At 36.0% G+C, this 72,089-nt stretch overlaps 1 protein-coding gene across 5 annotated transcripts; it reads right to left on the reverse strand.

The window, feature by feature from the left end:
• Positions 1 to 24,002: 24,002 nt before the first annotated feature.
• On the reverse strand, positions 24,003 to 28,548 carry LOC120072741 (myb family transcription factor PHL5-like). 5 transcript variants are annotated; one of them, XM_039025218.1, is made up of 8 exons: positions 28,374 to 28,543; positions 27,655 to 28,093; positions 27,373 to 27,571; positions 27,219 to 27,295; positions 27,073 to 27,112; positions 26,856 to 26,910; positions 26,109 to 26,178; positions 24,003 to 24,483 (listed from the first exon to the last, which is right to left on the reverse strand). In XM_039025218.1, the coding sequence occupies exons 2-8, from the start codon at positions 28,072 to 28,074 to the stop codon at positions 24,268 to 24,270; spliced, it is 1,077 nt and encodes a 358-aa protein (XP_038881146.1). In that variant the 5' UTR covers positions 28,075 to 28,093; positions 28,374 to 28,543; the 3' UTR covers positions 24,003 to 24,267. The 5 variants fall into 5 exon arrangements, with proteins under 5 accessions (XP_038881146.1, XP_038881145.1, XP_038881143.1 ...); XM_039025217.1 differs by having other exon boundaries at positions 28,320 to 28,543; XM_039025215.1 differs by having other exon boundaries at positions 27,655 to 28,544.
• Between the last annotated feature and the right edge of the window lie 43,541 nt (positions 28,549 to 72,089).

Below are 72,089 nucleotides of genomic sequence, written 5' to 3' on the forward strand. Positions count from 1 at the left end.
TATGGTTATTACTCTGTAGCCGCAACCTCTTTGCAATGGACGCTTGAATGCGTCGAACATATGCGATGGTGAGATTTCCCACATGCGATCGGTTCCTGCGATAGCTACAAAAATAGACAATTGGACGCAAAATAACGCATAATAGTGGGTTAGCCGAGATTTTCATTGCAGATTGACGCAAGCTTATTTCTCATGAATTCTTAGTATAATCGCCGCATATTCTACTTAACAGCCCTTATAATTCTAAATAAAAGACCTATAATAACGTACATTTCTGCCCATCATCACCTAGCGCTTCATGTCATCATTTAGTGTCTGCTACAGCTAAACAATTGGTTAGCTCTATCGTATAGAACATCATCGCGTCGTTCAGCACCATAGCTAAACGATCGTTTAATTCCATCGCATAGAAACTTCAACGCATCGCTTAGAAATGCAACAACACGATCACGTAATGCCATCGTATAGCAAATCTAACGTATCGTTTAGTTCCCACACAAAAGCTAAACGATCGCATAGTGTTATCATATAGCATATCAACGCATCGTCTAGCTCCCGTAGGTACATGATCATTTAGCATTCAACATCACAACAAACAGCGCCCATTGCTATACGATTGTCTAGCTTTTCTTCACATCGTGTAATGCCTGGAACTAGACGATCGCTTAGCAGCTGAACCTCAACAACGATTTTGAGCAGAAGCTGAAAAACTAGAACAGTAGCTCAACCTCCTTCACTTGTTTCTTCAATTACATCTTAATTTCAACTCTAATGACTCCAAATAAATTACAGACTCTTGCTAACACATAAAAGCTCATAAGACAAGAGCCAATTAAAAATTTAAATGAGAAATTAAAGAGAATTAAAATGCCAAAACTCAGAAAACCATATCAGTACATCAGTTTCATATAACTCATATAAAACACCTACCAAACCAAAATTAAACCGAATTGAATGCTTATATGATGCTCTGATACCAATTGTAGGAATGTATCAGCAACAGCAGAAGCAACAAGGATCATTTAAGCACTCTAATTTATTAATTTTGGCAAAATATAAAGCATGCTCTTGCAAAAAGCAAGTAAGTTCCATGACATACCTTTGTAGAACCTTTTCAAAGCTTGATCTCCAGCTACAATCTTCTCCAAATCTTGTTACAGACCACCTCAAGATCTTCCCCACTATTCTCTTGGTGCTCTAGATTGAGTTGTGGAACTCAAAACAAGCTTGAATCAAGGGATGATAGAGAATTGCTCACAACAGCAATTTTGGTGAAGAACACTTTCTTCAGCATGAATTTTCTCTAAAATTCTCTCTTGATTGCATACCCGAAATTCACTCCAAACTCTTCAATATATTGTAGACCATCATGCTAGGAAGAGAGTTGCATGAGTTGCAGCTCATGCTTGGAGTAAATGAAGAAGAACAAATGGAAAGTGTATGAGCATTGGATATGGAAAAACATGTTTTTCCATCTTGTGTATTATTTTTCCAATTTTCAATTTTATCTCAACATCAAAACTTGATTTCTTAAAAATCATTTTGATTTTAAAACTGAAAAAATTAATTTTTATAAAATTAATTTCATAAATTAATTTTCAAATTAAAACTTAATTAATTTAATATCAAATATTAAATTAACTTTTACACACATCTATCTTTATATATTTAAATCATATTTAAATGTAAATTCTCCTATTCCATTTAATTCTCAAATTAAACACGTAATTATATCTCATATAATTACTAGTTTCCTTAATTCTAATTTGAACGTTTCAAATTAACTTATCACGCTATTCTAGAGCTAATTCATTACGAGTTAATAGGGGAACCTCGTGGACCTACAGATCATGGGTTCCAACGATCCGAGATTAAATGGTTAAACTCATTAAACCAAATTAACCCCCATTTATTAACTAATGGGTCACTCCACTAAAGCCCATAGTTGCACTTCTCTCACTGTAGATATATTATGTCCATATGATTTAACCATAATCAGCAAGTCCACCTTTCACAGGTTGTTCGTAATAATGGTTGGGTCAAATCTCTGTTTTACCCTTGAGATTATGTCTTATTCCTCAAATTCCTACTGATCCTCTAATGAACAACTGATTTGTGATCCAATCACTAAACCAAACTCTCTCAGCCCAGTGAGAGGGTGGGGCCCCTTGTTCAAGATCTAGATTTAGTACTTGAGAGAACAACCTTTCTCCTATCCCTAAATCGGGTAGGCGTGAACTCCATCTTGCACCCTATGTCCCCAACTATCTATTAGGTCTTACCCTTGAAATGGGAGTCTTATTAAGCCAGTGCTGTTGAGCCAACCCTCACCTATGCAAATCTAAGAGTAATCCCGAATAAACAGGAGTTCGTAATTAGCTCAGGATTAAGATCGAGTTACCTAGGTCATCTGGGTGAAATAGTCAGTTTTATACAATAAACAGCGTTATAAAGTAAAAGTTACTTATTTCTTAGTTCGATCTTATGCAGACTCATTTCATAGGATGCCCCCACTCCTCATGTCATAACATGTACGAATTAGGATCACATCGTATGTAGCACTTTACAACTCTTTGTAACAACTGCACAGTAGGTCGCATCCAATGGTGTTATCAGAATAAGGTACCCAATCTTATTCATGTACCATAGATCATTTTGACTATTTACTTGAACCCGATCCACTCTTATGTCTCCATATAAAGTTCAAGTACTCATGCAATAGTCATGGGTCTTAGTTTATTGGATTTAGACTTTCATACAATTTATGAAATCAATAATAAGTATATTGATTATAGAAAATGTTTATCATTTTACAAACTGCGAGTTTTAGAACATAAAACCCAACAATACTCCCCTTGGACTAAAACTCCAGTTGATCAATATATACAAATATATACAATGTTGAGTTTACATGGAGAGAATAAAATGTACATAATAAAATCAACTAGGGCATTACAATACCCAAAAATTCTCCCACTTTCCCTAGAGATACAAAATTCGTAGACCTAGTTCTACTAGGTGACCCTCGAACACTTTAGTCGAGAGGGCCTTTGTAAATGGATCGACCAAGTTGTCTTGGGAAGCAATCTGGGTGACGATTACGGTGTACAATCTCCCTGATGACATGGTACTTCCGTTCAATATGCTTTCCTTTTTTTTTTATGGCTTCATGGTTCCTTTGAATTTGCAGCTGCTCCACTATTGTCACAACAGAGAGTGACAGGCAGGTGAAACTACTTCCAAATCTGCTAGGAACTTTATGAGCCATACTGCTTTTTTTGCTGCTTCACTTGCAGCTACACACTCAGCTTCCATTGTGGAGTCAGCAATACAACTACGAGTTTTTAGACATTGCCAACAAAAATCCTACTCCAATGTTGGTACCAAAGGCATGGTAAGGTACCCAAATTTAAGTTATACTAGGGATCCTCGATCCTGAAGTTATGGTAAGGTGATCAACACCAAAACCAACTCTACGTACATGTATGACCCATATTATCAATGATGAAAAGATCGAGCACGTTTGCAAGCTTAAAAGATCCATTTACGGGTTTAAACAAACGTCTCGATCCTGGAATATGAGATTTAACACTGCAATCAAATCTTATGGCTTTGAACAAAATGTTGACGAACCTTGTGGTTACATGATGATTGTCAACAAAACTGTAGCTTTTCTGGTTTTATATGTTGATGATATCCTTCTCATTGGGAATGAGATAGGATTCCTTACTAACGTTAAGAGATGGCTGACATCACAATTTCAAATGAAATATTTGGAAATGGACAGTATGTTTGGGATTTAGAGAGAGGAAGTGTTTTTCACCTTAAAAACAAATAACTTGCATCTACATACATAGAATTCCCATAATACAAGCTCATTTTTTATCCTACAATCCAATCTTAGGTCTTAGAGAATAGTAGGAAAGATTAAATGGTGGTCTACATCCATTTGGAGTGAAGAATCAAACTGGTTTCGTGAATTGAAAAAGTTCTTCAAAGGTAACTTTTGAAACCCTTTTTATCTTATGAGCATGTTGTATTAGCTACTACAATTGACGAATTAGAGTACTTAATGATCCTGATTTCTTCCGCTAATTTCATGCTAACTTCATCAGCTACTACGATCATAGTTGATGAAAAAGACAGATGCAGACGTTTTCAAAACGGGCTGAGAAGAGAGATATAGACTCTTGTCACTGCTACCGCTAATTGGATGGATTTTTTCCAGTTAGTGTAAATTAGGATACGAGTAAAGAAGAGCCTGGCAGAGGATAGGCAAGACAAGGAAGCTTCTAGAGGAGAGAAGAAGAAATTTACTCTAAGAATATTTGACAAGAGAGACTTTAACCGCTGTTTAGTGGGCCAATGACCTCCCAAGGTAGTATAGTAAGTAGTCAATAGTGAAGAAGTAGGTAGAGACCCTGCCAGTAGAGATAGTGTTTGCAGAAGAAAGGAAAATATTTCTAATTGCTCGATTTCAGCAATAAAGTCCAGAAAGCTATTGAGTAAAGCTTGTGCAGCGTACTAGGCCCATATAACAGTTTCTCAACGAAGGAAGCTTGAACTAGAGGATATCCCTATGGTGCAAGAGTTCACTAACGTATTTCCTGAAGAGTTATTAGGGTTACCACCTGATAGAGAGGTGGAGTTTAACATAGGCTTGATTCCAGGACCGACACCTATCTCTCAGACACCTTATTATATGGCACTAGCTGAGCTGAAGGGGTTAAAGACTCAGTTACAAGAACTAGTTGATAAAGGCTATATCAGGCCTAGTGTGTCACCTTGGGGAGCACCAATGTTGTTTGTGAGGAAGAAGGATGGCATGATCAGGTTATGTATTGACTACAGGCAGTTGAACAAGGTGAATATACAGAATAAGTATCCATTACCTCGTATTTGACGATCTATTTGACCAATTGAAAGGAGATCGATATTTTCAAAAATTGATATGAGATCTGGTTACCTTGGGGAGCACTAATATAGGCTCTATAAAGCAACTCTAAGCATACAAGACATAGAATAGGTAGACAAAGAACTCAACTTTCCATGAGAGATAGAAGATTTTTTTTTTTGACAAAGGCTTTAAAATCATGCTTATTTTCTTCCTACATTATCTCAAACATTAAAGATTCAAAATGAGTATATCATCAACAATCATAATAACGGGCACAAACAATCAAGCAAACAAGCAATCAAATCACACAAGTCCGAGCTTATATGCTCAAGGACTTCCAAATATGCATCAGCACAAAGCAAGTGATAACCAAACTGCCCTAAATTTTTAGAGCATACATTTTCTTTAATGTATCAAGATAAAAGCAAAAAGCAAGGGACAAACTAAAAGGAAACAAAGAAACTCCCCTGAATTTGGGGCATGTTGAAAGAAGGTGAGCTTGCTTCAAGAATAAGCCTCAAATGGATGCTATGTAAACAAAATTTTCCCAGATAAGCTAAAAAGAGAAAACAAAGAAGCTACACTAAAAACTGAAAAAAAAAAATGAAAGCGATAAATTTCAAGCTTGGTTGCCTTCAGGAAGTGCAAATTTTTAAGGTTGATTGCTCAATCGTATTCTGCCTGATCATCCTGGATTGAAGTATTGGATTTCTCACTATCCTACAAGGATAAAACCTCATTTCTTTTAAACAGAGTAGTGAAAGCATCATCATCACGAAAAATGGAGAACTTCTTGGATTTCCCGCACCACTCAATAGAAATTAACCTTTTCCCAACATTTATTTGAGCTTTGGCAGTCTTAAGGGAGGGTCTTCCTAACATAACATATTTTCAAGAAGAAGAGGTATGCTCATTAACATTCAAAACATAAAAGTTAGTAGGGAAGAGAAAACTGTCAACATTCACACGGTGACATCTCTAATTACTCCTAAAGGCTTAGTTAGCGAATGATTTGCTAGCTAAATTACAATTTCAAAACTTTGTAAATTTCTAAGTTTAAGCTCATAAAAGATAGAGGCAGGCATCATATTCACAGAAGCTCCTAGATCTATCATGACATTCTGAAGATTTTTCTTATCTATCCTGCAAGGTCAAGTGAACATACCTGGATCATCACACTTCTCTGAAAGATTACCTGGCAGAATTGTCATTGCTTTCTCAAGTTTAGGCTCTTCCTTCTTTTGACCTGTTGAACATTACTCATCTCAGGAGAGCATGCAGTCACAGATTCAAGGGTTTCGTCATTCACATCTTTCTTGTCCTCACTTCTCTCAGGACTGAGAAGTCTACTTGGAAAGGGAGCTATGTGAGTGCTATTATGCCTATTAGATCGATTATAGTGAATAGTTCTTGCTTGTTCAAGGCTCCTGAGTGGTATGGGCTCTATTTCTTCTTCCTCAGACTCGTTGTCCATACCAAACACTCTCTCGAATTCTCTGTCAGTCATCATATAAAGAGATTCAAAGGGACCCAAAACAGTTATCATACTTACATTTCTTACCTGGTGTTCAAGCTGAGCAGGGAGCATACCAGTCTGGTTGTCAAGCTTCCTCACTGTGGCAACTATCTGTGAAACCTGATTCTCCAACTTTTGAATTCATGCTCTTGTCTCTTATTGGAATAGTAAGTTCTCTTTCTGGATAGTCATCGTCTCTTGCTGAAATTCCCACAGGTCTCTACTAATGATTTGGCAATGTCCTCTTGTGGTGTATCAGAGTTTGAGCTGCTCGGCTACTCAACTGGTCATCTTTCTCAACAGGAGCTTAAGGTTGTAGTTGAGCAAGGGCTATCTGTTACATAAGAGAAGTAAGATTAGATATATGAGATTTAAGTTCAATTACCTCATGAGTAATGGCCATGATGGCGGGAGCTCACATCCTGAAGTGCTAAGAGTTCTCAGGCATTGTAAAAATAAGTAATCTGAACTTGGTGAGAGTTTTATCAGCTGATACTCCATCTGTTGTAGTGTCCATAGTGCTCTAATAATGGGAGGGCAAGTCCTCATAGAAATACTGGATCAGGAGCTCATCTGAAGTCTGATGGTGTGGTAAACTCACGTACAACTGCTTGTAACACTTCTAGTACTCATACAGGGTCTATCCAGCACCTTGAGTGATCCCATGAATCTCTTTCCTTGTGCTATTGGCTCTAGAAGAAGGAAATAATTTTTCTAAGAACTTTTTTTTTTCTGCTCGATCCACGTTTTGATAGATCTTGTAGGTTAGTAATGTAGCCAATCTTGTGCTCATTCCTTCAAAGAAAATGGAAAGGCTCTCAAATTAAGTTTTTCTTTAGTTATTCTGTGGGGCCTCATACCTTTGCAAACCATGTGAAAGTCCTTCAGATGTTTGTTTGGGTCCTCTCCTGAATTACCATTGAACTAAGGCATCAAATGAATTAGGTCTGGCTTGAGCTCGAATGGAACAGTGGTCTATGGATAGACAATACATAGTGGCTGCTATGTCATGTCGGGCTCAACTAACAGCCTCAATGTGCGCTCTGGGGCTTCCCTCATGTCAACCTTGTGCTCTAAGTTCTTAGTCTCCTCCTCTCTATGCTTTTAAACATCCTCTTCTTCTTCTTCGTACAATTGAGAGATGTGATCCACCTCCAGTCTTTCTTTTCTTTCTCTTCTGAGTCACCGCTCCTCCCTGTCTATGTATGAAAAATAACAAAGCCCAAAACTTTTAAGGGAACGGGTCATACACAAAAGAGAACTTGCGTAAACTAAAAACGAAATCAACAATTGGCTAAAATGTTGCTAGATTCTCCAACAATGGTGCCAATTTGATTGCAAGGAATTTTTCGTCGCAACAAAGCCTTACTAATCCAATAAAGATTTGTAGTATAATTGGCAAGATCAGGTCGTCTCCTCAGGGAATCTTTGAATTTTAGCTAATCGTTTAACTCGATTGGTCACAAGGGGGGAAGGGGGTTAAGAGTTTTGATTGCAAGGAAAAATAAATTTCTTAAATGTAAAAACATAATGTAAAAGGAATTTAGTTCAACTAAAGGAACCAAGGTTAGGAAACTCAGAATCCACTTATCTACTTTGTTGTTCATTGAACACTGAAATTTCGTTGCTTACGAATCCACTTATCTACTTGGTTGTTCATTGAACACTGAAATTTCGTTGCTTACATAACTTTATTCATGGCCCGTTTACTTGAATGTCTAAAGCTAAATGCCCTAATTCACTATTTGATTTCTCAATTATCCTATATGCTCAACTAATTGGGTTCAAGCATCCATATTAATCCAATATATGCATTCAACCTAGGTATCTAGCCAAGACAATTGGAAATTGGAAAGCCTAATTACTAACTGATTTAGTTCTTGATTTAAGTGAGTCATGTAATCAATAAACTGAAGGAACCTGTGAAGGCCCTAAGCGAAAATGAGGATCGTCCCAATTTTTGGTTTTCACAGAATCGAAAAAATGCAGGAACAAAGTTACGCAAGGAAACTAAATTTATAGCATGCCAACATAGAAAAAGAAATAGGAATTAGGGCTTAGAAACCCTTACCTTTGAATATCTGATCTTATTCACGAATTTCCTATTCTCCAAAATTGGTCATATACTATCACGAACTCAAAACCCTCAAACCAAAAACCATATGCACACCACCACAAGAAGCCTTATGTATTCTCTTTGGATGAGAATCACAGGAATTGTGTGTGTTTTTTAAATTTTGGGAGAGAGGGAGTGATTGAGAGGAGAGGAAGAAGTTTTGGGATTTTTCAGAGAATCCTCTTCGATCGATCTTTATGTCCTTTCTTTTGTAAAAAAGAAAACCACTAAAAAAATCTCACATAACCTCCCACTAGTTACATGAGTTGAGAGAGATCATGGGAAGGAAGTTATTTCCCTCCCTAAAATTCAAAATTAAAATTAATATAATTAAGGAAAATTATTTCAAATGGTAAAATTGTTGAAAATATTTACAAGATATAGCAAAATTTTAGAACTATCAATAATAGATATTGATAGACACTGATAGATTTCTATTAGTATTTATCAATGTCACTGATAGACACTGATAAAAGTCTATCAGTGTCTATCAGCATCTATCATTGATAGTTCTAAAATTTTGCTATATTTTGTAAATATTTTGATTCAATTTTCTATATTTAAAAATAGCCCTATAATTAATAAATAATTTTCATTTAAAATAAAACCATTATATACATATATATAATAACTAACTTGTTATATATATATATATATATATATATATATCACTATATGTTATATCATATATAACATACAACCTATGGTTTAATATTGTATCATATATAATATAACCTATAGTTTTAATTCTCTCAATAATGGTATTTAATATAAATCCCATTTATACTAAATTTAATTATATGAATCTAATTCGCATGCTTAATATTTGAATCATATTCAAATATTTGTTTCCTCTCAAATAATATATCAAATACATTATAGTAATTATATCATATATAATTAAATTAAATTAATTATATCACATATAATAAATTCCCTCATTTAATTTGAACAATTCAAATTGATTCTCATTAATTCCCTGGTGAGCTATAGAGGGGACCTCAGACCTGTAGATTGAAGCTCGAATGGTACTTGAATAATTAATTAAACTTCTTTAATTAAATTATTCAACATCCATTAATTGTCAGGCACTCCACTAAAGACCGACACCTGGATTCTTCGCACTACAGATATATTTCTTTGTCCATTGGATATAACTAGTCAACCATTCGTTGACCCTTCACAAATTGCTCGTAAGTCTAGCTGGGCCAAAATTACCGTTTTGCCTCTGTAGTTACATCTAACTCCTTAAGTACCACTAACCCCTCTAATGAACAATAAGTCATAGTCTAACTATAACCAAACCTCTCTCTATTCAAGAGAGGGTGTGGCGTTACATTGTTCAAGCCCTAGAATCAGTCCTTAAGGGATCAATTTATCTACTTACCCTGACGTTAGAGAAGGAGTGAATTCTATCTTGTGTAGCTATGTTTCCAGCTCCCCAATCAGACGAATCCTCAAAATAGTAGCCTTATTGAGTCAGCAATCTGGCCACTCTCACCCATACAAATCAAAGGATCGACTTCATAGGTAAGAGTTCTCAACTCAATCAAGATTCAAGTCATGTCACCTATGGTCATCCTAGTGAAATGTAAGTCTTTATTATGAATGACATTATATAATGAAACTAGTCCTTTTGTGGTCTAGTATTTACAAACTCCTTTCCATAGAATATCCATCTACTATAGATCATTTGGATTATCACTAAAACATGATCCACACGTATGTCTCTACATACATGTTTAAGCTACAAATGATAACCTTGGATATTAGTTTATTGGTTTGTGGGTTTAATGCTACTAAATGTCAAAGAAAACATCTCATATTTTATAAAATAAATAAAATGTTTGTACAATACAATTACAAACGAGAAGACCCTACGAGATTTAGGGCATCAACCCCAACAATCTCCCATTTGTCCTAAAGCTAATGGGGTGTACAATATAAAAGTCACACTAATATACGAGTACACAAAGCAATACAGTACAAAATCTCCCACTTGCCTTAAACTAAATGTGGCCTCCCATAGACCCATACTCTATAGGTATCCTTCAAACACCTTAGCCATGAGGGCCTTTGTAAATGGATCAACAACGTTGTGCTCCGAAGCTATTTGCGTGACGATCACATCCCCTCGATGCAAAATCTCTCGGATGAGATGATACTTCTGCTCTTGTGCTTCCCGCACTTGTGACTCCAATGCTCTCGAGAATTAGCCACAACACCACTTTTATCACAACAAAGGGTGATGGCTTTAACATGTCTAGAATTATTTCCAGATCTGTCTGGAATTTCCTGAACCACACAACTTTCTTAGTAGATTCATAAGCCACTACCTATGAGCATGTAGGCCCTCATTCTCCATAGATACTTGAGGATGTTTCTAATGACGGTCTAGTGATCAAATCCTTGATTAGACTGATGTTTACTACTATTCCCCCACATAGAAAATGTCAGGTCTAGTACATAACATCACATACATAAGGCTACCAACAGTTGATGTGTGAAACCCAGATTTCCATTTTTTCTACTTGAGCAGGTGATTAAGGAAATTAACTAGGTATAAGTTAAATCCTATGCTAAAGAGAAGGAAAATTCTAAGTGTTTAAATAGATTGTTGAGTAGCTTTGAGTTAAGCCTTAACTAGTGAAAATTGAAAGAAATGGCTTAAGTATTAGACATGCGTTGGCCTTGTGCTAAGCGTTAGTGTTGTGCCATGCGTTGGCCATGAACATTTGAGAGGTTATTTGGGCGTTGAAAGAGGCTATAGTATGGCTAAAGGAAAGGCTATGCGGGGACAAGCATGCAGCAGCTAAAGTCTTGGGAGGTTAGTAGAGCATGCGGTAGCCTCAAGATGTGCGGACATAGGCGTTGGGCGCTGGAAATGCGTGCGTGGGTTGATCATGTATTAAATAAGCAATGCTACACGATGGATGCGGTGATGCTACACGATGGATGGGGCAATACTACATGATGGTATGCGGCAATGCTACACAATGGTATGCGGCAATGCTATGCGATGGTGCTATGTGGCAATGCTATGCGATGATGCTATGCGGCGGCCTTGCTAAACGATGAGCTAGGCGAGGAGACAAGCCATAGTGAATGCATGGTGAATTGTCTTTGTGTTGCTAAGGCTTGTGATAATAAGGTTTATGAGGTTGGTTGCGTTGGTCTTGAGCAAGAGACTATGGATGTTGACAAGCAACAAGGATATACATGCATTGGTCATCAGGGATGCATTAGCAAGAGCCTAGGCGATTGTAAGCTATACCATGAGGTGTTGAGTTGAGAACCAAGTCGACCGAAAGGTTGTTATGCGTTGGTGATGTGCTATGTGCCAAGGACATCCGAGGCATGTGGATGCATAAGTCAAGGCTTGAGCAAATAGTATGTGGTGGAAAAGGGTTGGTCATAATCCTAGTTGAGCGCATAGGAAAAAGGTAAGCCATGCAGTAGAAGGCATGCGGCCAAGGATGAGCCTTACGAGCATCTAGAATATGTAACCAAGTTGCGTCAATGGGATGCACAAGGTAAGGTTGCGTTAATTGGAAATGGCACAATCGAGGTTAGTAGGTCGCATATGGGGAGAGGTGCTAGGCGGTAATGGCTTGAAGGGTGTTATGTTGAGATTTAAAGACACCGCAAGGGCACAAGGTAAGGTTGAATGAACGCATATGAAGTTAGATGGATGAATATGAGGAATGAATGCATATGAAGTTGGATGGACACATTAAAGGTCGTCATCCGAACATGTGGCTTGTTAGGAAGAAATCTTAGGCCTTAAGCAAATGAGGTGGATGTACAAGGAGACATGCAAATGTGAGGGCTATGCATTGGTAAAAGGGGAAGAAGACACCTTTTATTGAAATGACATAAGATTTTGGTAATAGTGTAAGGAAAAGACACTTGGGCATGCGGCCAAGTAGGACGTGTCGGCCTTAGGGAGATTTTAGACGCCTATAAATAGGGCCAAAGACTTCTCTTCAGATCATAACTCGAATTCTCTTCAAAGGAAATTAGGAAGAGTGTATGAGGGCTAATTGGGAGGAGACTATGCATTGATAGAAGAACGCATGCGTTGGTAGCAAGACCATGTGTCGGTCATGAAGTTCCAAGAGGAGGAGATGCTCGGACAGGAAGGTCTGAAAGTAACATCAACTTGGGACGAGGCGTTCTCCCAGAATACTCGTTCGTTTGGAGTGATTCTAAAGCCATCTGAAAGCTCTGAGAGTATAGTTTTCAGGGTAGGACTTCTAGAGAAGAAGCTCCAAGGAATTGGGCTGGGGAATGAGGAAACAATAGAAGGGTCGAGCTGTCGAGTAAGCTTGGGCCAGCCTTGATGTTTTGATGATTTCAGCCAAACCACGAGGAGTTATGAGCTAAGATTTTAGGGTAAGCTTCCTAAGACATTTTAGAACATGTTTCCAGAAGGAAGTATCTTAGAATAAGTTCTAGAACTATGAGTAATCTAAGCTGATAGTTGAATCTGGAATCTAGGGTTCAAAAGGAAAATCAAGGAAACCAAAGGAACTTCAGAAAGGAAAGTTCCTAACCAACCAAGGTGAGTGGTTATTCCATTGTTTGAATGGTTGATTTCTATACATATATGTGATTATATATATAGGTTGTGTTTGAAATATTGGCATGACCGGAAAATGTGTTTTTCCTGGATTTGATTGTTGTTGTATTGTTGTCACAATGCGTGTATATATGCATTAGGAAATGGGATTCATAACCAGGATATTGTTAGTAGGCTTGGTGCGACGCTTGGCTGGGATTGTCAGAATATCTGGCTGGAATTTTCAGCGTACCCAAACATGGCTAACAAGAAATGTCGACATGTTCACAGTTGACGGGTTATAGGGTAGTAAGCTTGTGTCCACGTTGGTCACATAACCATGCCAGGGTTGTCCAGCTGACAGGCTGGGAAGATTACATTTTGTTATGTGATTGTTGTTGATTGTAGAATTGTTTTCCCAAAGATGAATTTCTAAAATCAAACTTATGTTTGTTTAAAGTTGCCACTCACAGAGCTTTGTTGCTCACGTTTTCCATGTTTTATGTCCTCCTCCCCCCCTCCCCCAAGGTAGCGGAAGGTGAGGAGTTCCAGGGTGCTGCTAAGGTCAAGGTCTGCCATAAGCCACAGTTACACTTCCAGAGAATTTTAAGAATAGTTGTTGCAAACTTTGTAATTGAGTCTTGGAGTTGTATGAACATTACATTGTTGTAATATAGAATGGGCCTACTTAATCAATTGTTGTCATCTCCTTGACTTAAAATTTATTGAGTGTGGTAAAGAGGTTCAGTTGGACAGTAGGTATCACAAAAGAGTAGTATCTGCAGTCCCTTATGCCTCTCCTCGGGCTCAAGAGTGTGGGCTCGGGGCGGGGTGTGACACGATGCATAGGGGATCTGTCTCATTTTCTCAACTTCTTGAGGTGTCTTATGGCATTGTTCCTTAGACAATATAACTCCATGTCTAAAAGGCAGTAAACCTCTCTTCGAGTTTTGCATTGAAAATTCCAATGTACGATGCATGAGACAGGGTTAGTGTTCTATTCTTTCGATCTCTAAAGATCTAAATGCCTAGAACAAACTGTGCCTCTCCCAAATCTTTCATTTGGATTTTGGATGCTAAAAAATTCTTAAATTCAGTCAGTAGAACTACATCATTCCCAATGAGTAGGATAATATCTACATACAACACTAGAAAAACTACTGAACTGTTGATGATTCTCTTGTATACACAAGGCTCATCAATATTTTGATCAAAGCCATAAGATTTGATCGCAGTATCAAATCTTATATTCAAAGATCGAAAAACTTGTTTCAATCCATAAATGGATCGATTAAGTTTGCAAACTTTTTGTTCTTGACCTTGGGTTATGAATCCCTCAGGTTGCTCTATATAAATGGTCTTCTCAAGATTGTCATTCAAAAAAGCAGTCTTGACGTCCATTTTCCAGAACTCAAATTCATAATATGAGGGAATGGATAGGAGGATCTGGATAGACTTCAGCATGGCAATAGATGAGAAAGTCTCCTCATAGTCAACTCCCCCAACTTGGGTATAACCCTTTGCCACAAGTCTAGCCTTGAAGCTTTACACCTTCCCATCAACACCCCATTTTCTCTCGTAGATCCATTTGCAACCTATAGATTTTACCCCATCAGGTTGATCTATAAGATCCTAAATAGAATTGAAGTACATAGACTCCATTTCAAGATCAGTAGCTTTGATCAAATCAACATTCTCCATTGCCTTCTTGTAAGACAATGGATCCTCAACATCTTCGTCAGCAACTATAGCTAGGATTTCTTTTAAACCCATATAAGGAACATGTGGGTTCGAAACCTTCCCACTACATCGAGGCTCCCTTAACACTTGAGGTGGATGTAACCTACTAGATGAACCAACTTCAACAACTCTTGTTGAGATGTTGGGCGCTTCAACAATCTTGTTGAAAGTTCAGTAGTTTCCCTAGAAAGTTCATTCAACACAATCTTACTACGGGGTTTATGCTCCCTTATGTGATCCTCTTCTAAAAAAGTGACATTTGTCGATACAAACACTTTGTTTTCTTTAGGATCATAAAAGTAACCTCCTCTCGTTCCATTAGGGTAACCTACAGATAGGCACAATTTTGAATGAGGTTCTAATTTCCTAGGATTAGCATCAAGCACATCTGTTGGGCAAACCCAGATCCTGAAATGGCGTAAACTACCTATAAGACTATTCCAAATTCTAAAGGTGTTCTCGTAGCACTCTTGGATGAAAATTAATTCAAAATATAAATTGTAATTTGTATTGCATAGCCCCAAAACGAGTCTGGTAAGGAAGCATAACTCGTCATAGATCGAACCATGTCCAATAGGGTTCGATTTCTTCTTTCTGATACACCATTCTGCTGAGGTGTACCAGGTGTTGAGAGTTGGAATACTATTCCATGTTCTATCAAATAGTTTTGGAATGTAAAATCCAAAAACTTTCCACCTCGATCAGATCGAAATGTCTTAATTGTTTTATTCAATGCATTTTCAACTTTAGCCTTAAACTCTTTTAACTTTTCAAAAGCTTCAAACTTCGTTGCATTAAATAAATATACCCATATCTTGAACAATCATGAGTAAATTAATGAAATATTTAAACCCTCCTCCTTCTTTAACATTCATCGAACTACAAAGATCTGATTGTACATGTTCCAATAGTTCTTTGGCCCTATGACCTTTTTTCAGTAAAAGATATTTTAGTCATTTTGCCTTTAAGGTATGACTCACATACAGATAATGAATTTTCTTCTAACTCGCTCAGAAGTCCATTCTTAAACAATCTCTCAATCCTATTGAGATTGATGTGTCCTAACCTTAGGTACCAAAGACAGTCATTTTTCTTAGGATAAATTTTAAGTCTTTTATTCTGAGTTACAATAGTTTCAAACATTTAAGTGTTCAGGAGGACTTTAGTTGCTAATGATCTTAACACATAAAGATTATCTTTGAGATTTGCAGAAAAAATATATACACTATTTTTGTAAACAAACACTTTATTTACTTCAAAATAAAATAGAGTATTTTTGTTCTAATAAGTACTTTACAGAAATAAGGCTCCTTTTGAAGTTTGGAACCACATATACATTATCTAATATAATGTACAATTTTTGTAAACAAAGTCGAAGTCCTCCCACTGCCACAGCCGAGAAGACATGTCCAGTTTTAGTTGCCGTTAGTAACTAATTCCCTAAAATGAAGAACAAATATGGTTAGTGGCACCTTAATCAATTATCCAGGTTGAATCATCATTCTCCAATAAAAAGTCTCCATTACAAGTAAATCATATTTACCTTGCTTGGCCTTCTTCTTTTCTGCCAAGTATTTGGGACAATTCTTCTTCCGATGTCCCTCGTTGTTGCAATGGAAACATATTCCCTTTGTAGTCTTGGCTTTCTTGCCCTTCTGGGTTAGCTTTTCCCTTTCCACATTTCTTCTTCTTCCACTTTTTGGTGTCAGAAGAAGAAGTTACATACTTAGTTCTAGAGGACGATCCTCTGTAGAACTTCTTAGAGAACGAGGCAACATTTTTCTCTCCCTTTTGTTCCTTGCTTTTCATCAATGATTGAAATTTCTGTAGCTCATTAAGCAAAGTGGTCACATTATAGTCAATTCTGTTCATAACAACATTGTTATGAAACTGCAGGAAACTTTCAGGTAAAGATTCCATTAAGAAGCTAACCTAACTGGCCTCATCAATGATCGACCCATTCATCTCCACCACATTAAAGTGGACAATCAACTTTCTCTAATAGATGCGTCTTCTTGCATACTAGCATTGAAGATATTTTTCAGAGCGTCGTGTCTGAGTTGTGAGGATGGTTGTTCGAATATTCTTTTCAGGGACTCCATGATCTCACGGGCAGTGAGCATGGGTTCATGTTTCTTGGCCAAGACTTCAGAAAGGCTTGCCAAGATATATGCTCGGGCCTTTTTCATTTGCCCTTATCCATCGCTCATATGTCTCTTGGACATTTCGAGCAACATTTTGAGTAGGAATAGGAGAACAATACTCTATTAGGACAAATCTCAAGTCGACGATGATAAGTATTGTGTTGATTGGACTTTTCCATGTTATATAGTTTTTGCCAGTAAGTTTGTCGACTGCGAGCAAGTTTAAAGTCGCAGAAGTCATAATGATAAATTTGCTAAAACCATATAATTTATTTATATTAGCATACAATGCATTATCTGTTGTGTTTTATATTTAAAACTCATGGTTTGTAAACAATAAAACTTATTCTGAAAATTCAATAAGTTGTTATTGAATATATGAATTGCTTATTTCGTTTTAGAAATAAATCAAATAAACTAAAAGATCCATGACTATTACATGAGTACTTGAACTTTATGTGGAGATATAAAAGTGGATCGGGTTCAAGTAAATAGTCAAAATGGTCTATGCTATATGAATTAGGTTGGGTGTCTTATTTTGGTAACACTATCAGATGCAGCCCACTCTGTAGTTGTTACAAGGAGTTGTAAAGTGCTACAGATGAAGTTATCCTAATTTGTACATGTCATGACATGAGGAATGGGGGCATCCTATGCTATGGGTTTGTACAAGATCAGACCACGAAATAGGTCACTCTTACTTCGTAACGCTGTTTACTGTTTAAGACTGACTATTTTAAAGTGATGACCTAAGTAACTTGACCTTAATCCTGAGCTAACTATGAACTCCTGTTTATTCAGAATTATCCTTAGATTTGCATAGGTGAGGGTTGGCTCAAAAACGTCGGCACAATAAACGTCCATTTTAGGGGTAAGACCGGGTAGATAGCTAGGGACATAGAGTGCAAGATGGAATTCGCTCCTACCCGTATTTAGGGATAGTAGAGAGGTTGTTCCCTTAAATGCTGACTCTAGGTGTTGAACACGGGGCTCCACCCTCTCATTGGCTCGAAACGGACTCGATTTGATGATTGGATCACAAACCAATAGTTCATTAGAGGATTAGTAGAACTTAAAGAACAAGAGGTAATCTCGGGATAAAACAACCATTTGACCCAGCCGTTATTACGAACAACTTGTGAAGGGGTAATTTACTAATCATGGTTATATCGAGTGGTCATAATATATATAAAGTGAAGGGAGTGCAACTCTGGACTTTAGTGAAGTGACCCAGTAGTTAACGAATAAGGGTTAATTCGGTGTAAAGAGTTTAGCCAATTAATTCGGATTGTTGGAGCTCATGATCTGTAGGTCCATAAGGTTCCCCTACTAGCTCTGATAAATGGATTAGCCTTAGAGTAGCGTGATAAGTTAATTTGAAACGTTCAAATTAGAATTAAGGGAATTAGTAATTATATGTGATATAATTACACGTTTAATTTTAGAATTAAACGAAATTGGAGAAATATTTAAATATGATTTAAATATTAAATTCATGATGGTGGAATTAGTGTTAAATTAATTTAATATTTGATATTGAATTAATTAGAATTAATGAAATTGTTTAATTAATTATTTTTTTATTAATTTTATTAGAAAAATTAATTAAATGAATTAATTTTGTAAAATTAATAACGATTTCATTTTTTGAAAACAAAAATTTATTTTAGAATCAATTAGTAAATCAACAATTGAAAAGAGACGGAAAATAGAAAAACCCAAAAGTGGGATTTTTCCACTTTCAACCAAGTAGCTTATACACATTCCACCATAAACTTGAGTCAATCTTCCAAGCATGAGCTGCAATTCATGTAGCAATCCCTTTCATAAAGGTCATGCAATAAATAAAGAAGATTGAAGTGGAAATCAGGGATGCAACTGAAAGTTTTAAGCTGAAAAATCTTCAAAGGTTGAAGAAGACCCTTCAGCTGATAAACCAAAAACTTTTCTCTATTTTTCCTGAATTCAAGCTTATTTTGAGTCCCACAACTCAATATAAGGCATCAAGAGGATAGTAGGGAAGGCCTTGAGGTGGTTCACAAGTAGATTTGGAGGAGATTTACAGTTGGAATTCGAGTTTCAAGTGGTTCTCCAAAGGTATGTCGTGAAACCCTTTTATTAGTTTATGAGCATGTTTAATTTAAAACCAAAATTAATGAATTATTATTCTTAATGATCCATTTTACTTCTGTTGCATATTTTCTAACTCTAACAATTGGTATCAGAGCTCATCTAAGCATTCAATTTGGTTTAATTTTAGCTTGATGGGTGTTTTTCCATGAGATATAGGAAAATGGTGCACTGATATGGTTTTCTAAGATTTGACATTTGAATTCTCTTTGATACCTTTGTTAAATTTGTAATTGGCTTTTGATTGATGAGCTTATATGTGTGTTCAAGAGTCTGTAATTTATTTGGAGTCATTAGAGTTGAAATTAAGTTGTAATTAAAGAAAGAAGTGAAGAAGGCCGAGTTGCAGAATTCTGAAGCTGAGCTTTTGTCCAGGCAGTGTTGCAATGCTGCCCTTGAATGAGAGCAACACCAAAATCAGCGAGAGCCGTTGAGCAGCGAGTTTCAACCGATAGAGCGTCAAGCAACAAGTTTGAACCAACCAAGCAGCGAGCATCGAGTTTCTAACCGGTTTGACGAGCGAGGACGAGTGAGTTTGGCCGGTTCGATCGGTTTTCTTCTTGTCCTGTCCGGTTCGGACTCAAAAGGTTTTCGGCTGGTCCGGTTCAAGCTGTTCGGGTCTGATTTGGGGCAGTTCGAGCGGTCCAAAAGCCTTTTGGAGCCATTTATTGCTCATTTTTGTAATAGTTAGGCCTTTGTTTGCTTAAAAATACCAAAACTAAAACCATATCAGTATGTATTTAATTATTTATACATATGATGTATATTATAATTAAATACATCTTGTATGTGCATAAAGTATGTCATGTAGATTTAAAATCCCACCATAGGAAGCATGTTACATGCATTGAAAGTATGTTATAAAATGATATAATATATAGAATGCATGTTTAGGGTTTCTTTTATTTAATATAAATTTTATATTAAATATTGAATGCCTTTGATGTATGTTGTGGATGTTTAGCATGTCTAAAATTTTGTAAGTTATTATAAAATTGGTTTAGACATTTAAAATCCATAACAAAGAACCGTTGCATGCTCACGAAGGTTAATCACCTGTTTTAATAGTTTAAATAGGTTGTTAAACTTGTAAAACTAGAGTTACAAACTCAACCGATATATAATCCTGTCTAAGGTTGTAGGTATTTAAGTTGATGGACTACGGAACACCTCCTACCTGGGGATTATGGCCGAATAATTGAGTGTTGTTAACCGATTTTATGAGCAATACGTGAACGATGTGAGGTTTTGAAACTAGTTTATCACCTCGACATCATAGGCTAAATCCAAATATAAATGTTATATTTGGATAAACATCTAGATTTAGGTTGTTTAATTAGCCGAAATAAGCCTAAGAAAATGTATACCCCGTTTTACGTTAGAACACTTCAGTGGAAGTTTAATAACATATATGATATGCTATTAGAACAATTCAGTGAAAATAAATAACATATATGATATGTTAGAACGCTTCAGTGGGAGATTAATAAACATATATGATATGATTATTATTAGCTCTCGCATCCCTAAGAATTCACAATCGAAATTCATGTTTCACTTCGTGTCACCCTAGGAGTGACCTCCATTCGGAAAGTTAAAATAAAACTTTTGAAGTTATAAAGACCATAACTACAACTAAATCTAAAGTTTAGGACCTAATTTAGACCTATCATGTATGTCATGTATACAACCATTTTACAAACCATCTTCACGTCACTTTTTCGTATTTATTTTAACTAAAAAGTTGACAAAAACGATCTTTTAAAATATCTTAAAATGAGACATTTTCAAAGTTTAGGTATATTATTGAAATTTAGCCTAAAGTTTAAAATTATTTTGTAAATATTTTTTAGTACAGTATTTTGTATAATTTAGGTTCATAAATTTGAACGCACGTTAGGAAATATCATGATTTGAAGCAGTTTAATTGGTCCCTTGGGGTGTAGTTAAATTAGTTCAAGTCATTGGACAGTCCAATTCTCAAGACATTTTTCCTTGTTTCTATCTCCCATAAATTGTCACATAATATATTTATTTATTTATTTTTTAGTCTAATAACGTTTGAGGAACAAAGTTAGACCTCTAAAGTTATCGAGTATGTTATGTTCAAATTAGCAGTCTATTCTAATATTTATTTATCCATTTAGCTTTAATCTTTAAAAGAGTTTCCATTTAACTCTTCATATGTTAAAATAAGAATTTCGAAATAGTAATTTGCAAAAGTTACCATTTTAGTTGTCGAGTTTTGAAGAATATATGTGTTTGGTCCATAAGTTTTCAAAAGATATATTTTAAATCTTCAAAATTTTAAGAATATTTGCATATGGTCTCTTATTTTTCAAATGTATCTTTTTATTTTCCAGGTTTTTAAGAATTGGTTTAATTGGTTATTGATATATTTTTTTATGGAAATTACATTGTATGGCAAATAAATTTTAAAAAACCAAAGTTGTGACTTCAACATTTTTGTAATTGCAGTTGTGGCAATTACATAACAATCACATAGAAATAAGATAAAAATCAAATAGTAATCAATTTTTTATGCGGAAGGAATTTTTCATGTCTGCAAAAAAGTAAAACTTAGGGACATGCGCCGAATTTTCAATTTATTTTTTTATTAAAGTTGTAATTGCCTCTTTTTTTTATTATTTTAAATATTTACATGACCTTTGAAATTAGAAAAGATAATTTAAAAAATGTTCTCTTTTTTATAAATTTATTTTTTAAAATTAGCTTCTAATTTAAATTGTCATATAATAATGTAAATAGTATAAAATAAATAGTTTAGGGATCTTTTAAGTATATTCTTGAAAACTCGGATACTAAATATGTACATTTTGAAAATTTAGAGACCAAACATATATTCTTAAAAACTTGAAGATTAAAAAAGATACATTTTGAAAATTCATGAACCAAATGCACATATTCTTAAAAATTCAAGGATTAAAAAGGTACATTTTAAAAAATCAGACAACAAATATACATATTTTTCAAAACTCGGAAACTAATAAAGTAACTTTCCTCATTAAGTTATATGAGAATGTTAAATGTTGTATACCAAAAAATTTAAATGGATTAGTTTTCTATGAATTTCTTAACTTGATAAGTATAGGGTAATTGTAATGGGTATAGTACTTTTAGTGCTATAACTAATTATATAGCAACATTTTTTAAAAAAATTGTAAATTTAGTAAAATCTATTGATGATAAACTCTATCAATGATAAACTCTTATTAGTAATAGACTTTATGATCGATGGACTCCTATTAGCGATATAGTCTATCATTGATTGATTTTGATAATTGGATCTATAAATCTTGCTATATTTACAAATTCTTTTGTATAATTGCAATAGTAGTTGATGCTACATCGTTATTTTATTGATGATTTTTAAATTTTTTTTATATTTAGTGGCAATATTGACTTGATTGAAAAGAAAATAAAGGAATGAAATTGGAAGTTTGAAAATATTAGAAAACAAATTGTTTAAAAGAAAGAGAAAAGCTCAAACATTCCTAAGTAAAAAGAAGATGTATATAAGGCATAATTGATAATTATTTAAATATTGGTTAAGATTTGTCCAATGAGAATCTATACCAAAATGGAAAAAGGCAAAGGCCTAAAGGACAAGAATCTTGGCCACATGCACTAATAATGCATCTAAAAAGTTGATGCTTGGCTTCAAACTCTTATCTCTTTGTCACACATTTAAATTTTGTTGATAAGAGATAGATGGCATTGTTTTTGCTTATAAAAATAATGTCGACATTTCTTTATGCTTTTAATCTAACTACTACTTCACAACTACAAGCACTTCTTTCAAATGCATATTCTATTTAGAATTTGGCTTTGTATGCTTCTTCCATTTCACAACTTATTAGCTGTGTACACTCCCATATATATATTTTTTCATTCATGCCTCTTCGTTTCTCGAAAAGACAAACTTAAACTCTATTCATTTGCCTTCATCCTTAAATTACAATTCATATTCTTTTCAACATTTGACTTTTCGATGTTTTCCTAATTAAATTCTTCAACTTGAACAGTTAAGAAATCGGTATAGAGATTTCTATGATTCACTAACAGTGTGTTAGCTACACTCACGGTCAAAGGGAGAGGACAATTTATTATTAGACCTACCAAATATATATACCAGATAATACGGATTATAGAAGCACATGTAGGGTTAGAGGGCTTATAAATAGTGCACCCCATCTAAATTCTAAGGACAAAATCGTAAATAACATAAATATGTTTACAACTTACTTCGTCATTTGGAGTGTCGGATGACAAATTAAAAACATTCCAATAACAATGTTTTGTAACTACATTCTTCAACTTTTATTTTTATTTAATTATTACCAAGTTTAGGACTTAAAGAACTAGCTAGTTATCTTTAAAACGGTCTGAAATTAATTTTACTTGGCATACATTCTTACTATATGATCTTTTAAGTAGTCTTTAACCAGTATTGTTAGTTCTGATGTGCCATATTCAATTGTATTATAGAGATGAGAGATCGAAAATAGTACATGTTTGATGTTAGTTGAGCTAAAGACATTTTGATAGTCAAAAATATATAAATAGATTAATAGAGTCAAATAGAGTAAAGAGACTCCAACGTGATTAATTAGGTGAAATTGAAGTCTTGATTAAACCGAATAACATCCAATTTATTTGGAAATTATTAGATTACTGTTAAAAAAAAGCCTAAATATTGACAAAAGAAAAAATAATTATAATACTTTGATTGTAGTCTAGACTATACCATCTCCATGCATCTCCTTCAATCTCAAATATATATCAACCTGTAATTGGATACTCAGACGTGATGTTTAAATATGGATATATAGTCAAAGAGGCATCTAAATATTATTTTAAAAAAAAAACAAATATGGGAAGGAGAAAGACATCAAATATGATAAACAAATATCATTCTGTTGGTAAAATAGTTTAATTCACAACTTAGAACTGACAATTAACATAACAAAAAAAACCCTATTGCTAGTTTCTTCAATTCAACTTTCCAAAAGTTTGTATATTCAACAACACTCTGTAATCTTTACCCATTTTTTCTTTGTTTTGATTTTCACAATAAAAGGCTTTCCAATGAGTGTTTATGTACTGGTAATGGTGATGAAGAAAAGGGTGGTTTTCCATGGCCTAACTTATCTTGGATGGGAATTGAGCATTTTGGATGTTGTCGGGTGCTGTCGACGGGATCGGAGGATTGTCGAGATAACCCGACATGTTATTAGGAGTTGGTTTGTTGAATCCATTAGTTCTGAAGAAACATTTGTTAGTTTCTTGTTGTTGATCAAACATCATCTTGAGTTGTTTCCCTTGTTCTTCAATTTGTAACTGCAGCTTCCTCTGTATCTGTAAGAACAAACATTAAGCCAATTAATTCTTGCTTTCACATGTTCTATTTCTTAGGCAGTAAAAGAAAAGAAAAAAAATTGGTTTTGAATAATCTTATTTTGGTCCCTACACATACAAAAATCTTGTCTGAATTCTTGAACTTTACGTAATAAATTATTTTAGTCGTTGTCATAATTTTTTAACTCTCTCTCTATATATACATCTTTTCAGAGAGAGAGAGAAAAAAAAAAAGAAAAAAGAAAAGAAAAACCATATATTTGTTCATGTGTGTGTAGTTCATTTGCTTGGTCATTAGATATCTACAATAACAAGTATACAAAGCTATGATTAGGTTACTAATTTAATAAAGTATTCAAATTGGATTAAATACTTAATGAAAAATTCTTAAATGTCCTTTGGTTCATGGAAATAAGTGGCTAATAATAGGAATAAAATTATTATCATCTTGTTTGTTATCGGGTTTGTTATTAGAAAAATAATTACGTCTTTGATTCTGGATGGGAATTGTACTTATTTTTTTACATCTCACCAAATTGTTCTATGATAATTTATCATGTGCCAAACATTTTTTTACTCTATTTTAACTTATATTTCAATTCTTTTTTATGTGTGTGATGAAAATGTAATGCATAAAAATGATCTTCAAATGTACTAATGTTAGTCATGTCATTATTATGGAATGAAAATAATCCACCTCCACGAAAATTTCACTATTTCAAAATTAATTTAAAATAATTTGTTAAGTAATTAATTTCTACTCAATTATGATAATGTTTTTATATGAATAATAAATATTATGAGCTCACAAGTATTCATTATTATTATTACTTTACAATAATGTGTGGGAATTCAACCTTAAACCTCGAGGTATATTAAGAAAATGCATTAAATCGATTAAAAATACATAACAACTAACTTAAAAAACAATCTCTTAAAATTATTTGTCAATTAATTACTAACAATTTAGTTCTTGAACTTTAGTTAGTAACAAATTGGTCTCTACATTTTCACATTTTAATAATTTAGTATTTGAACTTTAATAAAAAAACATTTTTCCTAAGAAAAAAAAAAGAAAAAAAACTTTAATAAATAACAATTTAGTCTCTGTTACAGAAAAATTCTTCAAAATTAAGGGTAAACTTTTATTAAGTAACAACTTAGTATATATCATCTTTTTGATATAATGCGTAAGAAATTTAATTAAATTTTAATAACATTGTTTACGATAAAGACTAAATGATTACAATTTGTAAAATGCATAATACATTGTTATAAATTGGGAGTACATAGAAATAAATTAGGACCAAAAATATTTTTAATACGTTCATGAATGGTTTAAAATTAATTAATTTATAGTTTTCTTTAACTTTGATTAAGTTAGTGAATACTTCACCATTTTATATAATGTTTTTAGAATTAATGTCATTAAACTTGATAATATTATCGTGCAATACCAAATACACCTTACACTTGGCTTTTATGACCTGACATCATATTACCAAAGATTTTATAACCAAAAAAATGTGTTACCCACTCTGTAAAATGAAAAAGTTAATTAGACACAAATTTAAAACTTAATGTAAACAAACTTATTGTTTTCCCAAAACAAGAATATATATTACCTCCAATTGATCATGAAGACGCCTCTGAACGTCTAGCTGCAATTGCAAGGCGTCTTTAATTTGCATGGCACTGTCATACATCATCATTCCATTGCATTAGAGTCTTAATAATTTTTAATAACCATTTAAGCATGGTCGATAATCATTTGATTTTTTAAAATTAAGTCTATAAATAATCATTTTACTCTTAAATTTCTTGTTTTGTTATCTACTTTTTACTAAATTTAGAAAAAAATCAAACTAAGTTTTGAAAACATATCGAATAAGATCAATAATTCTTTGTAGTTTAATAAAGATGAAAATTAATATGAGAAATTTAAAGGAAATAGGCTTAATTTTGAACAACCAAGAACCAAATACCAAACCAGATATCTTAATTTTTTCAAATTGTAGTTCTTTCCTTCTAATTTCTCAAAATGGTTACAAAATTTGTAGTAAAATATTTAAAGACCCGTTTGATAATTATTTATTTTTTGTTTTTAATTTTTGAAAATAAAGTTTACAAATATCCCTACCACTTTTAAACTTATTATTTTATTATATATTTTTTACCCATGAATCAAACTTTTTTTTTGTTTTTAGAATTTGGATAGGAATTCAACTCCTATACTTAAGAAAAATGTAAACGAGGAAAAAAAAAAAAAAAAACAAAAAACTAGACTTTACATGAATGGTTAGAAGAGGGAGTATGAATATCAAACGAGAGACTTCACATGAATACAGTGAAAAAAATGAGAAGAAGCTCACGTTTTGGAATCAAGTTCGGTAACTTCATTCATGCAGTTCCTTCTATCAGACCTCCCTGCATTACAAAACACTGTTGCTGAACACATCTTCATTCAAAAAATTGCCTATTTTTTGTTTAATTGAAAAACTGGCTAGATGATCTGGACATGTATTTCAAGAACACAAAATTGAAGTTATAGGAAAGAATCTATTGAACTAAAATGGGGAAAAGCTCTACTTTCTGCAGATTCTGGCATGTATTTTGCTATCCGATATTTCTACAAAAACAAAAAAACAAACAGAAACAGAAAAATCAGTATTTATGGGACAAAAAACAGATTCAAAGCATACAATTTTGTACATTTCTTTCTTCTTTTTATGTACCTGCAAATGACTCTTCACATGGAATATGGTCAATCCCTCTGAATCCATCAGCTTCAATATTGCTTTAGGCGTTGCCTCTGACACATTAACAACAAATCACCTCAGAAAATACAAGAACTCAAAACCCCATAAACCAGATTTGATCTTAACTTACTCTCTGCACCACCAAGACGATTAACACAATCAACAAATTTCTCATGCAGATCCTGTGTCCATCTGATTCTTGTTTTGGTTGTGAATCCATTCCCACTGAAGGAAGATGAAGAACTTCCAGATCCAACAGAACCACTCAAGCTAGAGAATCTAGGAGAGTTTGAACAAAAACTTGGCTGTGCAATTGAATTATAACACCCCTGAATCAGACTCACACATTCATAAATGTTGGAGAGGAGAAAAGAAAATTAGATTGATTAAATGGAAAGTGGAAACTACGTACTGATTGGTCTTTGAAAGGAACTGAATAATGCTTCTTGAATGTAAGGGAACTTTCATCGAACACCTTGTGGTCAGCGAAATTAGTCTTCGGAAAGCCATTGAAACTTCTCTTACAGAGTTGAGATTTTACTACCGATTGCAAGGTGTTACTCAATTCAGAGTCTACACCACTATGCTCCGCCGGATCAAAAGAGAAATTCTCACCGGAGGATTGAAAAATCTCGGAAAGGGAATCGGAAGCTGAAGAACCAGACTGAAATTGAATCGGAGGAATCCCCATACATTGCTCCGTTGCAAAGAAAGCCGAAGTAGGCGATTCGAAGAGATTAATGATAGTGGAGGTCGATTTAGACGGACATGAATTTAGCTGTTCTGAAGATTCAACTTCATCCATGGTGGATAGATGAACACAAGTCCCCATTCTCCAGGGCTGCTGCGCCCTAAAATTTTGAGAGTAAAAATCAGTAATCAGTCCATGATTTTGTTGAATTTCTTGCTTCGAATCAATTCCGTAATCGTTCATTTAAAAAATTTCGAAAGAAACAACACCCAAATCTTCGTTTGGGATGAATTTTTGTGAGGATGAAAACAGAGTATGGATGAAATTGAGAGAGAAAAAAGGGAGAAACAGAGAAAGAGCATAAATAAGATCAACGCATAGCATACAATTCCTTTGTGATTATTCTTGGAAGACTTGATGCGAAAGATTAGATGAATTACAGTGAATTGGAGAACAGATTATTCGAGAAAAACGAATGAAGAATCGATAGAAGGGCAGAACACAAAATGAAGAACAAATTGAAATGAATCTTCCTTTAAATACGAAACCCATTTTTGGTAATGCACTTTCATGGAAAGTTGTAATAAAACATTTTTTTTGTCAACTCAGTTTAAAAACTTTGTTTGTTTTCGTAGAAAAGATATGGATTACATTGGAAAATATATACATATTTCCATAATTTCAAATTGTAAAACACTTTGGAATGATCATTAATTTAATGAGGATTTTTAAAATAATAATAATAAAATATATTTTACTCAATAAAGTAATTTTGAAAGACTTCGTTTGCATTTAATATTGTTTTTTCCCTATCTTCTTTCTTTTTGTTTATTATTATTATTATTATTATTATTATTAAGCGTGGGCGTGAATATTTGAATTTTTGACCTTTTAATTAATAATAGTACAATTTTGATCTTATAGATATGTGTAGGGATGTCCACCGAGGGCATTTCCCATCTCATCCTTGTTCTCCATTTCATTCTCTATCTCCGTGAAATTTCCCACAAGGTCGGGGTAGGGTTTTCTGTTAGAAATTTTTTCCATTACTTTTTTTTAAGCCAATTAATTTTAAATAAGTAATGTGAGCAAATTTTAATTAAATAATTAATTTTATCACTAAATTGTTTATTATGATTAGTTTTATATGACAATTTGAATTTAAACATAAATTACTCAAAGTTTGGCCTAAAAGAGCTAATTAATTTTTTTAGTAGAAAAGAATAAATATAAATCAAATTATTCACATATATAATCTAAATTTAAATATTCAATTTAAACATATTAACTATCTTTCCCAATAAATAATCAAATTTGAAATTTAAATGTAATATTTATATAATAATAATAATAACATAACATTAGATAACTATACTAAATAAATATGTAGAAGCTAATCGGGGCGGGGACGGGGAATGCATTCTCCGCCCCTTCCCCGTTTAGCTCACGGAGAATTTTTCTCTCCCACTCCCTCCCTCATTTCCCGCCTAATCGGTGAATCCATGCCCCGTTCAGGGAGGGCCCTGTCCCCGTGAGGAAATTGGACATCTCTAGATATGTGTTTTTTGTAACTACAATGGGTGACAATTTGAATATGCAATTTTTCAGGTGTGTCACCCATATTTGATATTTTGTAAATATGACAAAAACCACAAATATGGACTTCAAATTATTTTTATTCTATATTTGCTCTAAACAATCAATTGATAGGGAAAGAGAAAGAAAGATAGAAGAGAGGAAAGTGGCGATCAGATGTGTGGAAATTAATGGAGGTAAGTGGCAGGGAGATGAAGTAGTGGACGACACCAGATGGTGTGGAGTAGAGATAGTTGATAAAAGAGAGATGTTGGGGGAATGAAAGATAGAGAGAGGGAAAAGCGGAGACCAACGATTGACAGAGGTAAGTGGCAGGGAGGTGATGTCAATGCACACAAGCACGCATGGTCAAGTTATAGACGCATAAGAGGCCAAGTATCGACCTCAGGAATCAAATTAATAATTTTCGCTTATCTATTTAGAATCGTGTAAATTTTAGCTAAGGAATCGAAATCTAGTTTGAGCTTTGTAAAATTTGAAAGCAATAAATAAAACAATGAAAATGGTTTGAAAATCCAAGAGTTAAAGTGTTCTAAGGTGTTGAATCCATTAATTACTTCTTTAGGTCCATTTTAGCAAATTCATGGAATTATGTGTAAACACTATGCTTAAGTCTAGAAACTTAAATCAAGATTACTTTCTAAACAAAAAAAAAACTCTATTCTCATACAACTTAATTGATAATTTATTTTTTTATACCAAATTAAGAAGCAAGTCATCGAGCAATGTCATGAACAACCTTCACTATTAACCTAGCCATTTTCATGAGAGATTAATAGTGATTTAATGATATAGATTCGGTTAAACATTCGACTATCAATTCAAATATCCAACCTAACGTTCATTAAAGGCCAATCAATAACAATTAAACACGATATCTTTGAAAAGCATCAAGTTCAACAATCATCCATGAAAGCACTAAAAGTTAACCTAAATATCATAATTAACATCATCAACACCCTAAAACTAAAAAGTTTAGCCACTCATAGCTTTCAAACATATATTTTCATACATATTTGTAGCCATAATAGTAAAGAGAGAAAGAGAAACAAAGAAGAACTCCTTAAAAGCTTCCATCGTCTCATAAATCTACCAGAATGCCGATCTTCACCTCAGGAACTTGAACAAACTCCAAAATCAAATCCTTACATTCTCACTCTTTTTTGCAGCATAAACACACTATAGGGTTCTGGAATTTTGTCCTTGAGGCTGTTGAAAATGCTAGGTTAAAATCTCAAGCGTAGCATAAAAAATTTCAGAGGAAATAAAATCTACAAACCCTTACTCTCGTCGACTCTGAAGGGCTTCACCAACTTTTTGGATCTACGATCTTGATTCCTGTATTTCAAAACAACTAAACACCACCAAAATGATTTCACCAGTATTCTCCTTAATCTAGTGATGTAGAAGGAGGTGGGGTCCTTGGATGAAATTTTCTATTAAGAAAAATAAAAGACCAAAGCCAGGGAGAAAAATCTAGGTATCTCTTTTTTTTTTTTTTCTTTTGTGATGCAGAGCGAACTAACTGAAAAGAGAGGGAGGAAGTTGGGAGAAGATCTCTCTCCCACACCCATATAACTCCACATTGGGAGTTTGTTATAACTAATTTATTTAAATTCATTATTTATTTAATTAATAAGTTAAATAAAATTTAATTAATTTATTTAAATAACAATAAATTCATTTAATTTAAAAAAATAAATTAAATTGATTTAACTTATTAATTAAATAAATAATAAATCCATTTAATTTAAAAATAAATTAAATAAAAATTTAATTTATTAAAATAAATAAAATAATTATTAAATATCTCATATTTAATTAAACGTGCATTACAATCATTTTCTAATGCATCCGCCTCTCATGACTTATAGTTTTAATTTAATTAATGTAATTAAATCAAATTTAATTTAATTTAATTTAATAATTATTTAATTCTTCAGTTAATTAATCATTAAATTAAATATTACATATTTAGTTTAACCTTATAACTGATTCACATTCAATTATTTTTCTCTCAGACCTATATATTTAATGTGCATCTAATGCACATTAATTTTAACCTATAGTTTTAATATGAATTATATTTATATTAAATTTAATATTTGAATTCCTTCAGATTTTTAATTCTACCTTAAAGTAATTTTGAATCAAATTCAAAATAAATTTATATTATAAAGTTTAATTAAAACATAAACTTTTATATTATAATGTATTACCATACATTATATTATTTTCTTAGTAAATTTGAACATTTCAAATTACTTTGATTATCTCAATACCTTTACGAGCTACTGATGCATTTGTTATTTGTGATGTGATTATGATGTGAAGTTGCAGTGATGTGTTATGTGTTGCACATGCAAGTTTTCCTAATAAGACCTAAGTATAAGTCTCATTAGGTTTCCTAGTAAGTCTAGGATTGAACACATGGACTACTGAGTAAATATGCGACAACTACTTTGATTCTCTTACGGTGATGAAAACAAATAAGTTGGATGGTGTTTTGATAAAGAATATTTTCTATGCGTCGGAGTTCGAACACAAAGTTGATGAAAGCGAGAGTTACAATGAGTATGCGGTGAACGGGTTGAGAAGGGGTTTAGCTAACACTTCCTAAGATTATATACAAGCTATGCGATCATGCTACCCACAAACAACAGCATGTCATCTCTCAATGCAAATGCCATAATTCCTATTTCTAGGGCACATGCGATGTATATGAAAAGTCAATAGGACTTATGTCTAAGTCTCTATTCTTGCCTGTGCAATGATGCATGATGCACACATAAAACAAGGTAACTGCATACTATCATATCCTATTTTTAGGGTGCATGCGATGTGTAAATAGCAATAGTATTTATGTCTAAGTTTCTATTTCTTGCTTATGTGGCTCTAATCTGACTCTCTCAAGCCTAGATTCTAATCTGACTTTCTTAAGTCTAGATTCTATCTTTAGACTACTCTCTCAAGTATCTCTAAAGAGTAAATGACGCATACATAAGACAAGATGATCGCATAGAATGTAAATCTTAGGTCATGCTAGTTAAGTACTACTCAACCCATTCAGAAATTTAGCTACTCATGCGAAGTATGGAGAGATTGACAATAATGTGAAATGAGATTTCCATTTTCTATAAATAAAATGTTGAATATAGAATAATAATGGAATTTAGAGATAAGAGGCCCGGTAAGCAAGGTCTTGCTTCTCGTGGCCTTTTACACTATTTTTTTCACTCTAACTTTGTTTAGATGAATATCTTTGCTCTCACAAGGTTGGCCCTCTCTCTCCCTTTGTAACGCTTGCCGACAATCTCTCGATTTGATCGGGAATGATCTCTTGGATTCTTCGTCTCCTAACTTGTCTCCGTCTTCTAAATCTAAGTATGTACGTGAACAGACTAACGGCTCTCGAACTTGTATATATGGCGATCCTCGTTGAAATGGTGGCCTTCGGTATTTATGGAGCTTAAGGTGAAGCAGCTTTTCTTTCTAATGATTGTAATGATGGGTGGTCATTAAATCTTCTACTCTGATGCGCCAATTAATGGTCACCGAAAGTTTAGTGTACTTGCTATAGTGTAGCTTTAATGGCTTGTCAACTAAATTCGGATTCGATCGTCATCAGCTTTCCATCCCATCATGATTTATTATGCTGTCACCTTGATGCGCAGTCTTTATGTGGCCGCCTTCTTGATCAACTTCTCACGATTGCATATGATCACATGACTTTGCAATCGCAATCTTTCAAGTGCGCGATTGCCTAATTCCTTGGATCGCAATTTTACTTGCACCAATGCATTTTTCTTACACAAAATAAATAAATTAGCTACTTTTATGCAATGGGTGCATGCGATCGCAATTTCTTTAGTTTAGCGCTTTTGGACATGATATTGTTTATTTTTACGGTCGCAATCTCTCATTGTTTTACTTATTTGCGCTGTAATAACATGTATTTCTACCCGTTATCAGCTACTAGTGGGAACTAATGAACCTATAGATCAAAAACTCCAATAATATGAGATTAATTAACTAAACTCATTAACTAAGTTAATCAATATTCGTTAACTGTAGGTACACTATTGATAAATTGTGGAAATACAAGTTACTTTACCTCTTTTATCTAAAAAAATTAGGAAAATAGCTCTGAAAATGCGACAGCTTGATAGGGATGCATAAAAATAATTATATCATGCGATCACGCACGTACAAAGTCTCTCTATCTATGAAAGTTATAAAAATCATTCTTTTTGGGTGTAAGAAATCTACTTATGTGTTCACAAGGAACTCTCAATGCCAACATTGGAATCACATAGTTGAACAAGTTAGTAGTCATACGCTGTAAAAGATGACAGTACACATGTGCGGTGAAAGTCAAATCAGAGACCAAGTTGGTAGTTGACAAGAAAGCTTCACGACAGAGCCAATGAACTTCTGACATGGAGTAGACGACGCATCAGGGTATGGAATTTAATGAGCTTATCAGCATAATCATTAGTAAGAGAAGAAAAAATTGCTCTGTGATGCCTATAAATACCCAATGAGATTTCCATGCTACGACAACCAAGACATTGAAAAAAAACTCTGCCCAAATTCTTACTTAAAAAACACTTCACCTTCGAGCCCTCATGAAATCTTAAGTGAAAGCTTAGGATTATTCTTTGGAAGTGAAAATGGAACCTCACCTTTAACACACTCTTTGTGAAGCAGTCATCCATAGAGCTAGAGGGAGCAAGGAATTGAATACCAAGGCTTCACTTTCTATCTTTATCTCTTTTCTTCTGTGGTTGTGTAAATGTTGAAAGACTTCTTTTTCTCAATATGAATGCATTTACAGTTCATCTCTTATCCATCTGCTCAATGAGCATCTAATTTCTTTATGGGTTGAGAAACATTGCAGCTAACATGAACTAAGGCTTAATCATGCATTCAACTTGTTGTACGTATGCTTTATAAACTATTTGAATAAGTCAAAATATTATTCTAAGTAGATTAAATCTAGGTTTCAAAGACCAATGATTTAGACCTCATAAAACAAGAAGAGAACATCTTTAAAAATAAAGAAACATCTTTTTCATTAAATACTCATTGCATGCATCTTAGAGATAGGATACTATGGCTAAATACACTGAGAAGTGTAGGTTGTAATTTTTGAGTAGTTTGCTTGAACGCATGATTTATGCTTTTACTTAGGAGTGTTAGTGAATATTTTTCTCAACCCTACCTTCATTCATTCGAATCTTGTACTTCTCGCATAGACTATTTCCATCTCAAGTGTGATTTCCATCGCATTCATCACTATTTACTTTAGCAATAGAATAGGCTAAAAAATCATCGCATATTTAGTAAACAACTCGTGTCAAGTTCAAAACAATATTTCCCATCGCATATATAGAATGCAATCCTTAAGTTCGACCTTGGACTCACCAGGACTCTACTTAGACTTATACTTAGGTTTAACTAGGTGAAGCAATGTGTTAATAAGAAATCACATAACACTTACTCCATCACATATTTAAAACTCATCAAGTTTTCGACGTCGTTGCTGGGGATTGCGGTAACTAAGTGCGGTAAGATTATTGTTTCTGATTTTTGTAGGTCTTAGTTTTTGGTGTCCTAATTCTTCTAGTAGTCTCGTAGTTTGTAAACACTATGTAAACATATTGTTATTAATAAAATAAGTGTTGTTTTATAAGCATCTATTTAATCCAATAAACTAAGATCTGAGGTTATTTTATATAACTTAAGCATGTATGTGGAGACATACAAGTAGATCATGTCTTAAGTAATAACCTAAATGGTCTGTAGTATAAGAATAAAGGAAGAATACCTTATTCTGGTGACAATACAGATACGACTTGCTTTGTAGATGTTACAAGCATTGTAAAGTGCTATAAATGGTTTGATCCTAACCATTCATGTGGAGACATGTGAACGGAGGTATCCTATACAAAGAGTTTGTATAAGATCGAACTACGAAATGATTCGTCTCTTTATATAACACTGTTCATAATTGAGACTTACATTTCACTAGGATGACCATAGGTGACATGATCTTAATCTTGAGTGAGTTAGGAACTCTGCTCATGAGGTCGGTCCTTTGATTTGTACGGGTGAGAGTGGTCAGATTGCCAACTCAACAAGCCTACCATTTTGGGGATTCGTCTGATTGAGAGCTGGGAACAAGCTACCAAAGACGGAATTCACTCTTTCCCTGAAGAGTCATAGTAGGACTATGACTTATTGTTCATTAGAGGAATCAGTGATACTTAAGGAGTTAAATGTAACTATAGGGGCAAAACGGTAAATTGACCTAGTTGTACTGATTTGTGAAGGGTCATCGCGCTATTGATTGGTTATATCCAATGAACACACAAATATATCTGTAGTGCGAATAATGCAACTGTCGGTCTTTTGTGGAGTGACCAACAGTTAACGGATGTTGGATCTCGTGATTAAAGAGTTTAGTCAGTTATTCACATACCGTTGGAGCTTCAATCTATAGATCCATAAGATCCCCTTGGTAGTTCAATGGGTTCAAGTTAAGAATAAGATTTTTTGTTAGTTTGAAGTGTTCAAATTAATAAGAGGAAATTTGATTATATATGATATAATTAAATTGATTCAATTATATGTGATATAATTGAAATGATGTATTTGATACATTATTAATTGGAGAAATTAATATAAATATGATTTATATTAAATACCATAAAATAGAAAAAGAACTATGGTTTATATGTTTCATATGATGAAATATTAAAACTATAGGTTATAAATATAATATGATAAGTTGGTTATTATATTTATTTATAATATATTAATTATATGATAATTAATTATTCTTTTTCTTTAATAACCGACTTGAGTGGGAGGTTATGCACGGTTATGGTAACTGTGAGATAAAAAGGAAAATGGTTTTCCAAAATAAAAGGGTGATGATTCATTGACTCAGTCTCACAAAAGAAAGACTATCGAGTAAAAGAATTTTACTAAACGATAGCATCTCACAGACTAAAAGATAGAGTATCGAGTTTACTATACGATAGTTACTTGTTACTAAATGATCGAGTAGCAAGTCTATACGATAGGCTTCTTCTTACTACATGATCGAGTATCAAGTCTATACTATAGACTTCTTCCTTCTTCCACTTACTCGATCGTCTACTCGATTGTTTACCTCCTTCATTCCTCTATCCAAAGTTACACAGAGCTCACAACTCTTGGATTTTCATATTGAGAATACCAAGGTAATTCTTGTGGTGGTATTCTTGTTCTGTTCGAGGGTCAAGGATCGAGTTACAACAATATTGATTGAGGATTCTTCAGTTTGTGCTCTTGGTTGTTTTGATCGCTGCATTCGAGTTTGTGCTATTGAATGAGTTGCTGAATGATTGAGGGATACTTGAAGAAAGAGTTCTTTAAAGGTTTACATACTCTATCCCTTATTCAATTAAAGAAGCATGCTTGTAATTTATTGTTTATGCATAATCTGTTCTTTTAGACTATAATTGTTTGTGTTATTTCTCAATGAAATTTGGAACGATCTGCTTCTACTCACTGATTCTCTATTTAGAGTTCCTTCATTTATATTTCCCAACATTACTCCTTGAGAAGTTAGCCTCATCTTGTTTCCATTTTCACTATGTGACGACTAGCCTCAACTTGTTTCCATTTTCACTATGCGACAACGCCAGAAAGTGGGCCTATTCACTTGAATCTGGTGAAATCATGTCGTGGGGAATAAGTTGTGGAGATGTTTATTCCACCCATAGAAAGTGAGCCAATTCCACCTACAGAAAACGCAAAAAGGACAAGGGCGATCACAAATTTTCAACATGAAGAAAATGAAACACTAAGCAATGTGTGGGCTAGGTTCAAAAGACTAATAAGAGATTGTCCACACAATGGTTTCTTTGATTGTTTACAAAAGAAGATTTTCTATTATGGCCTGAATTTAGCATCTCAAATAGCTATGAATGTTGTCATAGCAGGTAGTTTGTTGGAATAGACTTATGTTGAAGCTAAAAACATCCTTGATCGTATCTCAAAGAACTGTGAGGATGGGAAGGAAAGCAAATATGGTTCAAGAACAAATGAGAGAGGGCAGAGCAGTGATGCCATTGCATCTTTTCAGACATAGATGAATGCGATGACGAGTTTGTTGCAAGTGATGACCATGACAAAAACTGACGTCAGAAATGGGGAAGTGAATGCGGTCACCCGAATGGCCAACACAAGTTGCATTCTCTGTGAAGAACCTCACTCATTAGACATATGCACACGTAATCCATCTGTCTACTTTGCCAAAAATAATCCATTTTCAAATACCTATAACCCTGGTTGGCGAAACCACTCAAAGTTTTCATGGGGAGAAAATCAACAAGCACACGCCAACCATCTCAATGCCTTTAGAGATAGACCACATGGATTCTATCAATGATAGAATGGACACCAACAAGCATCAAGCTCATCGCAACAACCAACAACTTCACCCTTGGAAAATTTGTTAAAAGAATACATATAGAAAAATGAGGCGGTTTTGTAATATCAAACGACATATTCAAAATCTTGAAATTCAAATAGGATAGATTGTTGGAGAGTTGAAAAAAAGACCACAAGACTCACTACCAAGCAACATTAAAGTTCCTCACAATGCGGGACGTTCAAGCAAAAAACAATGTCATGCAATGACATTAAGAAGTAGTTGCATCATGAAAGAAGATCTGAAGGAAAAATCAAGCAAGCCTGCTAATGAGGCAAAAAAATATTCTTTTGATGAACACACTGACACATAATCAATACAGAAACCACAAGTATCATCGCATGAAAACCAAGAGGAATGTAGAGACTCATCTGCGATAGCTTCTACTTCAAAGGTATCAAATGAGGTGAAACTACCTTCATTGAAAGAACCGTGAAGTTCTATAGCGGAAGCGGGGATCAATCCAATTTTAATTTTTACAGAACAAAAATTTTACAGAACACAATTTATGCAATTAATATTTAATTTACATCATGCAAAGAAGAATGAGAAAATGAAATTAGGGTTAGGGCTTCAAGAAACATACCCTTGAAGAACCGTTCTTCACAAATTTCCTCATCTTCGACCACGAACAATCACAATCCAAGATGGCTATCACCACAAAAGTTTCCTTTGCACTCTCCTTAGGGTAAGAGAAACACAAGAGTTATGGGCTCTATGATTTTGGAATAGGGAGATAGATTGAGAGGAGAAGAGAATATTTTTAGGGAAAGAAAAACAGAGAGATCACAAAAAATCCAAAGAAACCTCTGTCACACATCTTCTGTGAAGAAGATTATCACCCCAACTGCTTCACTCACTATGTGAGATTAAGAGAAAATTAAAGGGAGGGAAGTTATTTTCCTCTTTTAATTGTAAAATTAAAATTAATTAATTTTAATTTAAATATATATATATTATATCATATATAACACATAACTTATAGTTTAATATTGTATCAAATAGAATATAATCTATAGTTTTAATTCTCTCATTAAAGCATGGTATTTAATATAAATCCTATTTATAATAAATTTAATTATATGAATCTAATTCACATAATTAATATGTGAATCATATTCAAATACTATTTCCTTTCAATTAAATTTTATATTATAATGTATCAAATACATTATATTAATTATATCATATATAGTTAAGCTAAAGTAATTTTATCACATATAATTAATTCCCTCAACTAATTTGAAAAATTCAAATTAATCCAAAATTGATTCTCATAAATCCCTGTTGAGCTACAGAGGGGATCTTATGGACCTGTAGATTAAAGCTCCAATGGTACTTGAATAATTAATTAAACTTCTTTAATTAAATTATTCAACATCCATTAACTGTCGGTCACTCCATTAAAGATCGACATCTACACTAATCACACTACAGATATATTTTTGTGTCCATTGGATATAACCAGTCAACAGTGCGATGACCCTTCACAAATTGCTCGTAAGTACAGCTGGACCAAAATTATCATTTTGTCATTATAGTTATATCTAACTCCTTAAGTACCATTGATCCCTCTAATGAACAATAAGTTATAGTAAAACTATGACCATAACCCTTTTGGGCAAAGAGGGGAAGTGGCGCCACACTGGTCAAGCCCTGGAATCAGCCCTTAAGGGAGAAATATATCTACTTATCCCAACATTGGGGAACGAGTGAATTCCGTCTTGTGTAGTTGTGTTCCCAACTCCAAATCAAACGAATCCCCAAAATGGTAGGTTTATGGAGTCGGCGATCTGGCCACTCTCACCCATACAAAGCAAATGACCGCCTTCATAGGCAAGAGTTCACAACTCACTCAGGATTTAGGTCATGTCACCTATGGCCATCCTTGTGAAATGTAAATCTCTGTTATGAACGGTTTTATATAATGAGACTAGTGATTTCGTGGTCTGGTCTTATACAAACTCTTTAGTATAAAATACCCCTGCTCACATGTCTCTACATGAATGATTAGGATCAGATCATTTGTAGCACTTTACAACAACTGTAACATCTACAAAGTGGGTCGTAATCGTAATGTCACCAGAATAAGGTATCCAACCTTATCCAACTACTACATACCATTTAGGTTATCACTTAAACATGATCCACCTGTATGTCTCTACATACATCATCTTGGATGTTAGTATCTTGACTTTGTGGGTTAATGCTACTAAATGTCAAATAAAACATCTCATATTTTATTAAATAAATAAAATGTTTGTACATTACAGTTACAAACTACAGGACCCACAAGATTTAGGGTATCAACTCCAACAATCTCCCACTTATCCTAATGCTAGTGAGATTTACAATATAGAAGTCACACTAATATAAAATTACAAACAAAACAATAAAAAAAGGCATAATTCGTGCCTAGAACAAAATCTCCCACTTGCCATAGACTAGATATGGCTTGTCCTGTTGACCCATACTGTACATGTGACCCTCAAACACCTTAGCTGTGAGGGCCTTTGTAAATAGATCGGCAACATTGTGCTCCAAAGCTATCTGCGTGATGACCACATTCCCTCGATGCATAATCTCTTGGATGAGATAATACTTCCACTCTATGTGCTTCCCATGCTTGTAAATCCTAGGCTCTCAGGAATTAGCCACAACACCATTATCACAATAAAGGGTGATGAGCTTAGACATGTTTGGAACCATTTCCAAATCAGTCAGAAATTTTCTGAGCCATACAGCTTCCTTAGCAGTTTTACAAGCAGCTATGCACACAACCTTCATAGTGGAGTCAGCAATATACCTTTGCTTGGCACTCCTCCCGACTACTGCCCCTTCGTTCAGATTGAACATTGATCTCAATATGGATTTCTTAGAATCCTTATCAGTCTGAAAATCAAAGTTCGTGTATTCTTTAAGAATCAGATCCTTAGAACCATACATGAGCATGTAGTCCCTCGTTCTTCGTAGATACTTGAGGATGTTCTTAACTGTGTTTCATTGATCAAATCCTAGATTAAACTGATATCTACTGACTATCCTCACCGCATAGTAGATGTAAGGTCTAGTATATAACATCACAAACATCAGGCTACTAACAACTGATGCATAGGGGATTCGTCTCATTTTCTAAACTTTTTTAGGTGTCTTAGAACACTGTTCCTTAAACAAAATAACTCCATGGCTGAAAGGGAGTAAGCCCCTCTTAAAGTTCTACATCGAGAACTTTACAAGCATCTTGTCAATGTATGATGCCTGGGATAGGGCTAGCATTTTGTTCTTTCGATCTCTAAAGATCTGAATACCCAGAACAAACTGCGCTTTTCCCAAATCTTTCATTTGGAATTGAGTCGTTAGCCAATTTTTAATTACAGTCAGCATGCCTACATCATTCCTAATGAGTAGGATATTGTTTACATGCAACACTAGAAAAGCTACTGAACTATTGATGATTCTCTTGTAAACACAAGGCTCATCAACAGTTTGATGAAATCCATAAGATTTGATCGAAGTATCAAATCTTATATTCCAAGATCGAGAAACTTGCTTCAATCCATAAATGGACCGATTAGGCTTGCAAACCTTTTTTCTTGACCTTGGGTTATGAATCCCTTAGGCTGCTCCATATAAATGATCTCTTCAAGATTGCCATTCAGAAAAGTAGTCTTGATGTCCATTGTCCAAATCTCATAGTCATAATTTGAGGTAATGGACAAGAGGATCCAGATAGATTTCAACATGGCAATAGGTGAGAAAGTCTCCTCATAGTTGACTCCCTCAACTTGGGTATAACCCTTTGGCATAAGTCTAGCCTTGAAGGTTTGCACCTTCCCATCAGCACCTCGTTTTCTCTCGTAGATCCACTTGCAACCTATAGATTTAACCCCATCAAGTTGATTTATAAGATCCCAAACCAATTGAAGTACATAGACTCCATTTCGAGATCAATAGCTTTAATCCACTTATCTTTGTCAACATCCTTCATTGCCTTCTTATAAGACAATGGATCCTCAAAATCTCTGTCAGCTATGATAGCTAGGGTTTTTGTTAAACCCATATAACCAAAAGGTGGGTTCGCAACCCTCCCACTACGTCGAGACTCCCTTAAAACTTGAGGTGGATTTGATTACTAGATGATCCATCTTCAACAACTCTTGTTGAAGGTTCAGTAGTTTTATTGGAAAGTTCACTCAATACAATCTTATTGGGGGGTTTACATTCCCTTATGTGGTTCTCTTCTAAAAAGGTAGCATTTGTCAAGACAAACACTTTATTATCCTTAGAATCGTAGAAGTAATCACCTCTCATTCCATTAGGGTAACCTGCAAATAGGCACAATTTTGAACGAGGTTTAAATTTCCTAGGATTTTCCTCAAGCACATGTGTTGGGCAACCCCAGATCTTGAAATGATGTAAACTACCTTTACGACCATTCCATAATTCCAAAGTTGTTCTAGTAACAACTTTGGATGGAACACAGTTCAAAATGTAAGCTACATTATGTACTGCATAACCCCAAAACGTGTCTAGTAAGGAAACATAACTCATTATAAACTAAATTGTCCAATAGGGTTCGATTTCTCCTTTCTAATACACCATTCTGCTGAGGTGTTTAAGATGTTGAGAGTTAGGATACAATTTTATGTTCTATCAAATAGTCTTGGAATTTTAGATCCAAATACTCTCCACCTTGATTAGATCAAAATGTTTTAATGTTTTATTTAATGCGTTTTCAACTTTAGTCTTGTACTCCTTGAATTTTTCAAGGGCTTTAGACTTATGTTGCATTAAATAAACATACCCATATCTAGAATAATCATCATAAAAGTGATAAAATATTCAAACCTTCCTTTTGCCTTAACATTCATCAGACCATAGAGGTCTGAATGTACAAGTTCTAAGGGTTCTTTGGCCCTGCGACCTTTTCTAGTAAAAGATCTTTTATTCATTTTTCCTTCAAAGCATGACTCACATATAGATAATGAATTTTCTTCTAACTCGTTTAGAAGTCCATTGTTGACCAGTCTCTCAATTCTATTGAGATTTATGTGTCCTAATTTTAGGTGCCAAAGTTGGGTGTTTTCTTTAGGAGAAATTTTTAAGTCTTTTATTATGAGTTATTGTAGTTTTAAACGTTTCAGTGTTCAAGACTGCATTAGTTGCTAACATCTTATCACATAAAGATTATCCTCCAGCTTAGCAGAACAATGTTCTATACCATTCTTAGAAATAAACGCTTTATTCATATAAAAATGTACAAAATATTTTTGTTCAATCAAACACTTTATAGAAATTAAGTTCCTCTTTAAGTCAGGAACAACAAATACATATTCTAATAAAATATATCTATTCTATAAAGTAAGCCAGAGTCCTTCCACTGCCATAGCTGAGACGACGTGCCCAGTTCCAACACGCATCATCATCTCCTTAGCCTCTAGTTTCCGCCAGGAATTAATTCCTTGAAATGAAAAATGAACATGGTAGTGGCGCCTGAATCTATTATCCAGACTGAATCATCATTCTCCAATAAACAAGTTTCTAAAACAAGTAAATCATATTTACCTTACTTGACCTTCTTATTTTTCACCAAGTATTTGAGACAATTCCTCTTCCAGTGTTCCTCATGGTTGCAATGGAAACAGATTCCCTTTGCAGCCTTGGCCTTCTTGCTCTTCTGAGTAGTAACTTGTGGGTTAGCTTTCCCCTTTCCACATTTCTTCTTCTTCCACTTTTTGGTGTCAGAAGAAAAAGGCACAGACTTATTTCCAAAGGTTGAATATCTGTAGAACATCTTAGATGATGAAGCAACATTGAGCAAAGTGATCATGTTGTAGTCAATCTTGTTCATAATAGCATTGCTACGAAACTGCAGGAAACTTTTAGGTAAAGATTCTAGTTTGAAGCTACCTGACTGGCTTCATTGATGACAGACCCATTCATATCCACTACGTTCAAATGGACCATCATGTTGAGAACATGTTCTCTTACAGATGCCCCTTCTTGCATATGAGCATTGAAGAAGTTTTTTGGAGCGTCATGCCTGAGTTATGCGGACGATTGTCCAACCATCCCACTAGGGTCTCCATGATCTCACAGGCAGTGATTATGGGCTCATTCTTTTTGGCGAAGACTTCAGAAAGGCTTGCCAAGATGTACGCTTGGGCCTTTTCATTTTCCCATATTCAACGCTCGTATGCCAGGTCATTAATGATTAAAATCGTGTTGATTGTGTTTTTCCATGTAGTGTAATTTTCGTCGGTAAGTTTGTCGGTGGCAAGTAAATTTCGTGTTGTGGAAATCATAATGAAGTTTTCTGCAACATACAATTTATTTATATTAGTATCCAAGCATTATCCATTTAGAAAACCAATCAAATTTAGAAAAATTATTCAATGTATCCTATGTGACATCTATTTTGCAATGATGTTTCAGTGAGGTAGGGTAAAAGCCACCGTAAGGTGATTAGGTACCCTTTCAGTGAAATGAGACAATCTCAACCAATATACAGAACATCTCCTTGTTACTATAAATATCACTCACCATTGTTTGATCTAGAAACTGTTTACTTGCTTAACATTTTCTTGTAAGTATAACCCCTCATTTTATATTCTAGAGTTTCGTTCTAATGAGCCAATCATAGGAAAAAAATTGATTGGGGCAAAAATTAAAGCAATCTTATTCATTTTTAAAGTTTTAGCAAAAAGTCATGCAAATGCCATCTGTAGGGGGATACAAGAAAAGGTGCCTTGAGGCCGAACATGAAAATTTATTACAAACTAATGAGACAAATAGTGGGATGTGTTGACACGTCACACTTCGACTTACTATAAACACTCTCTTCATTCACCTTGGTATTGACCTATACAAACACCACTCATAGGGGGACACAAGAAAAGGTGCCTCGGGGTCAAGTATAGATCTCATGATGTGAACTTATAGGGAGATATGTGAAAACGAAAAATTGAAGTATCATATACCCCATTTTCCTCCCACTGAGTATTTTTCCTATGATTAATTTAACTTAGAAACTAATTATTTTACTAAGTGATTATTTAAAATTTTCCTAAAAGTAACACTTACTTTGGATAGTTAAATAATTTTGATTAATGTTCATTAAACACTTTAATAAACTTTAATAAACTATTGCATACTTGTAGCAAATCTGTCTAATTCACCTTTCAAGGTCAGTTTTCAGGTAGGGATGTTCCATTTCCATCAGCTTAAATACCCCAACCTAGACAAAACTAACCTTAGACAAAAGGTTCCTTATAGATACATTTACTACAAATTTAATCTTTCAATTAAAACCAATTTAATTCTATTAAACTGATTAAAAGAGTAAACTTATTTCTAATCTCATTAGTTATGTGATCTTAGGTCTATGTGAATCATGTTTTAAAAATATTTTAAAAAATGATTTTAACCTAAGTTTGCATGCAATTATAAATTATTGATTTTAATTTCTAATTTCATTTAATTATAAATTTTATTAAAAAAAAATTAAATAAATTAAAACCAATCATTACATGTGAAAGCATAATTAGGTAAATTATAACAATTATAAAATAACCTAAAGTAGTGACATACTTCATGCAATTTTATTTCATACTTAACATACATAACACTTATATACTAAAGTAATGAAATAATTAATAACATACATCCATCCGTACATTCAAACTATATATTATAATAGTTTTAATATAAATGATGCATGAATATGTTATTAATGCATGCAAATATATACTATAACATTTATATCATATGATACATGAGCATGCTATAAAATTAAATCATGCAATTATATATGATAACATTTATAATAGAAAGGATGCATGAATAATGCATAACCTATGATGGTTATTTACTATATGGCATACATTATGACATATGTTAATAAAAATAAATCATACATCAAATGCATAATTAAAAAAATTATTGGACCAAAATCGGACTTCTAAAAAATTAATTAAATTAATATAACACTTATATTAATTTAATTAATTAAAAAACAACTAACTATTACAAATTAATAGCTTAACCGGTTCAAAACAAACGAACCAGACCTTGAACCACACGAACCGGACCACCCAACACCCAAACCGGCACAAACTAGCCAAACCAAGTTAACCGGATGGACCATGAGTTGGAAGAAACACGAACCATGTGCAAACAAAAAAGAATTTCCATCTCGGGGTGTTGTGTAACGACTCGAGATTAGGAGGGGTGCATGAATGAACCGATATCACATCCGAATGAGAAGGATCTTGAGGATATGAAAATATGGTTAAGAAAGTGGGCCTAGGGCGTTAAATGTTGCAATGCTATGACCTAGCATTGCAATACTATGGAAAAATCTTCCGTTTGTCGTTCGCAGCATTGCAACGTTATTCTACAATCGTGAATTCCTTTGATTTTCCTTCAATTTTGGCCTCGTTTTCTCTAGAAAACACCGAAATGATCATGAACAACTCATTCAAATTATAGACTCTATAGCTTTAATTGTGCCCAAAACACCTGACCCTTACAAATCAAAATTGCAACACATTCATCATCCATTCATCATATGAAAAAAATTACAAAATGCAACCTACCAATTCTGTAAAATTAATTATGGATCAATAAAAAAAATGGGTCCAAAAACCTCTGCTCTGATATCAAGTGAAAGAATTGTGAAGTTCTATAGCGGAAGCGGAGATCGGCCTAATGTTAATTTTCACAGAATAGATATTTTACAAAAAAACAATTTATGCAATTAATATTTAATTTACAACATGCAAAGAAGAAGGAGAAAATAAAATTAGGATTAGGATTTCAAGAAACTTAACCTTGAAGAACCATCCTTCACAAATTTCCTCCTCTTCGATCACAAACAATCACGATCCAAGATGGCCACCACCACAAAAGTTTCCTTTGCATTCTCCTTAGAGTAAAAGAAACACGGGGGTTGTGGGCTTTGTGATTTTGGAATAGGGATATAGTTTGAGAGGAGAAGAGAATATTTTTGGGGAAAGAAAAACTAAGAGATCACAAAAAACACCATACTTTTTCAGCAAGGAAGCGATGACTGGATTACAGAAATGTGATCCTTGATCGTGATGATTGCCTTAGGGAAGTCATATCTACACAAGATGTTAGACTTTAAGAACCCTGCAACAACCTTAGCATCACTAGTAATAATGACCTTTGTTTCCACTCATTTGGAAACATAGTCCACTGCTAATAAAATGTATCTAAACCCAGAAGAAGAAGGGAAGGGTCTCATAAAATCTATTCCCCACACATCAAATACTTCACAGAAAAGAATGGGGACTTGGGGCATTTCATTCCTATGAGACATACCTTCTGATTTTTTATTCGTTCACAAGTTTTACAAAGGAAATATGCATCCCTAAACAAAGTATCCCAATAAAGACAAGAATCCAAGATTTTTTTAGCAGTTCATTTGGGACTAAAGTGCCCACCACATGCATGCTTGTGACTGTTATGAAATCGACAATTAAAGAACACAAAAAGGAACGTAGAGATAGAGAAGATCGACATATAGATATACGTGATTCATTAACAGTGTGTTAGCTACATCCACGGGCAAAGGGAGAATAGTATTATTAGAGAGAATATTTTCAGAAAAAAATTACATCAAGCGAGACCCTCGTACTTGGTTGTTCAAAGTGCCAACAAACAGATTCAAGGCATTTCAACAGTGACGAAATGCTAAAACAGAAAACAGTTCGTCATTAGGGACACACCTCTTAACAACTTGATCCAAATAGAATTTCCACAAATCAGGCTCTTCCTAGACATAATATTTTGACTCACTTTTGATTTTATCACATCTATGATTATTCAGTCCATAAGGAAACTCACTTGTGGTCAAATAGTTAACGAGTTCAGCATACCAGGAAGTCATGGAAATTCCATCTTCCTACATTAGCGTTTGGTCCAGGAAGTCTCCATCAGAATGGAGACAACCACCTTCTGCTACATGCCTGCTCAAGTGATTGATGACAACATTTTCACATCCCTTTCTATCTTAAAGCTTCAGGTTAAACTCTTAGAGGAGAAGAATCCACCTCAACAATCTGGGCTTGGGCTCCTTTTTCGACATAAGATACTACAAAGTTGCATGATCAGAAAAAGTAGCTACTGAAGATCGAACAATGTAAGAATGAAAATTTTCAATAGTAAAGACAACAACTAAAAACTCCTTCTTTATCGTGATGTAGCTGCACTGAGCCAGGTTTAGGGTCTTTGAAGCGTAGTAGATCATATGATGTTTCTTATTTGCCTTCTGACCCAAAACCGCTCCAATATCATGGTCACTGGCATCACACATGATCTCGAAGGGAAGATCCCAACGAGGAGCTTGAATAATTGGAGCACATGACAAGGCGTTCTTCAGCACGTCAGAGCTTTCCTTGCATTCATCACCAAATTTAAAGGCAACGTCCTTGTGAAAAGGAGAGGTCATTGGCTGAGTGATTTTACTGAAATCCTTGATAAACCTATGGTAGAAACCTGCATGCCCAAGAAAAGATTGAACCTCCCTCACATTTGTGGGGTAAGGGAGCTTAGCAATAACATTAACTTTAGCAGGATCAACCTCTATACCATGCTCATAAATAATATGTCCAAGTACAATCCCATGTAAGGCCATAAATTGACATTTCTCGAAATTAAGCACAGGGTTAGACTCAATACATCGCTCTAGCACCCTAGACAAATTTGACAAAAATTCATGAAATGAGTCCCCATAAATAGTGAAGTCAATAAATTTGGAAAAGATACTTATTATGCAGCATTAGAAAGTACCAGTAGCGTTACATAGCTTGAACGACATCCTTCTGAAAGCAAAGGTGCCATAGAGGCATGTAAAGATAATCTTTTACTGATCTTCCTAGTTAATCAGGATCTGTTAGAAACCCGAAAAACCACCAAGAAAATAGAAGAAAGGCTTTTTAGCTAGCCTCTCAAGCATCTGATCTATGAAAGGGATGGGGAAGTGATCGTTTCTAGTAACAACATTTAACTTTCTAAAGTCTATACAAATTTTCCAACAATTTTGAATTCTTATAGGAATTAAACTACCCTTTTCATTTTTAACTACAGTAACACTTGTTTTCTTCGGCTCTACGTGTATAGGTGATGCGTTATTTTATGCAGTGAATTAATGAAAGGAATTGCGGTGATGGAAAATGTGTTGTGCAACAAGTTTTCTCAGCAGAACCGAAGTATAAATCCTACTAAGTTTCCTGGTAAGCCCAGGGTCGAACTCAGGGACGAAGGAAAACAATATGTGACAATAATTTTTAGATTACTTTGCGGTAACCAATAAATCAAAGAGTTGTTAGGTTGTTGTTTACAATATAAAATGTATGCAGCGGAGTTAAGAAAAGAGTTAATATTATGAAAGATGAGATGAATATGCGGGGGAACGGGTTGAGAAGGGGTTTAGCTAACACTTCTTAGGATTGCGTTCATGTTATGCGATCATGCTACACACATACAATAGTAAATCATCTCTCAACGCAAATGCTACGACTTCTAGTTTTAGAATGCATGCGATATATGCGATGATGTCTATAGGACTTACAAATAAGCCTCTATTCTTGTCTATGCGATGACGATTGACACACACACATACAAGGCGACCGCATGATACCATAACCTATCTCTAGGGCGCATGCGATGCATGTTGACATACAGAGCTTATCTTTAAGTCTCTATCTCTTGCTTATGCAGATCTAATCTTGCTCTCTTGAATCTAGATTCTAACCTAGCTCTCTCAAGTCTTAGGTTCTTTCTTTAGACTCTCTCTCGAGTAGCTCTAAAAGGGTGATGGGCGCAACATAAGACAAGATGATCGCATGCAATGAAAATTCTAGGTCATGTTAACTAAGTTCTTCTCAAACCATTCGATAGATTTAGCTACTCATGCGTGCTTTTAAGAGAGTGAACAGATGTAGATAAGCAAGTTTCATTTTATAGATATATAATCGAAATACAGAATGACAATTAGGAATAAAAATAAAGAGCCTGGTAGCAATCTGTTGCTTCCCAAGGTTTTTACACTATTCTTCTCTACTCTGCTCAAAAGATAAAAGATAATCTTGCTCTCGCAAGAATCGACCCTCTCTCTATTTTTCCACGCCTTCTGGGTTCTCTCTTGAGCTGACCAGGGCAATCTTCCGACGTCTCTTCCCTTCTCTCGCTCCACTTTCTAAGTATAAGAAAACTATGAACAAGGCTACTTCTATCTATGGGAAAAATTATCTAGATGAAGGAACTCCTTCATTGAAGGTGGCTTTTGGTATTTATAGAGCGTCAGGGTGAAAGGCTTTTTCTCTCTTATGATTGCACTGATGGGATGACATTAATTCTCTGTCTGATGTGCCGAATATTTGACACAAAAAAGTTGAGTGTACTTGCTACAGTAGGTCGTTAACGACTTGTCAACTTAATTCAGAATCAACCGTCATCAGCTTTCTGTCCCATCGTGATTTATTATGCTTTTCACCTAAATAGGCCCACCAAGATGCGCCGGCTCTATGCGGCAACCTTCTTGAGCATATAATCGTGAGCGCAAATGATCACATAGCCTTGCATTAACACAATCTCTTAATGCGCTCGGACGTTAATTTTTGTGGATCACATTTCTGCCTTGCGTCAATGCATTTTCTGCACAAAAATATACAAGTTAGTTGTTTTAATGTGATGGATGCATGCGACCGGAATATTGTGAACTTAATGCTTTTGGACGCAATATTGTATATTTTTATCAACGCAATCTTGCATTGTTTTATAACTTTGCGTTGTAATAACGTACATTCCTGCCAGTTATCATACCCTCAAATTTAAACAATGCTTGTCCTCAAGCATAAGCTAAGGGTTTCCTTTAGAAAGTCGACTGCCTTCTCCTTCCTAGATTTCTCAAGGATGCCTTATTCAAAGCCTATATACCAAAATTTCCTTAATTCTTATCCAGGTCTCTTCTTAAAATATTTCTAAAATTTCGGGACCGCAAGTTTAACCTTCAAAAATACTTTACTAGATTCCAAGGCATCACATGATTTATTTCAAAAAAACTTTTTCACTGGAGTGTTTTTAAATGATTTTTATCCTTGCGTATTTTAGACATATATATTTTTTTTCTATGACCTTGCACTGATCCAAGTGCCTAGCCTTCGTTTTGGCTTGCCCCCACATGTGTCATGCGGACATCCAACTATGAGCAAGGTGCTCTTTCTCAGTCTAAACTCATGCCCATTTGGCAGCAGAGTTGTGATAATTTATTTATGTGTTGATCACGATTCCTGCCTTCATTTTGGCTTGCCCCCACGAGTGTCATGCAGATATCCAACTACGAGTAGGATCCGATCGCAACGTTATGAATTTTTTTTCTTTATCAGGCTAAAATTAGCAAGGTCAAAAAATGAATACCGCACCCCCAAATTTAAAATGCAGCAATGTCCTCATTGTTAAAAGATTGAAAGAAGTCATCCGATATTTTTAGGAAGTTTCATTAAGGGTCAGTTTGAAAGAAAGCTAGCAGACCACTAACATCTAGAAATATTTCATGAGGTGACTGTTCTAACATTAAGTTGACTCTAGTGTATACGAAAAAATAGAAGCATGCATTTCATCATTGAAATCATAATTGGCAAGGAGAAATAATACGGGGACTTACTAAATTAATCAATGTTAAAGGATTGTGCCAACCAAAAAGAATACGGTTATAAAATTTTCAAAATTAAAATGCGATGTGATAGTGCAAAATTTAGAATAAAGTCAAGGAAAGATACAACCCCCGAATTTGCGGCTGTCGTCTGCATTATTTATAGACGCATCTTACTTTGCTGCATTCTACTTTCTTTGCCTTGCGGTGACGAAATAAAGTAGTTGCGTCTTTGTGTATCGCCTGTGCAATCGTTCACCTCGATCGTTGCAAAAAAAAAAAATTGAGAGGGTCAAATAATAATAAAACAAAGTTATCAAAACCGCCATTTTTTTTGTAGATATAAAGATAAACGATAAACGAAATAACATAAGGGTAGTGAGAGTTCATGAATCATTAGTAAGAAAACGATATCCCAAAAGACTTGCACCCCAGATGATTTTTTGTCGCATGCCAACGCAGGGGCTACTCGGGTTTTTTCTTCATTCCAGATTTCTCAGGTCTACAGAGGTGACCTTACGATGCCAGTCTTCTCCATGATAGATTTTCACTCATTACCCATTAACTTTAAATATGTTGGTTCTGTTGTCATTGGATAACTCAACCGCGCCATGCGGGAATACCTCTCTGACTATGAAGGGTCCGAGCCAATGTGACTTTAATTTTCCAAGGAAAAGTCGTAGCCGTGAATTAAATAGTAAGACCTTTTGCTCGACTTGGAGGTTCTTTCCGCATAATTGTTTGTCGTGCCAGTGCTTTGCGTGCTCTTTGTAGATCCTTGTGTTCTTGTATGCGTGAATTCTCCATTCCTCTAGCTCGACCAATTGAAGTTTTCTTGCTTCCTCTACTGCTTTTAAGTCAAAGTTTAGCTTTTTCACCGCCCACAGCGCTTTGAGCTCCAGCTTCAGTGGTAAATGACATGCTTTACCAAACACCAATGCATATGGAGACATGCCTATAGGTGTCTTATAGGCGGTTCTATATGCCCATAGCGTATCGTCCAACTTTATTGACCAATCTTTTCGCAAAAGCCTTACCACCTTCTCCAATATCAGCTTAATCTCCTGGTTGGACACTTCAACCTGACCATTCATCTGTGGATGGTATACGGTAGCCACTTTATGGAGGATATTATATTTGCGCAGTAATTCTTTGACCGTGTGATTGAAAAAGTGGGAGCCTTCGTCATTTATTATGGCACGTGGAGTGCCAAAACGAGTGAAAATGTTTTTCTTCAGGAATTTGGAGACTATCGCCGCATCGCTTGCAGCGCATGCTACTACTTCTATCTACTTTGAAATGTAGTGAACGAATAACAAAATATATTTGTGACCATTCGATGGTGGGAATGGTCCCATGAAATCAATGCCCTAGACGTCGAACAACTCCAGTTCTAAAATGGTGTTCATGGGAATCGCATGTTTCCATGAAATATTACCCGTGCATTGGCATCGGTCACACTTCATCGCGTAGTCTCTTGCGTCTTGGAATAGCGTTGGCCAATAATACCCACTTTGTAATACATTCACTACCGTGCACTGGCTTCCAAAGTTCCCTCCATAAGGCGAGTCATGACATTGCGATAATATGCATTGGTGGGCAGCATTCGGTACACATAGTTGCAGAACCTGGTCTGACCCCCTCTTATACAGTTGGCTCATCCCAAAAATATGATCTGCATTCATGCCTGAGCCGCCTCTTTTGGTGGTTGGAATAATCTTCGGGAAATTGCTAACAGACCAGATAATTTACTACGTCTGCGTACCATGGAAATTCTTCAATCTGAAATAGCTGCTCTTCTGGGAACGTTACGCTCACTTCTAACTGATTGCGATCAACCTCGAGATTTTCTAATCTAGATAAATGATCCACAACTTGGTTCTCCATCCCCTTGCGATCAATTATTTCCATATCGAATTCCTTGAGGAGGAGAACCCATCTAATTAACCTCGGCTTCGCGTCCTTCTTTGTCATCAAATATTTTATTGCCGAGTGGTCAGTGTGGATGAGTACTTTTGTTCCCAGCAAATATCTGAATTTCTCCAACGCAAATATTACCATAAGCAATTCTTTTTCTATAGTGGTGTAGTTAGTATGAGCAGGATTCAAAGTCTTACTCGCATATGCGATGGGATGTAATATTGTTTTTCTCTTCTACGCCAGCACTACTCCCATCGCATAACCGTTCGTGTTGCACATTAATTCAAAGGGCAGTGTCCAATTTGGTGCGATCAACACAAGTGTGGTCGTTAATGCATTCTTCAAAATCATGAATGCGTTGAGGCAATTGTCATCAAAGTCAAACTTTCTATCTGGCTCCATCAACTTACTCAGTAGTCGTGCAATCTTTGAGAAGTCTTTGACAAAACGTCTGTAAAATCCAACATGTCCCAAAAAGCTCCTGACAACCTTTACACTCGTTGGAGGTGGGAGCTTTTGAATCGATTCAATTTTTTCCTTGTCCACCTCCAACCCATCCCTAGAGACCTCATGCCCAAGCACAATGCCCTCCTTCACCATGAAATGGCATTTCTCCCAATTAAGCACAAGGTTCGTCTCCTCACATATTTTCAATATCTTATCCAAGTTGTTAAGACAGACTTCGTACGTTTGCCCATATACAGAGAAGTCATCCATGAATATTTCTACAGAGTCTTCATGATATTCCGAAAAGATAGCCATCATACACCTTTGGAAAGTGCTCGACGCATTGCAAAGGCCGAATGACATACGGCGAAAAGAAAATTTTCCATACGGGCAGGTGAATATGGTTTTTTCTTGATCTTCAGGAGCGATCATGATCTGGTTATAACAGACATACCCATCCAAAAAGTAGTAGAAGTCATTTCCAACTAGACGATCCAACATTTGGTCAATAAAAGGTAAAGGGAAATGATCCTTCTTTGTTGCCGTATTTAGTTTGCGGTAGTCCATGCAAATCTGCCATCCGGTAATGGTTCTTTGCGGTATCAACTCGTTATTTGCATTAGGGACTACCGTCATCCCTTCTTTCTTCGGCACGCACTGCATGGGGCTGACCCACATGCTGTCTGCTATGGATAGATGATGCCTGTGTCTAACCACTTGATTATCTCCTTCTTTATGACCTCCTTCATCGTAGGGTTGAGTCTGCGCTGATGTTCGATCGATCCTTTGTGATTTTCTTCAAGACGAATTCTATGCATACAGTATGCGGGGCTAATTCCTCGAATGTCTACGAGCATCAAACCAATTGTTTTATGTATTTTCTCAGAATGCTCATCAGTGCATTTTCTTGGTTTTCATTAAATGCAGAGGAAATGATTACTAGTAGCTTTTCATTCTGCCCCATAAATGCATACTTCAGGTGGTTAGGAAGGGTCTTCAGCTCTATTGTTGGTGGTTGTTCTAAAGATGGTTTTGTTGTTTTTCTTTCTTCATTCACTATCAGATTAACTTCTTCGGATGCGATCACCTCATCTTCCTTGTTTGTTTTTTCTGTGATCACATTGCATGCTACAATGGATGTGATCACATCCTCATCTTTGTTTACATCTTTAGGCTTCTCTTCTTCATTCAAACTCTATTCATCGTCGGATTCATTAAGGGCTTCTTCATCAGGATATTTCATGGCACGGATAATGTCAAACCTGAGCTTTTGTCCATTCATGCTCAAGGTGATCTCTCCTTTGTGCACATCAATCTCGACATGATCAGTTGATAAAAATGGTCGCCCCAGGATGATGGGCACATCTTTTTCTGCTTTGTAGTCCAAGATGATGAAATCTGCTGGCAATATAAATTTGTTGATTGTAACCAGCACGTCCTTCACCCTCCTCTCTAAATGCAATAGAGATCTATCCACTAATTGGAGAGTCACTGTTGTGGGCGCAAGTTGCCTCACATTCAGCTACTTAAAAATTGACAGAGCCATCATGTTAATGTTGGCTCGAAGATCGTATAGCGCTTGCCCGATGTATAATCCTCCAATGGAGCAAGGTATAGTGAAACTCCCAGGGTCGCGCATTTTCGGTGGGATTATAGATTTTGAGCTTTGCATTAAAGCCACTATGGCGAACTTACCAGTGCCTCTCTTCTTTGTCACATATCCTTTAGAAACTTCGCATATGCGGGCATCTCCTCAATTGCTTCAATGAACAGGATATTAATATGCAATTGTTTTAACATATTCATGAAGCGTTGGTACTATACCTCATCATTTTTCTTCTTTCTGAGTCTCTGTGGGAAAGGTGGTAGCTGTACTCTTACGGTTCCCTATTCTTTTGGCTCTGAAGTGGACGCAATCTTAGGTTCTATCACTTCTTTTTCTTCTATTTCTCCTCGAGTCATCACAATCTCTGGTTCCAGTGCAATTGTCGCAGTTTGCTAGGCTCCTTTTTCTCCACTGCCACAGTCTTTCCACTCTGCAACATCACGACTTGACATTGAATGGTGGCGCCAGAGATTGCTCAATACAATTTTCTTCCATTTTAAGGCAGAGCAAAAGAAGAGTGGTGGCTCCGGAGATCGCTTAGGGCAATTCGAGAGAGAACCTTGGGGCGTAAGAGCAGAGAGCGGGCCGACTCTCGCGAGAGCGAGAATATCTTTAGAGCACGAGTAGAAACAGTGTAAACGCCTGGCAACAAGAAATTGCTACCAGGCTCTTTACTATACTTGCATTATTATTTTGTACTTCATCTTCATATCTATTCAATGGAAGTTCTATTTCTACATCTGCTTACTCTCTTAATATGCATGAGTAGCTAAACTAGTTGAATGGGTTGAGAAGAACTAAGTTAACATGACCTAGGAAGTTCATTGCTTACGATTGTCTTGTTTTATGCTGTGCAAAATACCTTTAGAGTTACTTGAGAGAGAGTCTAAAGAAAGAAATGTCTCGAGAGAGCTAGGTTAGAATATGGACTCGAAAGAGCAAGATTAGGCTTTCATAAACAAGAGATAGGGACTTAGAGATAAGCTCTGTTTGTCAACTTGCATTGCATGCATCCTAGGAATGGGAATGATATTATGTGGGCGCATATTTGTTTGAATATCATGTTGTCATCGCATAAATAGAGATAGAGGTTTATGTGTAAACCCTGTAGACTTATCGCATATTTATCGCATGAGTTCTAGCATTAGAAGCCGTGGTATTCGCACCGAGAGGTGGTTTACTGTTGTATGCATGTTGCATGATCGTAAGCATGAACACATTCTAGGGAGTGTTAACCGAAATCTTTCTCAACCCGTTCATCACATATTCATTGCATTTCCCGTTTACCAAATCTTCTCAAACTCCGCCGCATTTGTTATTTATTTTTAATCAATGCAATCAAAAAACAAAACACTTTCTTTATTTTCTCTGTTACCGCAAAGTTTTCATCAAAATTACCAATGCAATCTATTTTCACAAGTCCCTGTGTTCGACCCTGGACTTACCAGGAAACTCAATGGAATTTACACTTGAATTCTGCTGGGGAAACTTGAGTGCACAACGTAATTCCATCAACGCATATCATCCATATTTCCACTTCAATAAAATAACGCATCAAGTTTTTGGCACCATTGCTGGGGACTTCGGAAAAATAGTTTGTTAACGGTAATTTTTTAATTTCTTTGCAGGACTCTCAATCTCTGGCGAATTACGACCTGGAGATTGAGAGAAATTTTAGAAGAAGATTAAGACACCACCAACAACAACAAGAAGAAACACTAAGAATGGCGGAGCAACCAGACGCAAGGGCCACTAACGCGAATAATATAATGGCCAACCCCAGCCTTCTGGCGAATGACTGCAATAGACCCATCCGGGACTATGCGTCACCGAACCTTTACGATTTCTCTCTAGGAATCTTGATGCTGGCGTTAGATGGATCAAGGTATGAAATCAAGCCGGTAATGTTGCAGATGATCCAGGCTGTTGGGCAGTTTGGAGAAAGGTGTAGCGAAGACCCGCAGACCCACCTCCGGAGCTTCATAGAAATCTGCAACACTTTTGTGTTCCCAAATATCTCAACCGAGGAAGTTCAACTAACTCTGTTTGCCTTTTCTTTGTGTGATCAGGCGAGGAATTGGGCATATTATCTCGAACCAGGAGATAACTTCGTGGGAACAGGTGGTGGTAAAGTTTATGAAGAAGTATTTTCCACCAACTGAGAACGTTAGGAGAAGAAAATTAATAAAAAATTTTGAACAAGAAGATGACAAATAGCTCAGCAATGCTTGGGTGAGTTTCAAGCGGCTGGTAAGAGACTGTCCACACAATGGCTTACCAGGCTGCCTGCAAATGGAGATTTTTTACCAAAGGATTGAACCCCTCTTCGCAGACCGCTGCCAATGCAGTAGCTGCTGGTGGTCTGCTCGACAAAACATATAAGGAGGCTAAGAGTATACTTGATCGCATTTCCAAAAATCATGAGGATTGGAGGGAAAGCGATCAGAGATTAAGAGTCAAAGAAAACGACGCAAATAATGGAGCCATCACATCCCTGCAAAATCAAATGATTGCGATGATGAATTTAATACAAGTCATCGCAATTAATAATACAGGAGCAAGGAAAGGGCAGATCAGCGCAATTACTCAGACAAACATAAGTTGTGTCATTTGCGGTGATGCTCACCCGATGGAGGAATGCCCAACAAACCCGCAGTCGGTATGCTTCATGAGAGATAATCCCTTTTCCAATACATACAACCTCGGGTGGAGAAACCTCCCCAATTTTGCTTGAAAGAATCAACAACAAAATTTTCAACCTATGGCGCAAAAAGAAGGGCTACCAGGATTCTTTCAACGCAACAACAATCGAGCAATCAAGAAAGTAGCTCACAACAACCACTGCATTCCTTCTCTTTGGGGAGCCTATTGAAGCAATATATAGAGAAAAATGAGGCAGTGCTTCAAAGTTAAGCCATGTCCATCCACAATCTTGAATTACAGATGGGCTAGATTGCGAGTGAGCTGAAAAATAGACCGCAAGGAGCGTTATCGAGCTTAACTGAACTCCCTCGCAATGCTGGGCGTAACAAGAAGGAACAATGCTTAGCAGTCTCCTTGCTAAGTGACGACATGACTGCGGAAGTAGGGGAGAAGCGCTCTGCGACTAGCTTGATTTCGGTGATAACCGAAGACCCACTGACCTATAGTTTGGAGAAGCCTGAGAAAACAGACCCTGAAGTTGCATCCACCCTTAAGCCTTTAGATCTTAAGATTGAAGAAGTCCAACCACCAGTAACTCCGCAAAGATTGAAAGAGGAACAAATTGAGGAAGAAAATATCGCAATAGTGGGCTGCAGTGCAAATTCCTATTGATCCCTATCTTAAAAATGAGCGACCCAAGGAATCGTCACGATCGCCTATTGCCTTATCGGAGGGACCTTGGCCAGGCACTATGCGACCTTGGGGCAAGTATAAACATAATACCGTTGTCAATTTTCAAACAATTGAATGCCAGCATACTTACGCCCACAAAGGAAACTCTCCTACTCGCCGACAGATCTCGAATACATCCTGAAAGAGAGTTGAAAAATGCTGCAATTTCAATCGATAAATTCATCCTGTCGGTAGACTTCCTCATTTTGGATTTTAAAGCGGACGAAGATGCGCCTATCATATTGGGACAACCATTCCTTTCAACCAGTCGCACTCAAATTGATGTGCGCAAGGGGGAAATTGTAATGAGCATTCATGGGAAAAACTCCGAATTAAGGAAGTAAAGATTCTAGAAGAAAAAGAAAAGAGAGAAAATCCACCATGGACGTGAGCAAACCAGCCAAAAATAAGTGGTCCCTGCGTTATCAAATGATCGCAACATATCAGGGATGTAAGTTTTGGGAAACATAGATTCTTCAACTCTTCTCCATTACTCGGAATTTTTACTATCTTTTCAAATTCTGATCTATCCTTATTTTACTATCACCATCTTTATTTAAAAAAAAAAATTAAAATTTAAAAAATTAAAAAAAAAAAATGTGATAACGAGTTTTATTTTGTTTAAAATAATTTGACCCACTCTTTGTTTTTCTTGCAACGATCGAGGTGTTGGATTGCGGAGATGTTACGTGAAGAAGCACTTATCTTATTCCATCACCGCAACCCAAAGAAGAGAGATCGCCACAAAGATGGATGTGTCAATACAATGCAAGTGACAACGCAAAATTTTGGGGTGTACTCTTCCTTATCTTTATTGCAAATTTTGCGTTATCACATCACATGTTAATTTTCAAGTTTTATCATTGCATCCTCTTTAATCACTGCAATCATTTGACATAGATAAATTTAGTGAGTTACCGTATTCTGTTTCTTTGCCAAGTATGATTTCAATGATGAAAAATATGCTTATATTTCTTTCGTATATATTAGAGTCAACTTAATCTTAAGATAGTCATCTCATGAAATATTTCTAGAAGTTAGGGGTTTGCTAGCTTTCTTTCAAACTCTCTTTACAATGCATTCTAGAACATCCCATAACTTATTTTAATATTTTGGAAATGAGGACATTGCCGCATTTTAAATTTGAGGGTGAGGTATTTGTTTCCAACCTTGCTATTTCTCTTTCTTCTCTCTCTCTCTCTCTATATATATTATATATATTATATTATATATATTGAAATAAACAACTCCATTTATCAACGCAATGGGAAACCACATGTTGATAAGAGATTAAGTTGTGAAAGGCCACCCGTAGTTGGATATCCGCATGACCATTGTGGAGGCAAGCCAAAACAAAAGTAAGTCACCAGGACCAACGCATAAATCAATGACTGCAACTCCACTGCCAAATCGGTATGAGTTTAGTTTGAGAAAGAGTGCATTGCTCGTAGTTGGATGTCCGAATGACACATGTGGGGGCAAGTCAAAACGAAGGCAAGGCACTTGGATCAGCGCAAGGTCAAGAAAAAAAAAGCAATGAAGAAAATTTTTGTGCAAGGATAAAATCATTTGACACCCCAGTAGAAAATTTTCTATTTGAAATAAATCATGCAATGTTCTGGAATGTAGTAAAGTCCTTTTGAAAGTTAAGCCTGCAGTTCCTAGGTCTTAGAAATACTTTAAGAAGAGACTCGAATAAGACTTAAGGAAATTCTGGTATATAGGATTTGAATGAGGTATCCTTGAGAAGTCTAGGAAAAGAACTTTGTGGTGGACTTGCTAAAGGAATCTTTAGCTTATGCTTAAGTACAAGCATTGTTTAAATTTGGGAGTGTGATAACGGGCAGAAATGCATGTTATCATAGTGCTAAGTTCTTAAACAATGTTGGATTGCATTGATGAAATATGTTAAATTGCGTCCATTAATCATAAAATCTATAATATTGCGGTCGCATGCGTTCAGCGCATTATAACTATTGATTTTTGCATTTTTGTGCAGAATATGCGTTAACGCAATGCAAAGATTGCGATCATAGGAATTCATTGGTGGAGTGCAACTTCACTGCAAGGCTTTGCATTGATCGTGCTTGCAAACATTCGCCCGAGAAGGATCGCCGCAACTTGGTCAACGCAACATAGTGGGCGTATTTGGGTGAAAGGCCAATTAAGAGTGATGGGACAGAAAGCTGATGACAGTCGAATCCAAAGTTTTCATCAAAATTACCAACGCAATCTATTTTCACAATTTGACCCTGGACTTACTAGGAAACTCAGAGGAATTTACACTTGAATTCCGCTAGGAAAACTTGAGTGCACAACGCAATTCCATGAACACATATCATCCATATTTCCACTTCAATAAAATAACGCATCAGTAGGCGATGCGCTGAAAGCCAATGTTGACCCCATGGTGGACGGGCAATCAGTCGCAAGAGCTGAAGGCAGTTCTAAGCACATGGTGGCCAACATGCATCCAAACATTGCCGGAAGTTCCAATGGTCAAGGCAACTGGACCGAAGTAGTTGAGAACCATCTCCTACATGGAAGACTCCTTGCAGTGACAACACTCTTATTTTTTCAGGGACGTCTTCTACTTTATCTTTACTTTTCTTTCTTAGTATAGGTTATTTTTATTTGCATTGTTATTTTGGATATATGGTTGCTTCCTTGGATGTGGTACATTTGCTCTTATAAGTGCAACAATAAGTCTCCTCGATTCGTAGTTCAACGGAAGCATTCCTTTGATCCTTCAACGCATGGCTTCAATTGCGTGAATTCCGACGCATGAGAACATATGTTGTTCCGCCTAAGGTCTTTTCTTGTTATCTTGTATGCCTTATCCTTTTGAAATTCTTTCTTTCCCTATTGCGTTGTTTTGCGATGTTTCTATGATGGTACGTATAATTCACCGCATCTTCTAACTAATCAATTCAAGGCATTCTTTACTTTTATTAGCTTCTTCAAAATTTGAAAGTCTTAAGTTTTATTTTGTGCAAACCTTTGTTTAAACATTTATTATCGCATTATTGTAATTTTGTTTTTAGCTTTGTGGTGAGAATGCTGCCAACCTGTAAGTTTGAGGGTGGCAGCGGTCTCGGAGAATTGTGTTCATTACATTGCGATCATTTGAGAGAACAAAAAGAAGCGAGTTTTTGAGAATAATAACTCCATTGTCAACGCAATGGGGAAACCCATGTTGATAAGAGTTAAGCTGTGAAAGGCACTTGCTCGAAGTTGGATGTCCGCATGACACACGTGGGGGCAAGTCAAAACGAAGGCAAGTTGCCATGATCAGTGCACAAGCACAACCCCTCAGTCCAGCGCAAGCCAAATCAAACGGGACAACAGTTGAGTTGAATATGGAATGCAACCGAAGTTGGATGCTCGCATGACACACGTGGGGGTAAACCAAAACAAAGGGTGTAACCAGGTTCAACTCCGCATTTGAATAAGGCATCAAAAAGTTTTGAATTGTTTTGACGAATGCATTCTCAAAAGCTAAACACAAAATTGCGATGAATGAATAAAAAGTTTTTGAGCAAAAGCTTGCCAGATATAAACTTAGAAAAGATCTTTTTGAAGAAGTAGCTAAAGTAGATGAGAGCTTTGCGGTGATGGTCAGAGGTGTGTGTAAATTATATTATGAGATGCTGGTCATCACAAAGAAAACATGAAGGTAAGTTAGAATTTCTTGAGTATAACGCATGCTTGATGACAAGCATGATTTTAAGTTTGGGGGTGAGTGATGACATGCAGAAATGCATGTCATCTTAGGCCTTTTACTTAGAATTATGAAGGTTGTTAAGCAGAATATGCGGCAATCAAGTTAGGAATTCATGAGAAAGTGAGCTTGCGTCGATCAGCATGATGAATCTTGGCTAACCCGTTATTATGCATTATTATGCGTTCAATGTTCTATTTTTGTAGCTAATATAGGAAGTGGACACAAATGCAGAAACCGGACCACTGCATAGACGATCGCATGCAGAGAAACTCTCCATTGCAAAGGCGAACGCGTCGATCAATGCATGGATGTTGCGGTAATCAGCCACATGCGTCCATCACATGGGAGTTGTGCTCGTCAAGGTCATCAGTGTCAGAGTTACGTATTACGAAGCGGTCATTGAAATGATTTTGCGGCTATATAGCGCCATGATACTAATGGGAAGCAAGCAAGATGAACGCATCAACACATCTACCTCGAGAAAAACCAAAAGATGATGTTGACATTTCACCTACCATGCCATTAGTGGCAGAGGTTCAGAAAAGGACTAACGTGCCGAATGTCACACTCAGAGCAGTTCATTAATGCTGTCGGCGATCCAAGCTCTTTAAATAGAAGCTGATGAGCAGAAATTCAAGTTATCTGGGGATTTTCCCCATGATCTAGACAAAATGTGTGAGAAGATGCTTGATAGTTCTTCACCTTCTTCATCCACCCCGGGTGACGATCGGAGCCTTCGACCGGAGCTAGATCTCAAGAGAGTCAGCTCTTCTACCCATCCATGCCACCACCGGCAGCCTTAACGCACATCCGTTGGAAGCAAGTCTTTGCTTCCGGCCGGTCATTTCATTTTCCTTTCTTTTCTTATATTGTATTGTATGACATTTTGTGATTAAAGAATTAATACAATTTGTTTTCAACACATTTCTCTGTTTCCTTCGACTCCATCTCCATCTTCTTTACTTAGCATCTTTACTTTCATTGCAACACTTAGTAGGATTGCTTGGGTATCGCATACTTAGTCATGTGGATTAAGGATATGAAGTATGTAGCAACCCACCGAGAGGTGTGTATTGCGAGTGTGTGTGAGTAACCTTATTTTCTTAGTGTGAAGCAGTAGCAACGCCTGTTTATAGGCTGACGCATTGCTTGTCTATAAGTAAAGTCAGCAACAACCAACTGCCCAGGAGGGTAAGTGGTTGGTCGCATTAAGCAATGTATGCATTGGTCACTAGAAACAATCTTGCGTTAACCAAGTTCATGCGTTTTTCTTGTTTTATGTTATGCCCAATACCCCTTTAGAGCTACTCAAGAAAAAGTCTAAAGAAAGAACCTAATGACTTGGGAGAGCTAGGTTAGAATCTAGACTCGAGAGAGCGAGATTAGATCAGCATAAGCAAGAGATAGGGACTTAGAGATAAGCTCTGTTTGTCAACACTGCATCGCATGCATCCTAGAGATAGGTATGATATTATGTGGTCACATATTTGTGTGGATGTCATTTTGTCATCGCATAAATAGGAATAGAGACTTATGTGTAGGCCCTGTAGACTTATCGCATATATCGTATGCATTCTAGTATTAGAAGCCGTAGAATTTACACCGAGAGGTGGTTTACTATTATATGCGTGTTGCATGATCGCATGGCTAGCGTTGACTGAGGTTGCCCTTGCGGTCACTCTTAACGGTTGCAATGAAATCATCTCCACGTTTTATCTATTTTCCCACTCATTTATTTCATGTCAAGAGTTGTCATGTCTCTACCTCTCATTCATATTCTCATTGTGTTGTCTGTTAGCTAGGAGTAGGAGTAGAGTTAACTTAGCAACCCCTCCAACATTCTTTTATTTAAACCGCTACATGCACATTACCGCATTTATTTTGCTACAAGTCCCTGTGTTCGACCTCGGATCACCCGAGAAACTTGCATTTATGTTATACTTGGCGTGAACGCAAGAAAACTTGTGACAGGACGCATGGTCATCGTATACATCCATTAACACATTATCATTCTAATGCATGACCATCGACGCATGACTATTAACGCATATCTTAGGAACATGCATCGCATACTGCGTCCAAGGAATTTTAGTTGTTGAATAATTGACTTCTAATTTCCTGTCATCACGTCACTGTCCTTTATTCTTAATCTTTGATTGCTTTCTCTCCAGTCATCGTATTTTTTAGAAATGCGATCAAGGATGTTCTTGACCTCATCATAAGTTTTATCTAGCAGACCTCTTGCGACTGCTGCATTGGCAGCTCTCTACGAAGCAGGGTTTAATCCGTGATAAAAAATCTCCATCTGTAAGCAGTCTGATAATCGTTGAGCGGGCAATCTCTTATCAGCCTCTTAAACCTCGCCCAAGCATCGCTGAGCGATTCATCATTATCCTGTTCGAAATTGGTGATCTATTTTCTTCTCCTGGCATTCTCCGTTTGAGGGAAATATTTCTTCATAAACTTCTCTACTACTTGCTCCCATGAGGTAATCTCTCCCAGTTCGAGAGAGTATGCCCATTTCGTGCCTGGTCACACAACGAAAACGAAAACAAAGTTAGTCGAACTTCCTCGGTGGAGATATTATGGAACAAAAAAGTGTTGCAGATCTCTATGAAGCTCTAGAAGTAGGCATGCGGGTCCTCGCCACGCCTTCCACCAAACTGTCCAACAGTCTGGATCATCTGCAGCATCATCGGTTTTATTTTGAATCTCGATCCATCAAGACCGGGCCTCATGATTCTTGGGGAGAAATCGTAGAGGTTGGGCGACGCATAGTCTCGAATGGGCCTATTTCGGTTGTTCGTCAACAGGATGGGATTCGTCATGACAATATTTTCATTTGGTGCTCCATTTCCCGGTTGTTCCGCCATGTTATCTTTCTCTTGTTGTTGTTGTTGGCAGCTATCTCTCAGTCTTCATCGGACATCTTTTCAATCTCTGGGTCGTAATGCACCAGAGATTGAAAGCTACAAAGAAAATCAGAGAAGTATCGTTAGCACACTGTATTGCCGAAGTCCCTGGCAACAGCACCAAAAACTTGATGCGTTATTTTATGCGGTGAATTAATGAAAGGAATTGCGGTGATGGAAAATGTGTTGTGCAACAAGTTTTCTCAGCAGGACCCAAGTATAAATCCTACTGAGTTTCCTGGTAAACCCAGGGTCGAACTCAGGGACTAAGGAAAACAATATACGACAATAATTTTTAGATTACTTTGCGGTAACCAATAAATCAAAGAGTTTTTGGGTTGTTGTTTACAGTATAAAATGTATGCGGCGGAGTTAAGAAAAGAGTTAATATGACGAAAGATGCGATGAATATGCAGGCGAAAGGGTTGAGAAGAGGTTTAGCTAACACTTCCTAGGATTGCATTCATGTTATACGATCATGCTATACACATACAATAGTAAATCATCTCTCAACATAAATGCTACGACTTATAGTTTTAGAACGCATGCGATATATGCAATGATGTCTATAGGATTTACAAATAAGCCTCTATTCTTGTCTATGCGATGACGATTGACACACACACATACAAGGAGACCGCATGATATCATAATCTATCTCTAGGGTGCATGTGATGCATGTTGGCAAACAGAGCTTATCTCTTGCTTATGCAGATCTAATCCTGCTCTCTCGAGTCTAGATTCTAACTTAGCTCTCTCAAGTCTTAGGTTCTTTCTTTAGACTCTCTCTCGAGTAGCTCTAAAGGGTTGATGGGTGCAACATAAGATAAGATGATCGCATGAAATGAAAATCTTAGGTCATGTTAGCTATGTTCTTCTCAACCCATTCAATAGATTTAGCTACTCATGCGTGCTTTTAAGAGAGTGAACAGATGTAGATAACCAAGTTTCATTTTATAGATATATAATCGAAATACAGAATAACAATGCAGAATAAGAATAAAGAGCCTGGTAGCAATCTTTTGCTTCTTAAGGCTTTTACACTGTTCTTCTCTACTCTGCTCAAAAGATAAAAGATAATCTTGCTCTCGCAAGTATCGACCCTCTCTCTATTTTTCCATGCCTTCTGGGTTCTTTCTCGAGCTGACTAGGGCAATCTTCCGGCGTCTCTTCCCTTCTCTCGCTCCACCTTCTAAGTATAAGAAAAATATGAACAAGGCTACTTCTATCTATGGGAAAAATTATCTAGCTAAATGAACTTCTTCACTGAAGGGGCCTTTTGTATTTATAGAGCTTCGAGGTGAAATGCTTCTTCTCTCTTATGATTGCACTGATGGGATGGCATTAATTCTCTATCTGATGCGCCGAATATTTGTCATCGAAAAGTTGAGTGTACTTGCTACAGTAGGTTGTTAACGGCTTGTCAACTTAATTCGGAATCGACCATCATCAGCTTTCTGCACAAAAATATAGAAGTTAGCTGTTTTAATGCGATGGACGCATGCGACCGCAATATTGTGAACTTAATGCTTTCGGACGCAATATTGTATATTTTTATCAACGCAATCCTGCATTGTTTTATAACTTTGCGCTGTAATAACGTGCATTTCTGCCCGTTATCAATAGGACTGGCCCATTTACTATCAGCAATAGGGTAGATAATACCTGCATCGAGGAGTTTAAAGACCTCTTTCAACGACCTCCTTCAGAACATGATATAAATGCCGTTGGGGTTGCTGACAAGGCTTAGCTCATTCTTCAAGAGAAATTCGATGCATATATATAACGAGGCTAATACCTCTGATGCTCACCAATGTCCACCCAATGGAAAGCTTGTATGTTTACAATACCTTTACCAATTACTCTTCTTGCTTATTAGTCAAATTCATTGAAATAATCACAGGAAATGTTTAAGCTTCTCCCATATAGGCATACTTTAGATAGTCAAGAAGCTCATTTAGCTCCACTTTAGGTGCTTGCACGACAAAAGGAAGCACCTTTTCAGATGAATCATTATCAGAACAAGAAGGCGTACTTACTGGTTCTGTCATGGATAAATTTGAAAGCTCTCAAGTGAGATCAAATTACCTAAATCATCCTCTTCATCATCATAGACGTCCCAAACTACTTCATGCTCAAGACAATAAAATACGTCAATCTGACACAAAAACTGTACATGTAAAACGGTGGGAGACTTCATAGCATAAAAAATATTAAATTTAACTACTTCAATGTTAAACTCGATAGACAAAGTACCTTCATCCATATCGGTCTTGGTTTTGGATTTTTTTATGAAAGGCCAATCAAGCAAGATTGATGCTGATAAAATGGACGTAGGTTCTTCCATTTTAAGAATGTAAAAGTCAGTAGGGAAAAGAAGATCATTAACTTGCACAAGGACATCTTCTATGATTCCCAACGAATGAATAAAAGACCTATCAGCTAATTGTCTTACTACTCTAGTCTCATTTAAGTCTTTTAGTTTAGTTCTTGGTAAATGGAATATGGCATTACATTAGTGGATGCACCAAGATCTAACATCACTCTCTCTATTTTTTTTCTTCCTAATCACATTCTTGGATCCTTTTGTTTTTCAGGCAAGTTCTTTTGAAGGATTGTAGATACTGATTGACTTACCACCATCCTCTCTTTATCTTTTGCTTGTATCTTTCTCGTGCACAGTTATTTGAGAAACTTGGATACTTTGGATTTTTTTTTTTTTTTTTTTTATAGCATCAAAGAGGGGAATGTTGATTTCTACCTTCCTTAACATCTCAAACAACTGATTATCCTTGTCTCCCATGAGCTTCTTTGGCCTTGTAAGCCTGGAAGGAAAAGGTGCTTTAGGCACGTAAGCATTTAATGGAGGAAGAGGGTTAGAGGATACCGATACTCCTTTTTTCTTATTTTGTTGTGGTTTGATTGTAGAATCTGAAGAAGTGCTTTCTTGCTCTTTCATCTTTGGCTTCGTTGTTTTGACAGGTGGTTCCAACTCTTTACCACTCTTGAGTGTTATGACACTCATATTCTCCTTAAGGTTCAATTTTGGTTGAGACGGGAGCTTTCTAGACTATCTCTCCAACTTGCTCTCTGAGGTGGATAATTGAGAGACTTGAGTCCCAAAAGTGTCAAGGGCATTCTTGGTGTGCTACTAAAATTTAAGAGAATGGTCAACTAGACTTTTCAGAATATCTTCCATGGACATACCTGAGCTAGATGAAGCTCCATGACTAGGTTGAGCTTGCTCGTTACGTTCGCCCCATTTGAAGTTTAGGTGATCCTACCACGTAGAATTGTATGCCTGACTGTAGGGGTATTTGAAATTATACCCTTCAATGGCATTTACCTTATATATCGCTCTTTGTTGAGCAGCAGGGCAAACATCAGCTGTGTGTCTCGATCCATGACACATTGTGATAAACAATAGTAGGTTGTCCCTTCTCCGTCTTTGCTAATTGATTCACAACATAAAAAAAAGTTAGATATTTCCTTACGAAGTTCACTTATCTCATTAGCTGATTTCACACCGACGGAGGCTTTCGTGCAAGCTGTTGAGAGTTGGCAGCTATTGTTGCTATCAGTTTCATCGCCTCAGTGAGAGGTTTTGTTGACTAAGGATCTTCCTACAGCTGCATCAATACTACTCTTGTCAGTTTGCATCAGCCCTTTATAGAAATACTGAATCAACAATTGGTCTAAAATCTAATGGTGAGGGAATTTTGCACAAGTCTTCTTGAAATGTTCCCAATATTCATGAAATGTCTCCCTATCAAACTGCATTATGCTGTAGATCTCTTTTTTGATGCTAGTAGCTCGAGATGTAAGGAAAAACATCTCCAAATACTGCCTCTGTAACTTCTCCCAGGATATAATGCTCCTTGGTGGTAGAATGTAGAGCTACTCCTTGATGTTGTCCGTCAACAAAAAGGGAAATGCCCTTATGTTAATATGTTCTTGAGTTACCCCATTCGACCTCATGCAAAGAGGCTGTTGAGTAAAATCGGGTGCTGCAAGCTTCTTAAGTGTCTTTTCAGTTCACCTATGCTTGGTGTTGCGTTTTCAAGAACACTTTCTTCTTCAGACTCTTCTTCCTAAGTGTCTTTTTATTTCTACTACGTCAAGGTTCCCTCAACTCTTGAGGTGGAACCAACCTACTGGATGAACTTCCATCAACAACTTTTTCTGATGTAGCAAGCTCTTCAACAACTCTTGTTGAAGTTTCAGTAGTTTCATTAGAAAGCTCATGCAACACGACTTTGCTTCGTGGACTGTGCTCCCTTATATGATCCTCCTCCAAGAAAGTAGCATTTGTTGAAACAAACACCCTATTTTCCATCGGATCATAAAAATAACCCCCTCGAGTACCTTTGGGTAGCCTACAAAGAAGCATAAACCATGGTTCCAACTTCTTGGGATTAGCCTCAAGCACATGTGCAAGGCAACCCTAAATGCGGAAGTGACGTAAACTAGCTTTACACCTGTTCCACAACTCCATAGGTGTTCTTGCAACACTCTTGGAGGGAACACAGTTGAGTATGTATACCACAGTCTCCAATACGAAACCCCAAAATGAGTCCGGTAAGGAAGCGTAACTCATCATTGAGCGAACCATGTCTAACAAGGTCCTATTTCTCCTCTCCGCTACACCATTCTGATGAGGTGTACCCGATGCTGAGAGTTGAGAAATGATTCCGTGGTCTATCAAATAGTCCTGGAACGGAGTCCAAAAACTCTCCACCTCGATCTGATTGAAGTGTTTTAATCCATCTATCCAATGCATTTTCAACTTCAACCTTGAACTCTTTGAACTTTTCAAAGGATTCAGACTTCCGTTGCATAAGATAAATATATCTATACCTGAAGTAATCATCAGTAAAACTGATAAAATACTCATAGCCACCTTAGGCTCGCACATTCATAGAACCACAAAGGTCAGAATGTACTAACTCAAGAGGCTCCTTGGCTCTAGAACCTTTTCCACTAACTCAAGAGTCTCCTTGGCTCTAGAACCCTCAAGGCAAGATTCACACATTGGCAAAGAATTTTCTTCTAACTCACTTAAAAGTCCATTCTTCACCAATCTCTCAATCCTATTGAGATTGATGTGCCCTAAACGTAGATGCCAAAGTTGGACATTTTCTTTTGGAGAAATTCGTCGACGTTTTGATTGAGTTACGATCGTTCTGAACATTTCAGTATTATGGAGGGAATTAATGGCTAACGGCCTTAGCACATATAAATTCGATTCTTGATTTGTTGTGCAAATAAAAACACCATCTTTATGAATAAACGTTTTATTCAAATCAAAAGAAACAGTGTATTTACATTGCATTAAACACTTTACAGAAGTAAGGTTCCTTTTTAGTTCAAGAACAATATATACATCATTTAAAATAAGAAACCTATTCTGTAAAGCTAAAAGGAGTTCTTCCACTGCCACAGCTGAGACGACGTGTCCGGTGCCTACTCGCATCGTCATCTCACTAGCCTCTAGCTGTCACCAAGATCTAATCCCCTAAAAAGAAGAACAAACATGGTTAGTGGTACCTAAATCAATTATCCAGGCAGAATCATCATTCTCCACTAAACAAGTTTCAAGCACAAGTAAATCATATTTACCTTTATCAGCCTTGGCCTTAGCATTGGCTGCTTTCTTCTCTTTCAGATACCGAGGACAGTACCTCTTCCAGTGTCCATCTTGGTTGAAATGGAAACAATTTCCTTTAGTAACTTGTGGATGCCTCCTTGGGGCGATAGGCGGTGGGTTAGCAGGTGCCTTCCCTTTTCCCTTACCACCCTTCTTCTTCTTCCTCTTTACAGAGTTGGAAGTAGAAGGTGCAGACTCCGTTCCTGAGGTCGAACCTCTATGGAACATCCTGGAGGATAAAGCAACATTTGCCTCACCCTTCTACCTCTCCTTACTTTTCAGTAAAGATTGGTATGTCTGCAACTCGTTGAGGAGAATCACATTGTTAAAAAAGTGCAGGAAGCTCTCTGGAAAATAATGCAGGATTATGCTAACCTAGCTGCCCTCATCAATGGTAGACCCATTCAACTCCGCCACATTGAAGTGGACCATCATGTTTAGCACGTGCCTTCTTGCATTTTGGCGTTGAATATGTATTTAAAAGCCTCATGCATAAGCTATTCAAACGGTTGTCCAAACATCACTCGTAGGGACTCCATGATCTTACGCACTGAGACCATAGGCTCATGTTTCATAGTCAATACTTCAGAAAGACTTGCTAAGATGTAGGCTCGAGCCTTCTCATTCACCCTTGTCCATCGCTCATATGCCTCCTGAACATTTCGAGCAACATTTGGAGTTGGAATAGAAGGACAAGCCTCTGTGAGAGCGAACATGAGATCCTCGATGATTAAGGATCGTCGTGATCATGTGTTTCCATGTTGAA

This window comes from Benincasa hispida, chromosome 3 (assembly GCF_009727055.1).
Source record: "Benincasa hispida cultivar B227 chromosome 3, ASM972705v1, whole genome shotgun sequence".
Lineage (NCBI taxonomy): Eukaryota > Viridiplantae > Streptophyta > Magnoliopsida > Cucurbitales > Cucurbitaceae > Benincasa > Benincasa hispida.

Excerpts from the sequence above, each read along its gene's own strand:
- LOC120072741 (XM_039025215.1), bottom strand. The coding sequence starts at position 28,176 with ATGAACGATTACGGAATTGATTCGAAGCAAGAAATTCAACAAAATCAT. Across the intron at positions 27,572-27,654 it reads TTCCTTTCAAAGACCAATCA|GGGTGTTATAATTCAATTGC; the intron begins GTACGTAGTTTC and ends AGTCTGATTCAG. Across the intron at positions 27,296-27,372 it reads TCGTCTTGGTGGTGCAGAGA|AGGCAACGCCTAAAGCAATA; the intron begins GTAAGTTAAGAT and ends TTAATGTGTCAG.